Source organism: Arachis ipaensis, chromosome B5, assembly GCF_059453495.1.
Source record: "Arachis ipaensis isolate K30076 ecotype BB chromosome B5, ASM5945349v1, whole genome shotgun sequence".
Lineage (NCBI taxonomy): Eukaryota > Viridiplantae > Streptophyta > Magnoliopsida > Fabales > Fabaceae > Arachis > Arachis ipaensis.
In genome coordinates this window covers 157,008,524-157,080,612 of record NC_142440.1, presented here as the reverse complement: position 1 = coordinate 157,080,612, position 72,089 = coordinate 157,008,524, and the positions used below count along the sequence as shown (strand labels likewise).

General features: G+C 32.6%; 5 protein-coding genes, 1 long non-coding RNA gene, 1 other non-coding gene and 1 pseudogene across 14 annotated transcripts; 4 read left to right on the top strand and 4 right to left on the bottom strand.

Moving 5' to 3' along the window:
• Positions 1-12,396: 12,396 nt before the first annotated feature.
• On the bottom strand, positions 12,397-12,906 carry LOC107641503 (uncharacterized). The gene has a single exon (XM_016344992.2). It carries the CDS (start codon positions 12,904-12,906, stop codon positions 12,397-12,399), a length of 510 nt encoding a protein of 169 aa, XP_016200478.2.
• A 387-nt stretch (positions 12,907-13,293) lies between these two features.
• On the top strand, positions 13,294-19,037 carry LOC148566362 (uncharacterized). The gene is made up of 19 exons (XM_088486211.1): positions 13,294-13,603; positions 14,217-14,492; positions 14,606-15,098; positions 15,171-15,379; positions 15,556-15,633; positions 15,721-15,786; positions 15,865-15,933; positions 16,009-16,210; positions 16,447-16,533; positions 16,763-16,828; positions 16,912-16,980; positions 17,082-17,147; positions 17,232-17,715; positions 17,803-17,889; positions 18,005-18,070; positions 18,225-18,359; positions 18,495-18,607; positions 18,678-18,771; positions 18,858-19,037. The coding sequence occupies exons 8-19, from the start codon at positions 16,086-16,088 to the stop codon at positions 19,029-19,031; spliced, it is 1,566 nt and encodes a 521-aa protein (XP_088342337.1). The 5' UTR covers positions 13,294-13,603; positions 14,217-14,492; positions 14,606-15,098; positions 15,171-15,379; positions 15,556-15,633; positions 15,721-15,786; positions 15,865-15,933; positions 16,009-16,085; the 3' UTR covers positions 19,032-19,037.
• Positions 19,038-24,651: 5,614 nt separating this feature from the next.
• Positions 24,652-30,447, bottom strand: LOC107644772 (sphingoid long-chain bases kinase 1-like). Of its 6 annotated transcripts, none has more exons than XM_088486356.1 (8): positions 29,971-30,447; positions 29,264-29,349; positions 29,072-29,184; positions 28,708-28,794; positions 27,538-27,664; positions 26,116-26,337; positions 25,407-26,026; positions 24,652-25,083 (listed from the first exon to the last, which is right to left on the bottom strand). In XM_088486356.1, the coding sequence occupies exons 7-8, from the start codon at positions 25,995-25,997 to the stop codon at positions 24,940-24,942; spliced, it is 735 nt and encodes a 244-aa protein (XP_088342482.1). In that variant the 5' UTR covers positions 25,998-26,026; positions 26,116-26,337; positions 27,538-27,664; positions 28,708-28,794; positions 29,072-29,184; positions 29,264-29,349; positions 29,971-30,447; the 3' UTR covers positions 24,652-24,939. The 6 variants fall into 6 exon arrangements, with proteins under 6 accessions (XP_088342482.1, XP_088342483.1, XP_088342485.1 ...); XM_088486357.1 differs by having other exon boundaries at positions 27,538-27,635; XM_088486359.1 differs by having other exon boundaries at positions 29,089-29,184.
• An 8,604-nt stretch (positions 30,448-39,051) lies between these two features.
• On the bottom strand, positions 39,052-42,225 carry LOC148566360 (uncharacterized). Of its 2 annotated transcripts, XR_015883132.1 has the most exons (3): positions 41,690-42,210; positions 40,710-40,871; positions 39,052-39,700 (listed from the first exon to the last, which is right to left on the bottom strand). It is a non-coding gene; the product is annotated as an uncharacterized LOC148566360 (long non-coding RNA). The 2 variants fall into 2 exon arrangements; XR_015883131.1 differs by having other exon boundaries at positions 40,710-42,225.
• Positions 41,907-42,101, top strand: LOC148566361 (U2 spliceosomal RNA). The gene has a single exon (XR_015885324.1). It is a non-coding gene; the product is annotated as a U2 spliceosomal RNA (small nuclear RNA).
• On the top strand, positions 42,216-43,495 carry LOC107644770 (uncharacterized; annotated as a pseudogene). The gene is made up of 2 exons (XR_015883130.1): positions 42,216-42,927; positions 43,082-43,495. The product of XR_015883130.1 is annotated as an uncharacterized LOC107644770 (transcript).
• A 271-nt stretch (positions 43,496-43,766) lies between these two features.
• Positions 43,767-47,644, bottom strand: LOC110262673 (F-box protein SKIP23-like). Its single transcript, XM_088486046.1, has 2 exons — positions 47,239-47,644; positions 43,767-45,000 (listed from the first exon to the last, which is right to left on the bottom strand). The coding sequence occupies exons 1-2, from the start codon at positions 47,642-47,644 to the stop codon at positions 43,787-43,789; spliced, it is 1,620 nt and encodes a 539-aa protein (XP_088342172.1). The 3' UTR covers positions 43,767-43,786.
• An 18,223-nt stretch (positions 47,645-65,867) lies between these two features.
• On the top strand, positions 65,868-68,008 carry LOC107642212 (uncharacterized). The gene is made up of 7 exons (XM_088488890.1): positions 65,868-65,993; positions 66,093-66,213; positions 66,376-66,423; positions 66,504-66,550; positions 67,277-67,340; positions 67,433-67,478; positions 67,755-68,008. The coding sequence occupies exons 2-6, from the start codon at positions 66,100-66,102 to the stop codon at positions 67,463-67,465; spliced, it is 306 nt and encodes a 101-aa protein (XP_088345016.1). The 5' UTR covers positions 65,868-65,993; positions 66,093-66,099; the 3' UTR covers positions 67,466-67,478; positions 67,755-68,008.
• The last annotated feature ends 4,081 nt before the right edge of the window (positions 68,009-72,089 follow it).

Sequence of the window (72,089 nt, the reverse complement as noted above, 5' to 3'; positions counted from 1 at the left end):
TCCTCCAACTAGCTGTCGATAGAGAGTAGGATTATCCAAAACAGTGCCATCCATAGGAGTAAATCGAATATTAGGCTAAAGAGGAGTAGACTCAGTGCGACTATCTGTAATTCCGGCTCGAGTAAGAAGATCTGAAGCATATTTAGCTTGAGAGAGATAGATGCCATCATGGGTGGATATGACTTCTAGACCAAGAAAATAGCTGAGAGAACCAAGGTCTTTCATCTCAAAAGTGCGCTGAAGGCACGCCTTGAGATCAGAGATACCATCAACATCATCTTCAGTAATGATCGTGTCATCAACATACAGAAGTAGAAGAACAACTCCACGTTCACTTTTACGAATGAAGAGAGCATTCTCATGAGGACTGCAAGTGAAACCAAGACTGCGTATGGTAGTGCTGAACTTTTCAAACCATTCACGAGGAGCTTGTTTAAGCCCATAGAGTGCCTTGCGAAGGAGACAAGCTTTGCCAGAAGGACAAGGATAACCCGGAGGGGGTTTCATATAGACCTTCTTTTTCAAATCTCCATTAAGAAATGCGTTCTTCATATCCATCTAACTGAGAGACCATTTTTTGACCGCAACAATGGCAAGAAGAGCTCGAATAGATGTGAGATGAGCAACAGGAGCAAAAGTCTCTTCATAGTCAATACCATACTCTTGCGTATAACCTTGAGCAACTAATCGTGCCTTATAACGGTCAATAAAACCATCAGAGCGAGTCTTGATCTTGTATACCCATCTGCTTCCCACGACTTCCTAATTAGAAGGAGGATCAACCAAGTCCCAAGTGTGTGCTTTTTCAAGTGCCTGTATTTCTTCCTGCATAGCTTGTTGCCAATTTGGATTTGTTGAGACTTCTCTAAATGACTTAGGTTCATCTTGATGAAGAATAATAAAAAAACAATGATAATCAAGAAGATGAGGAGGTGGATTTCTCACCCTGGAAGAGTGAGTGGAAGGAGGAGGCATGACGGTAGGAGTAGGAGCGTCGTCCGGTCTGGAATCATCGGGAGATGGAGAAGGCGGAAGAACAGAAGGCTGTGGAGGGTGACTCGAGATAGAACCTGTAGAATTATCACTAGGAAAAAGATCAACATTGAGGTTAGTGAAAAAAGGCGACTGAGTAGGAGGAATGGACTCAAAGGAGGAGAACCAAGAAAACATATGATGCTCCCAGAAGACAACATTACGAGATATACGAATACGTTTAGAAAGAGGATCCCAAGAACAATAACCCTTGTGTTCAGTGCCATAACCAAGGAAACAACATATAAGAGCCTGAGGTTCAAGTTTACTATGTTCATGAGGTTGAAGAAGGACAAAACATACACAACCAAAAACTCGAAGAGAACTATAATCTAGGGAGGTACGATAAAGACGCTCAAAGGGAGTAACATTACCAAAAACAGAAGAAGGGAGTCTATTGATAACATGAACATCAGTAAGAACAGCTTCAACCCAAGTACGCTTAGGATACGAAGAAGCAAGAAGCATTGCACGAACAGAGTCAAGAATGTGACGGTGTTTGCGTTCAGCTTGGCCATTTTGTTGAGATGTACCCTGTTCTGCAAGAAAGGTTAAGAGCTTGGAATCACAGTATTCCATAGCATTATCGCGGCAAAAAACCTTAATGACCTTGGAAAATTGAGTTTTAATCATAGTGGCAGAGTTAATATAAATCTGAGGTAACTCATGGTGATTGGTCATCAAATAAACCCAAGTAAAGCGTAAATAATCATTAATGAAAACAACAAAGTATTGAGCTCCTCCCATAGAAGCGGCGGGAGTGGGACCCCAAACATCATAGTGAATGAGATCAAAAGGAGAGCAATCAAGAGAGAAATTATTGTGAAAACATAAAGCAGGTTATTTGGCGGTTTGACAAGAAATGCAATCATAAGTGAAGGGTAGATGGAGAAGAAGCAGCACAGAGATTTGGTACAGGAGGAATATGAAGATTCTCGAGTTCAAACAACCTTCCAACCTTACATCCAGTCCCGATGACTTGTCCCGTCCAACGATCCTGTACACGAGAACCAGAGATAGAAAAAGTGACATCAAAAGCCAGATAAACAAGTTGACCAACAGAAATAAGATTAAAGTTTCAGCTAGGAATAAAATAAGTATCAAGAAGATTAAGAGTCGACTGGGAGATATAACCCTTGTGTGTTGCGTGTAAGAGGAAATCATTAGTAGTATTGACAGAAGGTGCATTTGTAGTGGTAGACAGAGACGAGAAGAGATTACGCAATGGATACATGTGATTAAAGCATTCCGAGTCAAAATACCATTTAGAATTACCTGGAGGAGTTGAAAAAGCAGCAGGGGTATTACCAGAAAGGGAGAGAAGACGCTGAAGAAGAGACGCAATATCAGATAGAGAGACAGGAGACGGGTTGAGAGGAATAGAGGTGGTAGATTCAGTAGTAGCATCAACAGCAGAAGCAGGCTGAAGACGTGGTGGGCGAGTAGGACAGGTAGTAATCAAATGTCCCGAGAGCTTGCAATAATGGCAGAACAATTGTAAACAACGGTAGCTAATATGACCTTTCTGGTGGCATGTGTGACATTCAACAGAGGGACAGACGGAGAAGAGGTGCCCAAAACGGTTACAATTTCGACAGAATTTATCCTTTCTGTCTGTGGTAGTAAAAGCATCTGACTTTTCCATAATAGCAAATACAAAGATCAAGGAAAGGAGAGAAAAACTGCAACTTGGGAGCCAAAAACGAGAAAACAGAGAACAAAATCGAAAAGAGCTCACCAAAAAACCTTAGGGGGGTCTACTGTATGCCACGTCAGCGCCACATCAGCAAAAGGAAGACACGTGGCGGCTTCGGACTAGAGGGAGGAGACACGCTGGCGCTGAGCTGGTACGCAGGTCGGAGCTGCGAGTCGGATCGGGCGCACGTGGGTGGGTTGCTGGGAGAGTTGCAGCGCGACATGTGGAGGCCTGTGGAGAGTGCGATCTGCGCAAAGATACAACGGCTGCTGAAGCTTCTGGAAAGAGAGACAATGGGTGCGGCCAGCGATGTTTCGGTGGCGCGTGCGGAGGTTTCAAACGGCGTGGCGGAGTGCGTTGAAAAGCTTGCAACAAAGGAGAAGGTGAGGGTGACGGCGGTGACGAACCAAGGCGTCGGGAAGAAGTCGAAAACTGAGGATAAAGTATTGCTGGTAAAACGAGATAAAGGAATTAGAAACCAATTGTTTTTGAAAAAAAAAACAACCTAAGCTCTTTATACCATATTAGAAACAAGAGAGAAATCTGTGAAAAATGTTTTGTGTATTATTCAGGTTGAGGAAAAGTACAATGTACAAGGGGTATGTATATATAGCTACTAGTAGAATCAAAATAATAAAAGTATAAAATTCTACAATTAATATACTGATATGCTATACAAATACAAATACAAATGATACTAATTAATCTAATTCAATTCTAATTATTCTCTTAATGAATCTTACTTCTTATCCTGCAGCAATATGGATTGGGAATATATTATATACATATAGATCTGGATATTTACTATTTGCAAATAAATTAGATTAGACCGTTAAAAGTGTTACCCTTATTTGTTCATGTGTTATTTGTTAAGTTCTTTCTTTATCTGATCATTGCAAATATAATCAATTTATTTCCTTAATTTTAAACATTTTAAATGTGAGTAAAATATGCTTCTCTTTCTTTTTGAGATGGCTTAATTACACTCTATCTCTTCTTTCATATTTTTAACTGAAAAATTTTATGAATCCCATAAATCATCAAATTAGGGGTGAGCACGGGTCGGTTTGGTTTGGATTTATGGTAAAATTAAAATCGAACCGACCAAAATGTAATTGGTTCGGTTTAGTTCGGATTTACAATTTTTTGTATATGTACCCGAGGGCAAAAAACTAGAATAAGCCAAGAGAAGTTACAAATTACCTAAATAAGCCAAAGTGAAATTCGTTTCAGCAATGAGCCAAACCATATATTTATATAATTCGAACCAATGTGGTTCGAACTCGAATCATTAATAATTCGAACCAGCTTGGTTCGAATTACACACAAACACACGCACACACATAATTCGAACCAGCTTGGTTCGAATTACACATGGTTCGAATTACACACAAACACAAGCACACACATAATTCGAACCAACTTGGTTCGAATTACACACAAACACGCACACACTAATTCGAACCAGCTTGGTTCGAATTACACACACAATAATTTATGGTATAATTTGAATTATGCTGTTAAAAAATTAATAATTTATTAAAAAAATTAATAATTTAAAAATTAAAAAATATATATTTTTATTTCATACGTTAAAAAAAACTAACAAAATATTTAATTACGATACTTCTTTAAAATATTAATGAGCTATCAATTCGAATTCCATACAATACTTTTCTGTCCATTTTTAATAGTTCATGAATATTTTTTAATAAATTTTTTAAATTATACTACAAAAAATATTTTATCCTATGCAAAACAATTTTAAAAAAATGGCTTAAAAAATGTTAGGAGTACTATAAAAATTTGTAATGTTATAATAACTTAGGTAAATACATGCATGTACTCAAATTTTAAATAAAATACTCTACATAGTCAATAATAATTTAGAAATAAAAGAAAATATTTTATTTCATACAAAATAATTAAAAAATATATTTTATTCTATACAAAATAATTTTAAAAAATAGCTTAAAAGATGTTATGAGTACTATAAAAGTTTGTAATATTCTAGTGATTTAGGTAAATACATGATAAAAATATTTTTTCTTTAATTTCTAAATTATTAGTGACTATGTGGAGTATTTCTTTAATGTCCTAAGTCATTAGGACATTACAAATTTTTATAGTACTTCTAACATCTTTTAAGCCATTTTTTAAATTATTTTGCATAGAATAAAATATTTTTTTGTGGTATAATTTAAATAAATTTATTAAAAAATATTCATGAGCTATCAAGAATGGGCAGAAGAGTATTGTATAGAATTCGAATTGCTTACCATATAATTTGAATCAGAGTAATTCGAACTTCGCTATGCGTAATTCGAATCATGTAATATCTCACCATATAATTTAAATAATTTTATTAAAAAATTATCATGAATATTTTTTAATAAATTTATTTAAATTATACCATAAAAAAATATTTTATTCTATGCAAAATAATTTAAAAAATAGCTTAAAAGATGTTAGAAGTACTATAAAAATATTAAAGAAATACTCCACATAGTCACTAATAATTTAGAAATTAAAGAAAAAATATTTTTATCATGTATTTACCTAAATCACTAGAATATTACAAACTTTTATAGTACTCATAACATCTTTTAAGCCATTTTTTAAAATTATTTTGTATAGAATAAAATATATTTTTTAATTATTTTGTATGGAATAAAATATTTTCTTTCATTTCTAAATTATTATTGACTATGTAGAGTATTTTATTTAAAATTTGAGTACATGCATGTATTTACCTAAATTATTATAACATTACAAAATTTTATAGTACTCCTAATATTTTTTAAGCCATTTTTTAAAAATTGTTTTGCATAGGATAAAATATTTTTTTGTAGTATAATTTAAAAAAATTTATTAAAAAAATTTATTAATAAATATTCATGAACTATTAAAAATAGACAGAAAAGTATTGTATAGAATTCGAATTGATAGCTCATTAATATTTTAAAAAAGTATGTAATTAAATATTTTGTTAGTTTTTTTTAACGTATGAAATAAAAATATATATTTTTTAATTTTTAAATTATTAATTTTTTTAATAAATTATTAATTTTTTAACAGCATAATTCGAATTATACCATAAATTATTGTGTGTGTAATTCGAACCAAGCTGGTTCGAATTAGTGTGTGCGTGTGTTTGTGTGTAATTCGAACCAAGTTGGTTCGAATTATGTGTGTGCGTGTGTTTGTGTGTAATTCGAACCAAGCTGGTTTGAATTATTAATGATTCGAGTTCGAACCACATTGGTTCGAATTATATAAATATATGGTTTGGTTCATTGCTGAAACGAATTTCACTTTGGCTTATTTAGGTAATTTGCAACTTCTCTTAGCTTATTCTAGTTTTTTGCCCTGTACCCGAACCAAACCAAACCGATTAAGAACAGATTGGTTCGGTTCAGGTAATTGGGTACCCGATGACTTTGAAATTCATAAAAAAAACCAAATTTTTATCTTAAAAATTCAACAAGTACAATAAACATGTTAAACACCAAATACATTAAAAACTAAACTCATTAAAATTCAAACATATTAATAATGAATAATCATTGTCTAATGGAAAAGTCATATATATTTTTTTATTTTTTTTATTTAATTAATATATGATCGGGTTCGCGGGTTGGTTCGGGTTCCACACCCCCAAAACCGATACCCGAACCAATCACTAACAAAAATCATCGGTTTGGTTCAGGTTGGACCCGATTACCCGTTAGTTTCAGAACCAATTTAATTGATTCGGTTCGAATTCGGATGGATAATCGGGTACCCGTTACCCGTGCTCACCCCTACATCAAATATATATTTGTATATATTTTATACATATTTTACATATACTTTAGTAATCATATTTGATAGGCACAAAAAATCAGTCACTCATATAAAATACATATTAAAATATAAAATATATATTAAAAAATAAATTAAACGATATATATTCTTACACAAAAAGCATAATGACTAATTTTTAATATGTAAATAATATTTTTCTATTTTTAATAAAATAATTAATCATCAAAATTATCAAACATTTTATAATAAAATTTCATGAACATAAAAGATTAAGTGTGACTATATTTTTTTTTTTACTTTTATTCGTATTTTAATTACAAATATAAATATAATTTGTTTATATCAGTTATAAAATTTGGTTAGGATCATTCCGTGTTCTGTACAAGTAATTTATTGTTGATATTCATATAGCATGATATTCACTAAAAAAAATTAATATAAGTTTTTTTTTTTTTAGTTACCATGTTATTCAAACAGTTTCTTTTATCTCCTTTTCTTAAAAAAAGAATGATATGATGGAAATAATTCAGAAATGATAAGATAATATAATTTAAATAAATTTATAAAATTATAAGAAATACATTAAATTTATAGTTAAATATAATTAAAAATAATTTTTTAATATTATTTATATAAAAATGTATTATTATTATTATTATTATTATTATTATTATTATTATTATGTATAATTTTTTAATTTTTTAATTTAGTTTTAAATTTTTATTATTTATTTTTTTAATTTATATTTTCACTTTTTTTCTTTAAATAATTATTACATATAATTTAACTGATAAGAATTTTTTTCATATAATTTTTTTGTAAAAGTAGTTTGATTTTATAAATTTTTAATTTTTTATTATAATCTATAATGTCAAAACAAAGACTATATAATTTCAAAAAATTTATATTCCCATAATAATAATTTCTAGAAGGAGAAAAAAAAAGTTTTTTTGTAAAACATTGTTCCTTTCATTCCTATTCATGTATTGGATCTCAACAAAGAGCGTGGAGGTTCGAGTCCTCTTCAAGATATAATATTGAGATCTCTTATTGAATTGGAATAAGTTCGGCAGCGCATCACGAAATTTTGGTGATCTTCTCTATCTAATGAATGGGGAGTCCGTTTTAAAATCGTCTGCCCTACACTTCCGAGATATGAACAAAAACACTAATTAATATATATATATATATATATATATATATATATATATATATATATATATATTTGAGATCCTATGATATAGGGACTCACAATTTAAATTTGGGATGCTATGGTATCTGAACGAAAGTTATGGAGAAAATCAGAAAATCATTATTTTGAACCCCACAAAACAATTAGTTTATTGATAAAACAATATTTCAAAAAGTGCTTTTTATTTTGTGGCATTTAAAAAAATAATTCTTTTGACAAATTCACTAAAAGCTAAGATTAAACTGTATGTCACTAATTTAATATTTTAAAAATTGAAAATAATAGTATGTACATTTTAGTAAACTAAAATAATAGTATGTATATAGTATGTACATTTTTTTAAGTGAAAAGCAAGGTTTTAGACCACCCTTTTTGAGATATTTTTTTTTCTGGCAAAGTCACGATTCTGAAGAGTTTACATTTTACACAGCACTTTTGTATAATTCCTACTCTACACACTCGTACAGCAGAAGCGCAACGAAAAGAGGGAGTTGAACCGTAAAAATGTACGTTTTTACGAATTTGCATGCAATTTTGTCAACATTGATTATGAGTACTATATAATAAGTAGTTTAGTTTTTATTATTATTATTATTATTATTATTATTATTATTATTATAGTAACAGTTTTTTTTTTATATTTAGTGGATTACATGTCTTTTAAACTAACAGCTTCGATAGGTTTGGATAATATTAAACTTACAATTACAACATACTTGTATGATAATCTATTGGTGGATAAGTAAATAAACTTAATAAGTATATTATTTTTTAATGGTGTTGTGGATTTGTTTAGCTATTTTTATTTATGTTAATTTATCTTTGGCAGTGATAAGGAGAATATAGTATTTTCAGAAGTTGCAATTCACAAAGATGTATTCAAGAGTTTGATACCAAACAAGCCAATTAATTCTCTTGTGCTACTCTTAGTAGCAGATATGAAGATATGATAAGAACAGAGTTGAATAGAAAAAGTGGTTATTAGTTTTACCTCCAATTTTTGTGGTTAGTATATAGAAGTGTATATTACAATAATACTAGCATTTGTTATTTGTATTGCGCATATAAATAAGTGGCAAATTAACATAAGATGGTAGAGAAGACAAAAATGGATCCCAGCAGTTTGAAATCTTGTATTATAGATGTTTATTTAGTCAAAATTGACTGTTTAAAAAGAATAAAAATTATTGCATATATCATATAACATAACATAATGCATTTATATTTAATATACATAAAATTTGTTTTTGTATAAAAAAAGTTTGTCGTATAAAAACATATGCTTGTTATTTAAGTAAGTTTATATCATTTTTAAATTCAAATTAGCAAATATTAGTATAAAATAAATTTAATAACTATAATGATTTTTTCTTGATTAGGTATTTATTTTGTATCTAAAATTATTTACGAAGGTCATCAATATTGGCACCTAGTAGTGATTGATCGTGTTAAAAGATAAATTATTTTGCTAGATTCATTTTTCATTAAAAAATAGTTCAAGCGAAAGAGGACATCCTTAAAATTAGTAAATGTATTTTCTGATTTTTTGTTAATTACTTAATTGTATGAACAAAAAAGCAAACACTGACTTACACATGAACTGACCTTTTTTAGATGAAGTATTAAAAAAATTGTTCATTTTATGATTTTGAGACCACTCTAAATATAATTTTTTCACAATTTGAACTTAAAGAATCAGAGGCCTTCCCACCCTCAAAACTATATCGTAAGATAATATAATTAGTAGTTATTGATATAAAATTTATACAATTATATAGTACTCTCTAATATATTTTGCTCGATATATATAGGAATGACGCGGGTGTGTGGATTGCGAGTTGAATGATAATTTTAATATAAAAGTAATATTATACACTATTTTTTTCCTCATTCTTTCTTTGATATTTTGGTAGGTAATCTTAATGTTTAAATGTTAATATTTTATTTAGGTTGATGATGGGAATCGAATAAAAATTGCAGTCTCATTCATATCGAAGGATCATAATATGATCGAGTATAGGATAAAAAAAATACCTTTAAAAATCTTACAAAATTGAATGATAATCACCATCGTAATAATTATAATTTCTCACAAGATTAGATTTATAACTTTTCCTTCTTTTATTATTCTTGTTCTTATTGTTTTTCTGTGGGCATATAAACCTTTAGTGACCTAAGCATTATATTTTGTTCACTTTTATTGTATTTTTTTTTTTTTGGATTACTTAATGTTTCGACTTGATTATTATTATTATTAAAAAAGGTGGATTTTTTTTTGCCATCATTATTACTTTTAGTTTTTATGATTTTTTATGATTTTTATGCTAGTGGTGCTCATTATTATGCCATTTAGATGTTACAATTGATTTGATCATAATCAGTGGATTTAGAACCAATACATATTAGTAAATAGTAGTATTTTTTATATATGATTTGCGTTTTAGGGAGCTAATTTACCTTATGCACTAGAATTTTGAAAAGCTTTATCAAGGCTGCTTGACATGGAGCGGTTGTTTGCCCGCATCTTATCCACTAGGTAAAAGATATCTATGCAATTGTATGATATTTAATTATTTATACATACCTCACTGATCATATTCTTAAATACTCACTTTTCTTTTTCATGAATGTAGCGAAGCTAATAGAAAGGATGCTAATAAAGTGATTCTGTATGATGATGCAAAGAAACAATTGCTGGAGTTTATTTATGCTCTTCGTGGTTGTGAACTAATGTCACATGCATGTTCTTCTCCTGGCGTTATTATGAATATTGTTTGGAGACACACCTTTTTCTGTACTCATTTTTGAAACACAATTGGTTGAGAATTTCTGAATGTAAGAGGGTGTTGAAGCCTTGGTAGAAGATGTTCCAGCAAAGTCTGTACCTTCCAGGAGTTCATCAAAGAGGAGCAAAGCAGAAGTTCATAATTTGTCAAAAAAAGGTTTTTCTAAATCCGTGGCTTTTTCTAGTACTTGGTTTTGATTTCATTCAAACTTATGGTAATTTTTTTTTGTTGAGCAGAGAAGAAGGAGTAGGATCAATGAAAAAATGAAAGCCTTCTAAAATCTAATTCCGAATTCTATCAAGGTAACTCTAGAGTTTCTTTCATGCTTTGATATTAAATGGTGCACTTCATTAGTTTCATTATGAAAAAAACAGGGCGGTATAGGCAATATATTTTAGCATAATTTTGCTTACAATTAATAACATTATAGCATGAATTCATGGGGGGATTCTTGTGATGAAGAACTCAAAGTTTATGCTTACTTAGATTATATATTATATCAAGTGGCCATAGAAAAGGCTTTCAAGGAAGATTTATTCTAAACTGTAGGGAAAGTTTATGAGATTTCCCGAAGCATTGCAGCCTTTACAATTCTCAAGAATGAGTATGGAGTTTAGTAAAGAAAACAGGGCCATCCCTGTAAACATGATAGAAAGTCTGCGTCTACACCAAGGCAACCCTTTGCACTACGCATCCCTACCTAACAAACCAACCATGCCAAATCAGCCATCAGTGAGTTAACCTTCATATCTCAGTAACTCAGATGCGCCTTTTGGGCTGGAACCGCCAATACCCTTCATATCTGAACAACTCAGAGGCGCCTTTTGGGCTGGAACCGCCAATCCTAACACATATAAAACACCTTCAACCAGGAAGATTTTCTGAGGTAAGCTCTCAATGTGGAATGGATGTCACATCTTGCTAAAACTATAGTACTAGTCATTGTTACATGTTCTCGTTTGAAATGTAAAAACAGGCGCATAGGGAATTCACATTGCAGCAGCAGCAATCAAATGCAAGCCATTCAGAGGGTTCTACTATACCAACAATGTCCTCAGTAGTTTTAATGTTGAGTAGTGAAGCTGTATTAACATAAAAGAAATAACACAACTTATGAGTGTTGAGGCAGAAATAACATAACATATGAAGTGTTGAGGCAGATTGTTGCATCCCAACACAACTTATCAGCTGCAAATTTAGAAACGCTCAAGAGATTTTGGGTTATTTGAGGCACAAGTAATAGATTAGTTAATTTGAAAGAAAGAGCAGTATTTGAATCATAAAGAGTAGAAGAACCAGAGTTAGAAATCTTGATACCTTGACCATTACCTATATACAACTGATCTGACCCAATCTGATTCTCAGCAGCTTGAAGAAGGTTATTAGGTTCAGCTGTCACATGGTGATGACGATGATGACGGTGGTGCTGCCAAAAATGTCCTAGGTTGATGAAAGGATGGTGGAGGGGCTGGATGGTGATATGATTGAGCTGAAAATGTTGCATTAGGTGACTGAAATTGCTGGTCAAACTTGAGTTGGTAAATCTACCACCTCTCATGAATCTTCCTCCTCTTCCTCTGCCTCTAGAAGGATTGTAGTTTCTTTGAAAATTCTGATCCGAAGGGATAGAAGATTGAGATAAATTGGCTAAAGGAATTGGTTGTGAAGGTTTCTTGAATCGATTTAGCATGTCTTCATATGCTACCAGGTATGATTCTGTTTCAACTACTGTAAACTTGCCCATTTTTGCCATGATAGTGCCAATGAAGCCTTGATATTCTTCCGTGACTCCATCAAGAATGGTTTGAATATATTCATCTTCAGAGAACGGTGCCTCTAAGGCAATTAATGAATCTACTAATTGCCTAATTTTTGTAAGATATTCAGTAGTGGTAGTAGTGAGTCTTACAGACTTTAATTGTGATCGAAGACTCTGAATTCTTGCCACGTCCTTCAATTTCCGTAACAAACTCAACCTTATAAGGCAAGTTAGCAGAGATTCGCTTCCCGTTCCATAACCCTACGTACTGCTTGATCTGACCTTCCATTCCGTCGAGATCGAGCTCCGGAACCTTGGGAACATGATAGACCTTGAGCGGCGATTTCACCCTAACGCGCGCACCGACCTTGCTGACCTTGGAAGATTCTTCTGCTTCTTCGTCTTGTTGAGAAGAGAGTTGAACTGCGACCTCGCACCTAACGAGGCCGGTTAGGGGACGGCGCGTGGGGGTTGGGAGTGAGAGGGCGCATGAGGGTTGAGGGAGTGAGAGAGGGTTCTTGGGGAGAATCATCCATGAAGAAGTGCAGTTAGGGGAGACGCTCACGGAGGATGAAGGCGAACACGCCCTTGTTGGGTAACTGCTACTGCTGCTCATGCTCATGCTCATGCTCATGCTCATGCTTCTTTGCTCAATTAAGTGCTTTTTGCTGTGTCTTTTATTTTTGATTTATTGTGTTGTGATTATTATGATTCTTATTTGTTAGTTGCTCCCTCCTAGGGGCTGGAAGTGAGTTAATCTAGCTCATGAGCCAACTTGAACTCGACTCGTTAACAGCTCGATAAGCTAAGTTCGTGAGCTGGTGAACCAAGCTTGAGCCTGAAATTGAGCTCATAAATTAAATGAGCCGAGCTTGAGTTTGGATAAGCTCAGCTCATTAGCTCGTGAGCTGACTCGATTATATATATATTATAACAATCTTAATTATTTAACATTTATATTTATTTTTTACATATAATTTTAATATAGGACATAAATAAAAAATTTATAATTTATTGATAGATAAACAACGGGCCTGCTACACATACAAGTTTACAAGCTTACAAGTTGGCCCAGCCCAAATAGAACTCACGCGCATAAAGAGAGATAACATGGCGTGATTGCTCCACACTACAACCGTTACGTATGGCAGACTCTTCCACTTCTTCCACTTCTTCCACTTCTCAAAGCGCTTCGAAAACAAGGAAACCCTCCCATTTTCGAGCGAAAATCAAAGTTCAAAATATACAAATCGTTGTTCGAAACCTCCATTAAAATACCATCAAACTCTCCGTGAAGAATCTGAAGAGAAAACAAAGCAACAATACTCAACGTAAGTTCATTAAGATTCATGTATATTTTACTTTTCTTCTACGTCGTTCTTCTAGGGTTTACTATTATTCTTGCTTCTTTGTTACACTGTTCTAAGTTCTACGTCGTTCTTCTAAGTTCTACATCGTTCTACGTTCTTGTTCTAAGTTCTCCTGCTATTGTTGTTGATTTTTGGGGGTTTATTCCATAGATTGGGGGTGTATACTGCTTAACCTTGTAATGTGGCTTGATATTGAAGCATGGTTGAGTGATATCTGACTGATATCTATATGGATGTATCTGAATAATATCTATGGGTGTATCTCACTGTTATCAATGGGTGTATCTGATTCTTACATATGGGTGTATCTTACTGTTATCAATGGGTGTATCTGACTCATATATGCGTGTATCTTACTGATATCTCAATTAATTTGATATTGAAGCATGTTTGAGTGATACCTGACTGATATATATGGATTTATCTGAATCATATCTATGGGTGTATCTCACTATTATCAATGAGTGTATCTGAATCATATCTATGGGTGTATCTTACTGTTATCTATGTGTGTATCTAACTCTTATATATGGGTGTATCTTACTGATATCTTTGGGTGTATTTTTCGTTTCAGAGAAAATGGCAGCAAGAAACCAAACAAAAGACCTTAAGTGTGCCACACATTTCCTGAGTGATAAGTTTAGAAACATGACTGAGGAGAAGAAGGCAATTGTGAGGGATCTCGGATTCGGTGGGTTGATGCACATCCCACCACTAAGGGTGGATCACCAACTCTTAAGGGAACTGGCAAACAACTTCAAACTTGGGGAGAACAGACTGAAGACAGGATATGGTTCTTTCCAAATAACACCAAAGACAATAGGTGATGCGCTTGGCATCAATGCAACAGGTAACTAGCTCAAAATTATAGGTGTATATTAAGTTAATGCTTGGGTGTATTTAAGGTTGATGCTTGAGTGTATTTGAACCGACTTTGATACTTTGTTGTTTTCCTTTTTGTAGAAAATCTGTTTCCTGAGAAAGTTGAGTATAAGAAACTTTCTGATGATGACAAAATAATTTATAGAAGATTCCAGGGTAAGACCCTCAAAAGTCTTACCGATGAAATGATGGAAATCGGCGTTGGCAACGAAGAGGAACGCCTGATGTTCAAGAGGATATTCATCCTCTACATACAGATGGCGTTCCTTTTGCCAACGACGATAAACAAAATATCGGCCGTGCACCTGGCCCCAATTTTTAAGATGGACGACATATCGGAGAGAAACTGGGGGGGGGGCATGTTTTGACCTTCATGGTCAAGGGCATCACAGACTACCAGGAGAAGAAGAAGAAGGCAATTGATGGCTGCCTCTTCGCCCTGATGATAATATACTTTCATCTTTCAGAAAACAAAGGCAAGAAGAGGGCTGAAAGACCACCAAAGCCCTGGATTGCCAACTGGACTAAGGAGCAGTTGGTGGAAAGAATGACTGCAGAAAGAGAGGAAATTTTGGTAAGTAAATATAATATGTTGCTTGTATTTTATTTACCTGAATGCTGCTAGCTAAAATATCTAATGTTTCAGGGGATTGTGAAGATGGCGGAGACAAGAGCAAGAGAAAAAATGAAAAAAGAAGAAAAAAAAGAAATAAAAAAAAACAAAAAAAGGAAGGCGAGTTCAACATCGTCTTCAGAGAAAGAAACTACTGACAGTGACACTTCTACCTCTGAGTCTGAGACTCAAGAAAACTCAGAGGATTCAGGAACAAAACACCGCAGCAAAAAGGGGAAAAAGTAAGTACCATACTTGGGTGTAATTTTTTTTCGACTTGGGTGTATTTTGTTGATCACGTTGGGTGTATGTTGTTTATTAAGCTGGGTGTGTTTCGTTTGCTGCGTTGGGTGTATCTTGTACATTCATTTGCGTGTTTTTTTTAGTATGTTCTAAATAATGATTGTTTGCCTTCCAGAATGGACTCCAGAAAAAGAAAGAAGAGTCAAGAGAGGTCCGATTCTGATTCAGAATCTGAATCTGAATCAAGTGATGAGTAATGTCCTGAAATTATTACTCCTTTCTTTTGGCTTCATTATTAAGATTTCGTGTATTAACTGAAGTGTCTCTTATTAACTTATAGGAGCGAAGAATCATCACCGGTGGAGAAGGAAAAGAAAAAGAAAAAGACAAAAACATCACCAAAAAAGTAAGCACTTCTTTGGATAATATTCTGTAATAAAATTAATTTTTTATTTCTGATTGGTACTCTTTTTTTTCCACCCAGAACACAACCAAAAAAGAAAAAAGTTGTTGTGGAGGATTCACCTCCTAAAGAAGATCAATACTTTGACGGGTACAGTACCTCGTAAGCTATATTACCGTTTATCATTGTAATTATTTTTGTTAACATCTTCTTTTATGAATGTAGTGAGACATATGAAATATCAAGTGACGAACTAGATGAATGACTAGGGCAAAACGTTGATAAATCTGCTGCAGAGGGGTATGTCTTGTTGGGCTGTCTATTTCATATTTTGGTGTGTTTTGTATACTAATAATTGTTTCTTGTTTTGCAGGGAGAACCAAGCTGACCTGCGATCGACAGAAGGTCGCTATGTGTCCTCTGAAACGTAAGAAGCTTTATTATTTAATAAAATCTTGTTATCATGATTTGGGTGTATTTTGTGGAACCATTTCGGTGTATTGTGTTGATCAAGTTGGGTGTATGTTGTTTATTAAGTTGGGATATTAAGTTTGTTGTGTTGGGTGTATATTGTCCATTCGGTTGGTTGTATCTTGTGCATTCATTTGAGTGTATTTTATACTTGTATCCTATTTTGTCTGAATAACATCAAATCTGTTTTAGAATACCGGCTGTGACCTTGGGAAGTGATGATCCTTCCTCTCAAGGACGCACAGAACAGAGTAGTGTAAACCAGCCGTCACAGAGCATGTAATTTCTCTTTCAAATAACCGTTACTTTTGTTCTTCTATTACCCTTCTACTTCTAATTATGTATATATATTTTTTAGAAAAAAAAAGCCCTTTATTATTTTATTCAAGAAAAAAAAGGCAGAAAAAAAAAGCAAAAACTGCAAGTATGTAAGTTCTCAAAAAACAAAGCATGTCTTCTTTTTGAATTGTTCGGGTGTATTTCTTGAATTTCTTTGGGTGTATTTTAGGTTGAGTCCGGCTGATTCGAATATGATGGTTGTGAGGGAACAGACACCGTCGGATGCGCTTACAATGTGAGTTTTCCAAGAATATTTAAACCTTATAACCTTATTATTTTCAAAAGCGTTGTTAACCCTTCTTTTTTCTTCTTGTTTAGAGTCTCGATTCAGATTTTTGTGCCTGCATCCCAAACCCCTATGCTACAGATTGAAGGGATTACAGAAACGTAAGAAATAGTATTGGGTGTATATTTGCTAACAGTTTGGGTGTATATTGTTCCTGATTAGTTTTTTTTTACACCATGATTAATTTTGTATAACTGTGCAGCACTCCTGAAACCCCCAAACAACTTCAAGAGACCACACCCACGCTTCCCCCAGCTCCAACTAAAATGTAAGTTCATCAGACTAAAATCAATCTTTGCTTATCATCCGTATATTCTTATTCTTATTCTTATTCTTATACATGATGACGCAGTCATCCAGACGCAGAAGATGCTGCTGCCCTGTTGATGATGGCACGGACAGCATCCTATGTTCCTAAAACAGATCCAGGGGTGTCATCATTCAGCCTTGGATTGACTGATTCAAGCCAGGAGGGGGCGTCAACGCAGGAGACAGAAAGGGCAAAATCTCCAGAATCTGCAAATTTGATAGAACAATTGGATGATTTGGTCCAAAAAATAGCAAGCAGTGCGGCGAAGGGAAAAAACAAAAGTCCACAAATTCAGAGGGGGGTTGGGGGAGAAAGTTCTGCAAAGTTTCAAACTCCTGGGGGATTATATCAGATTACGGATGATATGAAACAAAAGTGCTACATCTGGGGGACGAGACTGAAGGAAGATGCAGATGGCAATACTAACGAGTATGAGGAGATGTGCACTCTGATTGGCCAAGGAGAATACATTTTGATGAGAATGCACCTTGTATCCCTCCAGGCAAAAAGTGATATAGAATCTCAGGTAATATTAGAATAACATTAATGTTTTTACACCAAAGTCAATTGCAATGCTTATTAATGTAAAATGGATTTCGGCATATATTTCTAGATTGTATCTGCCATCTGCCTCATCCTCAACCAGAAAAATGAAAAGAGGTTTCAAGAACAAATATACTGTCTCCCCCCCGATATTGTGGTAAGTGTTACTTCTACGAACTTTGGGTGTATTTTTTGTATTGATTTTGGTGTATTTTTTATGTTCAATTGGGTGTAAGTTTAGTATTACATTTCTTGTTTCGCAATTCTTGCAGAGCATGGCACTTTCGGATCACCCAAAGGGGGAATTCGTATCACCGAAAACGAAAAAGGAATTTAGGGTGGAAGCCTACCCGAGTTTCATTCCCTTCATAGATAGAAAAAAAATTAACTTCGCATCCATATGTAAGTTTTCGTTTGCTAAATTTGTTAGTACGCTTATTTACTTATATGCCAAATAAAATAACACACTGTTGAAATGTGGCAATCCTTCAGATTTTTGCTCCTGTTTGCCACTCGGGGCATTGGTGGTTATGGCTGATAGATACAACGAAGCGGAGATGTCATATACTTGACCCACTACACAAAAAAGCTCCAAGCGATGAGAGAAAGGCCATTAATAAATTCACTGTAAGTTGCCTCTGTCTTCTTTACTTTAATAGATAGGTCTATTTCGTTATTTGTGTTGGGTGTATATTGTCCATTCAGTTTGGTGTATCTTGTGCATTTATTCGGGTGTATTACTAATTTGTTTTGCTATTTAAGGGATATGTATTTTCAAGATTGATAACATATGCCGGCGGGGAACCTCTACAAAAAGGGAAGAACGAGAAGAAAATTAAAGCATCATATGTTAAAATATCAGGCCAAAAAACAAGGTATAAATTTGTGACTCTGAACATCAAACTTTCGTAAATGAGATTTGTAATTTATTTTCTTCGTTTTCAGCTATGACTGCGCTATCTACGTTATGAAGTGGATGGAGTTAATTGAGCCGAAAAACATCAAAAAGGGGAAGTATGAATGGGATATTTGGCCACAGGTAACTGTCTTTAGAACTATATAACTCTGTATTACTTTACTGAATTAATATTGCTGTTTACTAAAGAATATACTTTTTAATTGTAGGAGGAGGTGGACCACTATAGAGTGGAGTATGCTTCCCGGATACTATTCAGTGAGATGAATAAACAAAGAGATCGCGCAATTAGAGAGAGTAGTGCTATAAGGCTGTCGAAGCCATCCTCTGTATTATTGAGTCCGTTTTGTCAGATTAATTCTGCTGATATAGAAACTGCGTAATCCAACTGCTGGGTAGTTTGTAAATTGAACAAATAATGTAAATATTTGCCATTTATCAACAACTTCTATTCCATGTATATTTTTTCCCATAGTTAAACTATCTGTGCTGGTAAACTGTCTGTGATGTATTCAAAAGCTGTATTACAGGTGGTAAAATATGAAGGAAAAAATCAAGGCATATATAAACGCAAATTATAAACTGTTACACCCAACGCAAGTCTAATAATACACCCAAGATTGCATAAAATATACACCCAAACTGTCTGTGCTATATTCAAAATGTATGAATTACATGTACTAAAATATGAAGAAAAATATCAAATCAAATATACATCCATAACCTGCGAATTTTTACAGCTTTTGTTCTATATGTATCTAAATATGTGTCTATATGTAAATTGTGAATTAACAAAAATACACCCAAAAGAACAGTGCTTTTACACCCATATTCTATAAAACTATACACCCAAAGAGTTATCCCCCTGCTGCTGGTACCCTGAACTGATAATTCATAACGTGTCCTTGATATTGGCTGGAATTTGAATGCGCCGCTGATGCAGCATCAAACAGGTTTATCTGAATATAACACTCACACATTAGCTAACCTATTAACGAGAAAAATAAACTCAATCGCCACAAATTTAAAGAACATTACTTTTACCTCGCTTAAAACTTTCGTCTTCTTCTTCTTTGTGGCATTTGCAATCTGTTTCTCCAGCTTTGAACCTAGCCTGTTTTTTGGACGTCCTCTTGTTCGAATCCTTGGCGGGCTTTGAAGCTCGTTAACGGATTCCAAGTTGGCGTCTTCGTGGGATAAAGAAGATGTCCCCTTCCTTTTGGCTTTTAATGATTCCATCTCGGCCATGACATTATCGTACGCACGGTGCAAAATTGCAGTCAGCTCATCCGATTCGGAGGCAAATTCGCAAATATTTTGCGAACGAAAAACCAATTGGTCGAACCTCTTGCTTCTTGGCTCCATCAGTGGCTCGTCGTGGCTGCTCTTGATGTGTGTGTGTCGCCTCTTTACCTTCTTGCTCCATCGTTCCAGTATGTATCTAGGGAACACTTGGCTTACTTGTTCGAAGCTTAACACGCTTAGTGCGTGACGGCACAGTATCCCTCTCGACTCGAATAATAAGCATTGGCATTTTACCTCGGCTGCAACTGAGTCGTAAGTAACCAAGAACTTGTTGAATATTGAGCTGGAAACTTGTTCTCCGACTTCGTATACTGAATAGCCTAGAGCGGAATTCTTTAATATGGTGATGCAATTCGCCTTTCCTCTGAATTGCGCTTGGACTTTCCTAAACTTTGTGTGAGTGTACGCCTCTTGAAACTGAGCTTCAATGGAGGATTTGGTTGCACACGGTATGACCGTATGAAAATCTGCAGCATCTGATTCTCTCTCTGCTTGCTCCCTGCTTCCGAGGCAATTATCGTATTGTTTGACGAACTGAATAAGCGAGCTGTTCCGGGTGATATACTTGTTAAAAAATGAATGCATGCTCTCGCTCCTTTGTGTGCTTCTCATCCCTGCCCAGAAGTGGTGATCCAGATAGATAGGAACCCATATGTGACGGTCTTCGTACAGATCTGCATAATACACCGAAACACAGACTGTAAATACACCCGAGAGAACATGCAGTATACACCTCTGCTGCAGATTTTAAAAAGACATTACCTGAAAGCCACTTGTTGTCCGCAAGACCAAAATTCAGCAGAAAATCATTCCAATTCCTATCGAATGAGTCTTTGCTATGAGAGTTCCAAACAACATGGCTCATTTCTTGTTCGATATCGGCATGTCCCTTGTACCCGTTTAATTTGCTAGGAATCTTCTTCATGATGTGCCAAATACACCAACGGTGAATTGTCGTTGGCATACAGGCCTCTAAAGCCATTTTCATTGATGCGCACTGATCGGTGAGAAACCCTTTCGGAGCGTTTCCTCCCATGCAACGAAGCCAGCATTGAAATAACCATTTGAATAATTCAATTTCTTCGTTCTTCATCAAAGAGCATCCGAGAAGTGTTGACTGACCGTGGTGATTCACCCCGACAAAAGAACCACAGACCAAATTATACCTGAAACAAATTACCATGGTCCAGAATGCAAAATCATTAGGTACACCCCAACAAATGCTTCGTATACACCCAATGGAACAGCCAATATACACCTCTGCTGCGGATTCGTAAAAATACATTAATTTAGCATCATAAACAGGGGCAGTTTGTTACCTGTTTGTATTGTAGGTGGTGTCGAATGAAATGACATCTCCGAAATACTCAAAGGCAGCTCTGCTTCTTGCATCGGCCCAAAAAGCCAGTTTAATCGATTGATCCTCTTCGAGTTGGAGCTCAAAAAAGAAATTTTGATTCTTCTCTTTCATTCTTAACAAATATTTCCCGAATTCCTTTGCATCTTCTTGTTCGGAAACATTCCGCACTTCCCTGGTAATATAATTCCTCACATCCTTTTCGATAAAATTTAACTCCCGGTGACCCCCGGCAGCCGCAACAAATGATTGGTAGGTTTTGCTTGGTCTGATACCAGCCTCCTCGTTATTCTCTATTGTACGACGAATGGACATGCTTAGTTCCCTGTGCTGTTTGAGTATCTCTGCTTTGCTTGGACAGCAGGGGTGTGAATGATCGAGCACAACCTTTGAAATGATCCAAGCACCGACATCCTTCAATGTGTGTATATAAATTCTTGTAGGACAGTTTAAACCGGCTGTCGGATTGGTCTTCTCGGTCAGAGATATTTTAGATTTCCATTTTCCCTCTCTGCTACATGTAATCAGTTGATTCTTAATCTCGTTTCCCTTCCTATTTGTGCACCGAACTCTTGTAGAGAAACCTGCAGCCTTGGCGTAGTTCCTGTAAAATTTTTCAGCATCTTCAAGGGTGGTAAAGGTCATTCCGACCTTCGGAACAAGCTCGTCATCAACAACCGAGAGAGGCTGCACAATACACCGTGTCAGAAACTGTGAATACACCCATAGATATGATTCAAATACACCCAATCATGCCTAATATGATACACCCGAACCGCAACAACTCAACTACACAATGACCTTTAAAGCCATAAACTGTAAATACACAGGCTGCGGAATACACCATGTCAAAAACTAAAAACACATCCAATCATGTCTGATATAATACACCTGAACAACAACAACTCAATTAAAATAACAAAACCAGTACTGTAGATACACCCACACTTCAAGCAAGAATACACCCAAAAAAAGACCTGATCTACACCCGAGCGTCTGCTATAAATTCCAGGTAATTAATCACAACTAATACATTGAATCGACAGATTCATGTTAACGTGTTCATACTGAAAGAAAATTACTGAAAGAAAATTCATACTAATCCTATGTATATCAAACCTCAGGAACTTTGTTAGATTCAAATTCATAATCCACTTCGCCTGGATTCAGCTGACAATCTGAGGTTGAATGATCCATTATCTTCAAAACGAGTTCAAACTTTGATTTCAGAAAACAACAAATCAAAATAGAAAACGAAAGCTCGAGTTGCAGAGAGAGAGAGAGAAGAAAGTAACGTAAACGAAGAACATACCAGTGAGAAAAGGAGAGGAAAAGAACGATGGAGAAGACGCGCGAGAAGAAGAACAACCAAATCTCAAAATAACAAAAACGAATCTTTTGAATTTGGTAGTTAGATATACGCGGGATCTTATATAGCGCGTGTAATCAACGTATGTGGAGAGGCGCGTTTTTTGGTTTTATTGTTTAATGAACTTGTAAAGCATACAAGCCCTAATGGCTTGTATGCAGAGCTTTTCCGGATAAACAATATATAAAATTGATCTTTTCAAATATTTTTAAAAATATATAAGTTATAATTTATTGATATAAAATTATAGATTATGTATTTATGTTTCTCTTATTTGAGTCAGCTCGTGAGCTCGAGCCAGCTCGTGAGCTTTTGGTGAGCCGAGCTTGAGCTTAAGAAATAAGCTCGATTGTTAATGAGTCAAACCGTGAGCCAAACTCAATTTTCGTAAGCCGAGCTTGAGCTTGATCTAGCTCGGCTCAGCTCAGCTCACTTCCGACCCTACAGTCCCTCCATTCATTTTAACCTTTTCAACACATTTATAACTTAACAACTGCCAGTATACTTAAAAGTCAATATTATATAAAAGAGTAAAGTATTGTTTTTGTCCCCAACATTTAGGGTAAGTCTCAAAGTTGTCCCTAACGTTTCAATCGTCCTATTTAAGTCCCTAACGTTTTAAAATTGACTCAATGTTGTCCTGCCGTTAGGGATCCGTTAACAGAATTGACGGCGGGACAAAATTGAGACGATTTTGAAACGTTAGGGACTTAAATAAGACGAAAATGTTAGGGACAAAAACGATACATAAAAATAAATTTTAATTTAATTTTATCTTTTAATAATATTAATTTTTTACTGTACATAGTGTTCAATTATTTTTTATTTACATCTAAATAAATTACACCTAATCATGTTACTTTCATTTTAAATAAATTTATTTTCTTATAATTAGAAACTTTAGGGACTTAAATAGAACAATTGAAACGTTAGGGACAACTTTGGGACTTACCCCAAACGTTGGGGACAAAAACGATACTTTACGAATATAATCCAACGACTTTTTCTACTCTGGAAAAGAATATTTATATTTACTTTTGTCTAAATTGATACACATCTTTGTATTATAAGTGAAACTATTTTGTGTAGATTTTATATTTTATCTAATGATCAAAAGATATATCAATTTGTTGAAAATTCCTTTGTATTTTTTCTGTGTAAGAATAAAAGGATTGATGGGGATATTGGATAATTTTCTGATTCTGCTTTTAATTCAACCACTCACTCCCCAAAATACCAAAATTTAGTACAGTGCATAATTTACGTGATAATAATAAATTAATAATAACAGAAATCTCCTATTAGTTAAGTTTTCTGTATACTATAGTATGGTCTTTGGAAGGGGACACGTGAGTGATTTTGCAACACACCCACAATATCCATTATCCACCCGTTCGTCTATATCGAACTGATATTCTCCTAAACTCATGGTCTTTTGTCCTCATTCTTCCGAGATTTTCTTTGCTACGCATTGTTGTTCTTATCATACACGTTTGATTCTTTCTAATGATATTTCTAGTTTGGCAGAAATTGCTAGTGTCTATTATGACTGGGAATTTCTTTTATTAGTCAAATTCATCATTTTCTACTGTGTTTTGAAGCCAAATAAAATTCATAAATGGAGCCTCCTAGCTCAATATATAAATTGACCTAACTTGCTGTCGGATAGTACCAACAACAATTGCCATCAAGTCACACATGAACCTGCCATAATATATGTATACTTTCAAGTGGACTACCCTTCACATAATCTACCACTTTTTCAATTCCCACTTTCTAATTGAATGGTATTAGTGTATTACCATTTTGGTAGGTTTAGCTACCCCTGCATTGCTCCGCAACCATCTGCTGAAGCTGGATTTGGAGAACTGCAGTCTACAAGATTCAGTATAAACTTGAAATGTAGATACAATACAACTTTCCATCTCAGAGATTGTGACACAAGAGAATCAATGGACCAAACCAAGTGGAGGAAATGGGGAGAAATGCAATACATTCAGCGGCAATACATTCAGCGGCTTGTTGCAAGTAATGCACAAATGTGTTGTTTTTCTTTTTTCACTGAGGACAAATAAGGAAGACAGATATGCAAGCAACAACAGATACATATAACCGGAACAAAAATTTAGAAAAAGCCTCAGCTGTTACAGCGAAGATAGGGTATTTCACATGGACAAATTGGGTATCTGGACTTGTATATTTGACAAAAGTACATGAGCTTCTTTCCAGAACCCATCAAAAAATTGAAAATGAGTCACTGTTATCGTATACGAGAACGGCCAATTAGCCTGCACTGTTCCGGAAGCATAGTAGAAACTACTTGTCCATTGAGTGGAAAAAGCTCACCATCAATACCACATCCATTATGAGTGTGCTTCCCTGACTTTATCCTCACAGACTTTACCTGCATCCAAACAGACAGTCATACAATGAACAAATACAGAAATAATAAAAACCAGGACAATAAGACAATCCGGACACTAAAGAACCTAACCAGATAAAGCCAACCAATATTTTTTCATGACACAGCTCAGAACTAATAGCAATTGTTGACTGTAGTATTCTAAATTTCATTAGACAAAAGCAAGCAAAGATTGGAACATGGTAACATTATTTAAAGGCAACTCTACCAGTTAATCACCACAATAATATGCACTGTTTTAAGAACTAATGATGTGTATAATGCAGTCTAAACAATTTCATTTTAAAAAATATTAATGCAAATACCTTTACATATTCAACATATGGCAAGGAAAGGTGTCGACCCATCTGCATAAGTACAAAAAATCTCAATAGCCGCAACCTTCCAACCCCATGAACCAAGAGCATATCTAGTGTGTTGTCATCAAACTCAGCTTTAGGAGCAACCACCTGCGAGCTTTGAACAGTTCTACATGCATGGTTGCAAACCAGAATGCCAAGGAAATGTCCCTTCGAGACAACCCATTTGTCTCCAAATCGAGGCACAACCTCCTTTGTGGGTCCTACTTCTGTATCATCTGGAGGCCCTGGCAACTCAATTGGGTTTTCTACATCCCAATTAGCCTCGGGATCCCACTTTGGTTCAGCATCCCATATAGGACCTGGATCAGAAAGTGTTGATGATATATGCTCTCTATCATTTGTCCCACCGTTGCCCCATCTAGAGTTATCATGTGTAGTGGTCAATCCAGTCCATTTATCATTCCTTGACTTAGACCTGGTTCTTGGCCAGTTTGGTGTTGTTGATAGAGGCAGTTGAGATGGGCAAGAACCAAAAAGAAATTGGGCAAGAACCAAAAAGAAAAAGAAAAATAATTTACGAGTGACGCTTTGCATCACTGATTCTGCTGGAGAAAATGAACGCACTGCACGAAACGATTAAAGTAAATTAAAAATGAATTAACGAACACACAGAAAGAAAATAATAAAGAATTCAAAGAAGAACAAAACTTACCCCAATTTGGTGTTGTTCCAAGTTTGCGTTGGTCTCGAACCGATTATTGCAATGCTGGCAGATATGTATGTACTTTCGAAGCTTCTTAGTTCTCCAGTGGTCCTCTAATCTTCTTTTCTCGGGAAAAGACTTCCCGCATTTTGCACATTCGAACTGGGGGAGGGGAGGAGGAGGAGGCGGTGGCTGTGGCTGTGGCTGTGGCGGCGGCATTAGATTGTGAAACTGTCACAAGGTGGTGATAAGCGAAGAGCAGAAAGAGATTAAAGGGGGAACTGTGGGAACTGTGATTATCGCATTGTATCTGAACGTGATACCCAGTTGATAACAGAAAAGGGAGCTCTTAGCTTTTTTGCACACGTGTTTCATTGCGTGAGGCGTGATAGAAATGGAGTTCCCGCCAAATGTTTAATCCATTATAAAAATTTGTTGGTACTGAATTATTAATATTAATATTTGTTATTTTTAATTTGAACAAATTTTTGTGTATAAAAATTTATTTTACAGTGTATAAGACTGTTCTATTATTTATTTTTCTAAAACTGAATAATCTTATCATTTTTCTAGTCCATATTAGTGAATTTTACTTAAATATAGAAGTTATTATGTTTGTGTGTTTAAAACTTTAATAAAAATAATTTATATTATCACTATACAAATAACAAATACTAAGTGATATTTAGTTATATTACTAAATCCTATTATATGGCCTGCGTTATGTGCAAGTCATGTCTTTAATATACTAGTGATATATTTTTATTTGAAATATTAGCTAAAGCACTATTCAACTTTGATTACCTAGGTTGAATCTTTTTATTATGCTTGCTTCTATTTCTCCATCTGTTTGGATGGTCAAATCAAGATAAATCTTACTTTTACTTATATTAAAAACATAATCATTGATCCAGTAGTAGTACTCATCATTTCCATGTTAATTACTACAAAAAACGATTTAAATTATAATCTCTAAGTAAAATTTTACTTACACGTTATTTGTTTATGAACTAAAATTCAACAGGTATCATAATTTATAATGAAAACAACATATAAATAAGATATTTTTCTAATTTGAGAATTGAAAGAAAATCAAGATTCAAGAAGGTGGAAATGATGAAGTGCTTATCGTGCAAGGGCAAAATAAAAGAAAAAATAAAAGGTTCATTATGGGTTTGTTCTACTATGAGTTTGATAAATAAAAGAAAATATAAATAAAAATTATAAGATCAAACACTAATGTAAATTCACATAAGTTTTTTTCTTACATCTTATCATTTAACATAGTAGGTAAGAGTTGTGTAGAGCATGATAAACCTGAACCTTGACTTTTTTGCCAACCATCAAACCAAATAAATTTATATATAAGACAATAGAATGAATCATGCAAGTAAGAAAACAAAAGGAAAAATTAGCACTTAAAAGGCTTACCAAATAAAAGACAGTCAAATTTGCCTTTGAGAACTCTTGGAGCTGATGTCCATTTTCCATTTTGATGCATTGCAGTATTGATTACCTTCTTTACAGAGCTGAACATGAAAGCATGATTTCTTTTAACCTGATCAAGAATCAAAGTATGGGAATTCTCCAAGAGAATTGCACCATTTTAGAAATCTGCACTACAAATCTCCATTAAGAAATGAAGAATAAGTCTATGGTATGCCCAACCATTCATTGCTGATAGTTATAATTAGCTTGTAATATATTCAGAAGCTACATCATCCAAAGATTCAACTTTGTAAATTTATTGAAAGGAAATAAATTTTTACTTCTCTATAGCTGTTCTGCCCATATATCATCCAAAGTGTTACATGTTTCTCATTCTTATAGCATCCCCAAGAGAAGTAGCAAATTGTTAAGTTAGGAAATTTTTTTCACGTCAATCATAAATTTCACAGTTCATAGTTAGGCAAAATCAAGAGATTCCCAATTTGGTCAAATGGTGACATCAAAAGTGATTAAAAGCAAAAAATTTCTAAGACTAACCAAATGCTATATCTCAAAGCAAAAATCAATATTTAATGTGGAACAACTGCACATGTGACTTAATTCTTGAATTGAAGAAAGTTCCTTTTTCAATATCAAAAGTTTACCAATAGCATGCTTTAAGATAAGAGATCAATTTGATTCACAATAAATCATTTAACATATTGTTCCTAATGTTAGCAATATGTGTTCATAGTTTCTTTTACAGTTTACACTTCTATAGATGTGCCCATATACCATCCAAAATAACCAAGAATAAGCCAATAAGGCATAAGATTTGATAACTCACCATGCTAAGCTTCTACAGATTTGCTGTTCTCACATGCTAAGGTGTGAATTAATAAAATCACTAACCATCTAATTTAAAAAAAAAATAAGAACTATATAATATATACAGGTTCCAATAAGCTTAATAATAATGTTTAGTTACTTTGCCTGTTTGCCATCAGTATCAATTTATGAAACATCTATTGAAGAATGCATCCACAATGGCCAGAGAAGGAAGAACAAAATTACTTAAACAATATTACAATACATATAAACTTAGTTAAATATTAATGTTTGCCATCCAACAAAGGAACCCCTTCAAAGTCCACTTAAATTAGAATGACTTACCTTAAGAAGAAGAGGATTACACGCACACTCTAGTACTGCTCTCTCAATGTGTTTTGCATTAGACATCAAGAGATCATCTCCAAATACCTGCACAACATTGTAAAATCGTTCAAATAAGTACCCAGTAGATCAAGTAAATATCTCATTAGTAACATGTCAATATATTTCTAAAACAATCCTAAAAATATGAATATAGTTCCTTGTGACTTTACCCCTGTTTTCTGAATTTCTGTTACCAATACTTACCATGTGCAGGAAGTTGAAGATCACGCCCAAAAAATACCATTGATATGTTTCTAATAGATAAAGATTCTTGCAAAAAGTAAAAAGTGCACTAAAATGGCAAAGAGAACTCAAAAACCACCTCAATGAATAACGTACAAATCGTTACTGTATGCACTGATATGGTTCACAAATTTCAGAAGCATTCCAATAGTTTGGCCACTCTGCATTTGAATGAAACCCTTTTATGCGCACCTGTTGAAAATTTATAACAACAATAAGTACCCTGTTACTGTATGAGACATTTTATATGAGACAAGGTACAAATAGTTACTGTATGCACTGATATGGTTCACAAATTTCAGAAGCATTCCAATAGTTTGACCACTCTTCATTTGAATGAAACCCTTTTATGCGCACCTGTTGAAAATTTATAACTACAATAAATACCCTGTTTATGTAGGTATCTTAAAAAATACAAACATGGTTGCCGAAATATTTTTTAACAAAATATACTATTGAAGAATTTAGGAAATAAATATGGCTCATAGTCTCATAGGAGGATATGAAAAGAGATCATAATCAGATAAACCAATCCTTGAAGAGAATATGAAAGAAGCATGTCTTCGGATTGGTATAGTGTTCAGTTGCAGGCTGCACATGCAGCAGAATTTAATGATTAATTACTCAAAATTCTAGCTCCATTTAGTAGAAAAACAAAACCCTCCATGAATTCATTCTGTCAAATAAACAAAAGAGTACTACAAAGTCTAATTCATGGTATTCGAATCTAAATGCAGCAACATTGAGTCACCAAATCAAAGCAAATTAAAACCATTCAGCATTTACATATACTCTGCTCGATTCCAATTTTCCTTATTAGCCCTCCTTAGCTTTTATCATTAGAAAGAGCGCATCAATTAAAAAAAAATTAAAAGACACTACATAAAGCTAACGATGGTAAAAGCCAGATCTATGAATAAGGGTGAATCACATCGTGTTAAGAAAATATAAAATAAATTTCTACTTAAAAAAAATTACCAATGCAACACCGTCGATGGTAGGATCTCAGAGCTCTCGTTCTCTTCACCGTGTCATCAACATGCTTCTAGCTACTCCTTCTTCACTGTTGGCAGGAACACCACTCGCCGCTGCCGCTGTTCTTTCTCCTCGCTGCTGCATCAACAGCCATCATCACTTCTGGATTGTTATTCTTCATCTCTGCTGCTCGACGGTGATGAGCCCGATCCCTGATTGCTTCCCCGGTGACGGCCATAAGCCACGACAGCCATCTTTGCTAAGTAACTGCGTAGGGATCGAGCTTCGGTTTTCGGAAGCAGATGAAAAGTCTCTAACGGCGGTTCCGCTGTTTGCATTGCGAGCAAAGTTTTTGCGTTTACTCTGGTGACGGTGCTGAGCTTCGGTGCCGGCAGGCAAAGAGAACGATGGAGAGAGATCTGAGTTTTTGAATTTTGAAATGCAGTGGTTTATGAAAAAAGTTGCCGCTAAATGTCTCATTCTAGATATATATTTACTTTTTGAGTTTTGAGTAAAGAACTATCTACTGCTATCCTTTTATATATAACTAGTGTAAAACCCGACTAGGCGCGAGTTTCTTTTAATCAATTCGAATAAAATTTAAATTTAATAATTATGCCTCCAAAATTCAAAGAATTGTTCAAGGATAAAATAATATAATATTAATACAATTGAATCACAATAAAAAAAATTAATTATAAAACTATTAATTAGGATTGACTCAATAAAAGGCCCAACACATTAATTAAATTTTTTTTAATTACGTCTAATTTCAAATAGACAATACATATTAAATTGATAACTCCTTATGAAAAGAACAACACATTTTAACTCTTATTATTATTTGAATACTATTTTTACAAAATAATGATTCAATTTGAAATGATTCACAACTTTCATACAAAAATCGTCATTTTTTTTTATTTTTTGTAGATAATAATGACTATACTTAACAAAAATTTTAAGCTTGAACAACGATAATTAAATGTATAAGAATATATGCAAATTTAAACATTTTGTAAAAAAATAACTCAATTTAAAGTATTTTAAAATTGACAAAATATGATTTCATAATTATTTTATATTTCATATATATATAGTTGCCAGTTTTTCAAATAAAAGAGAACAATATTATGTAATGTTTTTATAATTCATTAAAAATGATTCTATAATTATCTAATTTTTTATAAGTTAACACCATATTAAGTTTTGATGCACTAAATATTCATATATTTAGTCATTTCTTTGATTTAACAGTAGATGTCTTGGTATGAAATCCACATTTCTTAACTTCTGTCATGAACTCTTCTAAAGTTTGGGAATATCATGTCTTTCCCTTAGTTCATCTTTGTCAAGGGATTCATCTAATGTTTGGTATAACTTCTTCCCCCTATTAAAAATAAACATAATTTTCCGTTTCAACAAATATTCAGGTCAAATTATTTTTTTATTGATTTAGATTGTAATATATATAACTGGAAGAGTTCAAGAGTTTACATTTAATTTAGTCTTTCTCCTAATTTTTTTTCCAAGCAACTTATAAATATGTTTTGGAGTAAATCAAAATGACATATATAGTCAAATAGCAAACAACTTTATTAAAATTATAATCTTCATGTGTAATGCAAAAAAAAAAAGATATTTTGGTTGTTTGAGAAGGTCAATGATTATAGAGGATCACGTTTTTCATAATAAACTTGAAAATGTCAGAATTTAAATAAAAATTAACCTGCAATTAATAGAAAACAAAAGATAAATTAAAAGAAGAAGCACTTATAATAAAAATTGTTGTTCTTCTATTTGAGTAAGGACAGCTCTTTTCAAAAGTTTGTCTTTAGATATGAATTTTATGCTCAGTATATTATTTGTTAATATCAAACACTTTTTTCATATTTGAATTCTGATAATATTAAAGAAAATTTTTAAATAGATAGAATCTAATGAATAAAAAAATAATTCTTTCTCGTGAAAAAAATTCTTGCCTCAAAGAGAAGAGTGGTAAAAAAAAAAAAAAACCTTGAAGGATAAACAAAATGAAAAAGATTAAGATCTTCCAATACAAAAAATTGTAAATGTTAGAGAAAAAATAAATAAATAAAACAAAAAGACATAAGAATCATCACTACTTTGGGGTTAACAAAAATCATCAAAAAATTTTCTTTAATACAATATCATAAAACACTATCTGAAAATTATTTAAAACCATATAACTTACCTGAAAATAAATAATTACGTACAAAATCTAGAAAAAGAAACTCAACTAACAATTCAATCCAAAAAGACAACTATATGTTTTGAAACAGCAATTATTATAAGTATTACTCAAAAGCAAATATAATAAAAAGACAACATAATAAGAAAAGCCAGGATTTGGCTCATGTATTATGACTACCGTTTGGATCATTTCTTGAATTCGAGCGTTCCCTTCTACATATAATGGAAATTATTTAGTTGCTATCACATTCTGGAAAATTAAACTAAAGCAAATCACTACGTGCTTGACATATATGGTATCATTAATTATGCCTTTTAAATCGATATAAAAAATGTTTAAATATGAAATACTTAATCACCCCATGATAGAAAATCTAATGAAGGCCAATGATTGTACTGGTTAATTATGATCAATTTATCTCAATTTCTTACTAATTGAAGTAAATTAATTAAAGCAGTTTGTATAGTGAAAATTGGGAACTAATTGCCTGACAGAGTTTCATATCTTGAGTCTTGTATTGCTTATTCTTGCAAGATTGTGACAAATACTTACAGACTTTTCAAGAATAAGACTAATGAGCTAGTAAATGGAGACAATATCTAATGGTAGTTCTAGACATTTGCAGTTTTGAAAAAAGAAATTATTAGCCCTCCTAAGAAATCCTTTTAAGTATACTCCTATTTAACAAATGAACAAAAAATTGATTGCCTTTTAGAATTTAAAATACATTAAAATATCTCATGTTTAATTAACTTAGTACTTAGAATGATATTCAGTTAAAAAATAATAATAATAAACTAAATATACTGGTATCACAACCACTCTTATCAACTTCATCACATCTTTCTATTAATCCCACCCCCAACAAAAAAAATGAAAAAGCAGAACATGAGATATATTTGTGCTAAATTCTCTTATTCTACTATCAACAGATCCTACGAAAGAAGCATAACAAAAGCAACATATAATATTACATTGTTCTAATTTTCCTTCAAAATATGACAAAATTGAAAAGATCTCTCAGCAAAAAAATGACAATTACCAATTTTCCTCACAAACCATTTTAGCTTTCAAGATTTCACATATGAACCAAATCCCTTGCCCTTGTCTTGTATCCTCTATGAACACAACAAATACACATAGACTATTTGTCCAATACTATACACCCCCACTTAATGATGAATAATATCATCACCATTCAAAATCATACGTACATAGTAGAGATCCAATAGTATTCAAATTACCAAATTTTTACAATTACTTTCAAAACATAATTACACATTAAAAGCAAAAAGAAAAAAAAAATCTTAGCCAAAAAGACAGAAGAAAAAAAGAGATGATACAGGAATAGAAACTATAATAAATGACATAGCATAATCAGGAGCCTACACAAAATAATTGAGTGAAGTTAGAATTAAAAATTAACATATGCTAAGTAAAACATTTTTAGTATAGTTCAACTGAATTTGATCTTACCTTTTACTCTTCGTTTTTTAGACTTGAGCTCATATTCCAAGCTTCAATTCTATAAAAATGCAAAACTTAAACATGCTAATAATGTTAAAGAAGATTATTGTATTTTCCATGATTGCAAATTCTTTGCTTACTATATTAAATGACTATTCATAGTTTAATATTCTATGGGGTATTACTTTGCACCTGTTCTATAATAATGCATTAAATCAACTTCAGTAACTGGAAACACAGTAACATCATTCATATTTTCGAATTCCCCATCATTGCTTAGCTCTCTATACTTCACCGGAAAGTTGCTCAGCTACAATGTATCTGAAAATAATATCACAAAAATAGTATCTTGTAAACGCGGTTTCTTTTTCTTTCTTGTATAGTTCCCAGTTAACTTCTTGTAACTATTAAATAATCGTTTGAGTTAACTATCTAATATCACAAAAATCCACAGAAACCAAAAATACCCGATCAAATTCAAAATGTTATTATGCAGTTATTATACGACTTATGAATTGATGAAATTAAACCATAAATAACAAAGACTTCAACTAACCATTCTTAGTTCAGAGAATTGTCTCTCCAAATTGCATTTCTCATTCAACATCTGCAGCTCCTGCATCCAAATAAAATCATTTAACTTCATAGAGTTAAACAAATTTAAATACATATTTGATATCTGTATATTCCATACATTCATACAGGCAATATCAACTTGTTCCCAAAGGGAGAAGATCTCCTCCTCCTGAAGTCCCTGCAAAAACAGAGTTAAGTATAGTAAAGTATTGTGTAGTATGACTAGTATCTTGTAACAAACTTTTGAAACTAAGTATCAGGAAAAAAACATATATATCATATTTCATTACCATAATGTCAAGGTCTTGCACATGATTGAGTGCATCATTGCTTTGGAAATTTCTCTTAGCCTAAAATACCGTTTTAAAATTGTGCTTATAATGCATGCACCAACAAATTTATAACGTCTTAACTTAAATATATAGCACATTTCAACATAGAAGTAAAAATACTGGATGCATCCAAAGAAAGAAAAAGCATATGTAAGCTAGAATTTTCTCACAAAGACACATTACCATCACATGAATGAAGAGAGAACATTTTGTTTAGAAAAGAAGAAAAAACTTTTGACATGTATAGAAGTATTAAAACTAAATTGGGATAAAATATCCCTTCAAATATGGAAGAGTAAAGCCATGATATATAGGGCTAAACCCTGTAAGAATGCATCTTACATATCAGTTAGAAGAACACCATTTGTGCAGCATCAAAGATATGCCAAATAAGTTATGTTATTCCCCAAAAATGTCAAAAAGGAACTTTGCTTCCTTACATGAATGAAAACCTCTAAAATTAAAAATCTGGTACCAATAATGTTTCTTGCAATTTTAGCTGACAATCTGGAACTGTAAGCATAAAGGATGTCATCAATATCTGTAAATCATCAAACCAAAGCAAATCCAAAACAATAATTGCAAAGGATATGGGTTGCATCCACAACAAAAAATTTTAGAAAAACACACTACACAAATCAGATTAATAAAACAAAAGGAAAAGAACGAAAATTTAAATTCTTATACTGATAAACATGATGATAGTAATTTGAATTTTTTTTTAACATAATCCAAACACTCTACCATAAAAAAATTCACTTCTTAGGTGATTTTACCTATGATCATTTGAAAGGGAAAAAAAATTAAACCTACAATCAATTACTGAAAATAAAACTAATTTATGATAATCTTTCATTTTTGGACTTTATTATTAACCCACCCATTGATGCAATCTAAGATGTTTCTTTGCTTCTTCTGTAGATAACCCTAGGACAGTAGCGTCAACTTACTGCAGTTGTAAAGCAACATGTTAGAAGTTTGAGGCTTTTGATACCATGAACATACCAATTTCTTCAGATCAGATCCCTTTGGCTTTTCTACAAACTATAGAATCCGTCCTATTTTATCAATTTTCATCAGCTCGTAGTATGATGCACGACTGCAAGAAAGACAGCAACATTCAACTCCAAATGCAAAAAAAGTATAACAAAAAAAAGTGAAATTTATGGTTCTGCGGATCCAACAGTTTTATTCTAACATCATGTTGGGGCTTTTATATCAGGCAAGATACTTTTAGTTGTACAAATACTGTACATTGACCATGTTGGGGCTTTTATATATATAGTCCGCTTTCTATTTTATTGATGGTGCCTAATACTAAAATTCAATTTGAAGACCATTTTTTCCATTAACTAAATACCAAAATTTTGATATTTGTAATAAAGCAGTTTCAAATGGTGCAGTAACTTAACAAAGGATCCACTTGAAGCATATATTTCATCATAAGATAGCAAAACTACTTTGATTGCTTTAGACATATGATGAATGAATTTTACAACTTCAAACACATTTTTAAGAAGTCATTCATATGCACTCCCACTTACCTGCACTTTTTCCTTCCTTTGTACCTCCAATATTCTTAGTTGTGCAAAGTTAATTATGAACAACTGATTTAAAATTCTATCCTAAATCAACAATAACCTTCATTAGCTCTTATGGATGGAGTTTCATTCTTGGTACTGGTCACAGATTCAATAAGGCTATGTTTGGTTGGAAGGAAAGAAATAAAGAGGAAGGAAATAGAAAGGAAATAAAGGAAAAGAAAGAAATTGAGTGGATGTTAAACCCTAAGGTTAGTCTCTGTAATTTGGTGAATGTTGCTGCTTTAGATTCTTGTCAAGAGATGGTGTTGATATTCATCATTCCCTTAACCCCTTTTTTCTTGTCTCTTTAGAATTTATTTATCCTTCTCATGCATGCATATACAGACTAGAGCTAGTTTGTTCATCAATTTGTGAAACTAAAAAATTATAATTTAAAAACTAGAAAATTTCAGAGGGCAAGCATGTTGTAACTAAATTATGAGTACTCTAAGCTGACAGAATGATTTGTGTATTAAAATCTTAGGAGGTCATATACGGCTCAGACACAATCAGATACTAAATTTTCTCCTTGTTTAATGAGTTCTATTTGTTTAGCTCTTCTCAAAGAATTGTACACAATCAGATACTTCAAGACAAAACCCAACTCAGAAGCATAATCCTCATTATTTTGGGTTTGATTCAGTCACACCCAAGTCAGAAACAGCATTATCTTAACTCTCCTTTCTTTTTCTTTTTTTTTATGGTAATGTTTCTTCGTCTTTTAATGGGTCCCTGAGTTGTTTTCTTGTCATTTTTATACATTTATTTGTTAGGGAGTTTCACCAAATTTCAAATCACAAGTGAAAGCTATGTGCAATCAGATTTGTAATGTTCAACAGGCACCAAGTTTGCAACCTTTGCCTTTTGAACATGTTCATTCAAAAGACTAAATCCTCCTCTGTCACAACTAAATTGAATTCATTTCCACACAAGTATGATCTAACGGAATTTCATCCTCGATTTTCTGTCGAATTTTGCCTACCCTGAGAAAAAGTAACAAAATTTGTGATATGATCAAGAATTCTTGCAGCATATATATATATATATATATAGCATTTTTGAGAGACTCACTTTGCTTTCATATGATGCAGCAGAATGGTTCCTGGAGAAGACACTTTTTACCAATTCTCCAAACCCATATCTTAACTAGCTTTATGAATTTGAGAAGAGATCAGAAGAAATAAGAATTCTGAATGAGATTTATATTAATATGGACAATACAAAGATATAGCATATAGAGGATGATGCTACTAACTTTAGCATTTATACATTATTAGATAGTAAAGTGATAAAGGCGAAGCTAGAATTGAATATGATAGTGATAATAATGGTCAACAACAAACATTTATTATCGTTACTAACTTTATCTTATAATATGGTGAAATCACATGTTAGCTAGAATTGAATATGATCGTGATCTATATGTAGGAATTTGCAGAGATAGAATGCTGGCTCTAAATCAAGGAAAAAAATAATAGAAGCTGGAAAGTTAAAAAGAAAAAAAAAAAGAAGGGTATATGGATTTAAGTGCAATGTTTTTATTGCCTTTTTTTGCATATATACTTTTTGCACATGGCTTGTAGAGGATATAGGCTTCTAAAAAAGTTTTGCTTGATGCTGGGGTTATGTACTCTCTTTTATTCCTTTATGGTTACTAGTATTACTGTTACTGATATTGGAAAACAGGTGAGTGACAATGAAGATTGTAACATCAGCAGCACATTTGAAGAAGCTTGTGATTTTATAGCTTATGTTGAGCAGATTGGTCAGAGAGTTATAGTGAAGGAAGCTCTATGTTCTTAATAATGGGAGATGACTCTTCTACCGAATATTTGGAAGAAGAAGATTGGCGTGTTGTTAGGAACCATGAAGGTTTGAATCCAGAGACATATTGGAAAGCTTTTAAGAAAAGCTCGTGGTCTTTGTTGTTGGTGTTGCTGCATGACGAAGAAGATTCCACGAGAGAAAACAGAGCAAGGAGAATCAAGAATTTGTAAAAGAAGGGCTTCATGATGAGTTTGTTAATTAATGGAAGTTGTACCTATGGGTCGTTGACAGTTGAGCATCATGACTCATGAGCTTCAAAAATCAACAGTTTTTATGATCACCGCTTTCACCACATTTCCTCTTGCACCCGCTGATTGTGACCCCTTTTTTGTTTTCATTATCCCCTTTGGCCCTTTTATTTTTTAAAATTGTGGTTGTTTTCTTACAGTATTCTAACCAGTAACCTCATTAGTGTTGGTTTGAGTAAACAGTGATTTTATATTGGAAAAATATATAAAATCTTAAGATTTTTATATTGTAAAAATAATTTGTTTAATAGACAATTTTAAATTGATTTATTTATTCAAGATTGTAATATCATAAAAATTTTATTACTTTGTGTGGAAGAAAAAAGATCTAAGTTGTATTAATATAATAATAGGATTTATGGTAGTGTACCCAAATAAATTTGAAGGTGACATCACTGTGGGTTCAAAGGGATGGAGACCATTAGCTTACAATGTGTTGCAAATTGGAGTTACTCCATTAGCCAAAAAGGAACACTAATCCATATGCAGATAATCCCCATTCAAAGTCCATCAACGTATCAATGACCCAATGAAAAACAGACTTCATTTTTCAAAGATTCAGAGCAACTACATTGGCTTGCGGCCTACATACGACGACTCTATCTGATTTTCATACAACTTTTAAGAGACGCACAACTAGTAACTCTCAGATAAGAAAACTGATGGCTTCAATCAACCAATATTTCAAGCTATTTCTTTACAATGAATTGCAGACTTCATATTGCTTTTTTTGGAATTAGAATGGACATATCTTGGACAAGCAAAGAACTATCTTAAACTTTTTAAATGAAACTGTTATCACCTGCATTTTGAATGTAAAGAAATTTGAGATTCTGTAGTACAACTTACACTAAACAAAGAAAGCTTATAATTAATTCATGTTCTGAGATGTACTTTTGGTAAAAGATTATATTACATAGTACAATAATTATGTTTGTGCTCATAGCTTGGTATATGTAAATCTAAATAACCCAACTTTCTTCATTTTTGCTGGATTGAAGCCTATTATCATCTGAAGAAACTGATCTTGAGCGTCTTTTGCTCTTTTGTTTGATTTCATCAATCTTGGGAGATGACTTACTACCTCTGCAATGACTTGGGGATCCAGAATCAGCACGTGATTCTTTCCTTCGTCTATGAGGTGAACTTTCTCTGTGACGTTTTGGAGAAATAGATTCAGTTCAATGTGATTTCCTTGAATGAGGGCTCACGCTCCTACTCCTATTCCTTCTTGAAGCAGATGAATGCCGATCAAGGTATCTATCTGAATCCCGTCTTCTACTTCTATCACTGTGTTCCATGATGTTTCTATAGGACCTTCGATCCCTTTCATAGCTTGAATAATGATGGGACCTGACTGGTGATATGGACCGACGACCCCTATTGTAGCGAGCAGGAGAGTAGGAACGACACCTCCTCCTTCTTTGAAAACTAACGGGACATCTTGACTTTGATCGAGATCTTGCACGAGGAGGAGAAGGAGACCTGAAAATGGAAATTGAATTAATGAATTCAAGACCTTTGTTAGCATATGAAAATGAAGGACAAAAAGAAATAATATACAAATAAGATTTTGTCACCACAATCTAAACTTTCCTTGTTCCACAACCATTTAGCCATATATTTTAAAGACAGATCAATGATATACAATTTTAAAACACTATGTAGTGTAATTGCACACATTGTGGGAAGAACCCTTAAGATTGATGAAAATGCATATTCACAATAAATAGATATACTACTCAACCTCACAGCTATGGCACATAAAACTGCAAGCTTCTATAATACAAAAGCAATTGTGTAATATATATATGCACTCACACACTAAACCCAAATACATTCAAATACCTACTGATAACAAAATCCATCTAAATATGATATACATTCAAATACATTGATTTATCAATATACCAAACCAAACAACCTTTAAAAAAAAAAAACTTCACATAAGCTTCACCCCACCAAACCAAACAACCCCCCAAAACACAAGCTTTAAATGAGGATGATTTTCACTACCCCATTTTCACAAACACAAGTGGTGCATAGAAAACATAATAGGGGGTGTTTGAGTTGGGACCATATACTAGTATTAGTATTAATGATGTTGTTGTTAACATGAGAATGAGAATCTCATGGTCCTTATAAGTTGTCGGAGGAAACAAAGAAAAATCCAAAAGAGAACAAAGAACCTGCAAAAAGTGCAGATCTTTGTTTTTTCTCTTCTCATAAAGAGGAAAAGGGTGGCATGTAGTAGAAGTAACATAGGGGGCTGGGATCAAAGTAAGAATGAGTTAAAAGCCATCATCAATTTGCAACACAAGATTTAATCAAAAGTTAAGGCAATGAAACTAAACTAACTTTGATCACAAGTTCCTGAATATTCAAATTATCAGCTTAAAACTAACTTTAAAAAAAGGGCCAGGACAAAGGCATATAGTTTCTTCTTATTTTGGCTACACCAAAAATGGAAAACAGAGATTACCGCAGGCAGTACCTTCTTGTCAAGAGCATGAGCCAACTCTGAAATAGCCAATATGTTAGCTTCTTTTGAATGAACATGTTCAAAAGGCAAAGGTTGCAAACTTGGTGCCTGTTGAGCATTACAAATCTGATTGCACATAGATTTCACTTGTGATTTGAAATTTGGTGAAACTCCCTAACAAATAAATGTATAAAAATGACAAGAAAACAACTCAGAGACCCATTAAAAGACGAAGAAACATTACCATAAAAAAAAAAGAAAAAGAAAGGAGAGTTAAGATAATGCTGTTTCTGACTTGGGTGTGACTGAATCAAACCCAAAATAACGAGAATTATGCTTCTGAGTTGGGTTTTATCTTGAAGTATCTGATTGTGTACAATTCTTTGAGAAGAGCTAAACAAATAGAACTCATTAAATAAAGAGAAAATTTAGTAAAAATAATGATAAAATATGTATTTTTAAAAAAAAATTAAATGCTGATGTGGAAAATAAATTTTACATGACTTATTACTATTTGTTCATATTTTAAATATATCCATACATATGAATTTATCATCGTACCGTAGCAAATTCATTACAATTCCATGCTATATCATGGCATTATCGCCTCTCATGTTCTCAAACATAATGAAACATTTATATGCCAAAGAACTTGGAGCAGACGTGTGGATAACATTATATTTTGCTTTTCAAAGGAAACAATAATTAACTTGTGGATATAAAATTATCATGACAAGGGTTGAAAACTTGAAACGCTATTGCATCTTGTATGACCCATGTGGATACTACAAAATATAATGTCAAGATTTTTCTACAATTAGCTGAAGTTCATTTCAAATAATGTATTAATATTAATTAACCTCTCTACTCATACGACTTCTTTAAGCATATAACTCTTATTTTATATATACGCGTGTGTGTAATCATTTATATTAAGAATAGTCTAATTACGATTATGAATCACTACCACTCTTTCTATGGGCATTCCTAACCTTTTCTTCTTCTTCAATCTTCAATGAGATTTGTAATTGAAGCATGAAAGTAACAACGAAACAGAGACACACACAACACACTAGTGAGATAGCCTCTGTTGTGTACTGCGTGTAATTGCGTTGCTACTTGCTAGTGAGGTAGCTCACATCGGGGTGGAGTAGTGAACAAGAACCACAGGCTTTGATATAATAAAAGCATCGCTAGACTGAGCAACTCATACCTTTCTCGGCCTTTTGGCTAAGATCAAGTGTAGTATCTGTTCTTATCAGTTTAATATCTGATATATGGGCCATTGGTCCACACGGTATTAAATTTATTTTTTGAGGGGGAGTGGCCGCACAGTAGCTTGCTACTGGGCCTCTGGAGCGTCGCCCATGCGTTGCATTATTGCGAGGGCCTGGCGCACCCCACCAAGCCCAGTTTAAATACTTGGTTATCATGTTCATGTTATGGGCAAGTGAATGGTTTTATGGTAAAAGCTGTTTATTAATTTGCCGGAAAAAAAAAGAAACTGTTTATTCAGAAGATCCTTCATTTTTTCAGGGAATAGAGGTGGCATAGGCCATGTAGTGTAGTATATATTTATACTCAAAAATAAAAAATATATTGATGCAATCCCTTGACTCCAATGCTATTATCGAATTGCCAAGTGTTGGCTACTGATTGCACAAAGGAAAGACCCAAGTGAAGAAGATAAGAGATTCGCAGCCACAGACCAACCCAGCCTCTTGTTCTTTTATTGGCTTTTTGGATTTTTTTCGAAAAATAATTACTGTTAAAGACACACCATAGGAGCTGTAAAATGAACTCCTTAAGTGCATCAATTCCATGCAAATTTTACACTAAGGAACCAAATCTTAGAAGAGGAAGAAGAAGCAGCAGCATTATATTTTCTTCTACATCCCCCACTACAAGCACAACCACCATTAAACCCTCAAAAGATGAGTCTTACACTGTTAGTTTCAAGACACAAAGGGCTTGCAAGCTTGGCATTTCAATTTTCAAGGTACCCTGATTTTGAATATGATGCACAAGGTGGAATTGGAACTGGTTCTGTTGCAAAGGTGGCCACAGATAACATTAATGAGCTTCTTGTTTCATTTGACCTTGAGACACTCTATATTCCACCACTAACTAATTCTACAACCTAGTTTTTCGGGTTGCCACTGCCCCATTCTTAAAGATTGATATAGTCCCAGAAGCATTCCAAGGAACCATTAACCAAGAGTCTGGCAAGGTAATCAATTTAATCTCATAGGAGATTAGTCTTTGAACTCTACAATTTTATATATATGGCAAAGTAATTCTTACATCAATAGTGGGAATTGAACTTAAATTCTTGTTAGATACGATATTTATTAACTGTGCCAATCATCTTTGTAACAAGTTAGGTTGATTTGGAATTCAAGGCCAAGTTCTTGTTTTCTGTTGGGAGTATCTACAAGGCTCCACCGCTAATGGTGAAGACAGTGTTGACATCTGAAGAATCGAAGGGTAACATGAAAAGTGGTAGAGGGAAGAGATTGGATGAAGAGGGGAATTGCAGGCTGGTTGGTGTGGCAAAAGTTGATCCAATTGATGATTTTCTCATGAATTCCTTCCTTGCCCTTCCAACTGAGTGCCTTGCTGACCTCAATGCTGTGACCTCAATGCTGTGATCTCAATTTCTGCCTCATCTTAAAGAAGAGATCATCATCACACTTTGGATATTGTTGAAATCTATTTTTAGTCTTTTTGTAATAAGTTGGAAATATTGAGTAAAGGTTTCAGTGAATACAGAAGTTAAAATTGGATTAGTTTATTCACTCTAGAGCTTACTGTTCTGTGTCTCATAATTTACATTAGTTTATTCTTGAGATTTTGATGTGAAATTTGAGAATGTCACAAGTCATAATAATATCCATGGCCAATTTACGTAAGCTACATAAACATTAATGTATATAATTATATTTTATAAGTATTTATTACTTTAAATCAAAATCATAACAATAAAATGGTTTGAAGAACAAGTATTTAAAATAAATAGTAAATAATCTAAACAAAGACTTGGAAAAAGAATATATTAAAATCCAGGGATAAAAGCTGAGAGCTTTGAATTAGGGTAGCAACCAAAGGGGAGGACAAAAAAACTTCATATCTAACAATAGTCTATAAAAACGTCTGTTTTCCAAACTAAAGACGCCAAGATCTTGAGCAACAGCATAGTCAATTGATTTCTCTATCATGTTATCGGAGAAGAATATCTGATTTCCTGTCTTTGGATAAGATGCCGGTATTTGAACAGAAGAAGTAAATCCGATCATTAGTATGTAATCATCCAAATTATAAACTCTTGACCATTTTTTTCCATCTTTTTTCAGTTCATAGATGTCGAATTTGTAAGTTTCATCATAGCGTCTTCTATTCAAAGGAGTGCGAAAATGTCTTACCAACATTAATAAACTTCCATTGGCACATCCAATCAGATATTTAATCGTTAAAGTGCTTGTGTCAACTCGAGATGGAGGTCTGACTTCATGGATTCCTCCCTCAAGCCGCCCTGATTTTGTGTTTGTATCAAATTCATATAACTGGCCAGCATGGTTTACTGCATATATCTTCTCTCCAAAAAATATAACATCTTCAAACTCGGTATTTCTAGTTGGAAACTCTACCCATCTCATATCATTAGGCTTGTAAAAGGCTAATCGACGTTGAAATCCATATATGGCAGCCGCCATAAAATTATGATTGTTGCAGTCAGGAGGTGAATTTATAACAACCTTCAAAAGTTGAATTTTATGAGCCGAATCGCAATCAAAAGTTTCACTTCTGTCTTGAAAATCCAACAGAGTGTATTCGTCTCCATGATTATCAGGCTCGTACTTAATTACATTAGGAAAAGTTGAGATGTGAGGAAGACTAAACTCAACATTTGTAAATGGATTTAACAGTAGCACGGTACCTTCAGATAAGGATACCATAATTAACCATCCATGAGAAGAACCACGGATGACATAGTTCTGCATCTGCATGTTTGGCAGCATGACATGGTAGATTCCCCGCTCTTTAAGGCCGTGAGTATCAAGAATTTCTTGACCTGCAACAGGTAATTGCACGATCTCCTCGTCTTCATAAGAATTCTTCTCTGTTTCTTCAGGTATTAGCAGCCACGGAACATTGTTGGCATTGGGAATCTTTGGAAGTTTCAACCTCCATTCTTTGCAAACCAATCCAAGTTGGATATAATCATCGTATGAAAAAAACCGTGTTGAAATTTCTAGCAACAAATCTTCATCAATGTGTGCCCATCCATCAGTATCACCCATGTCTGAGGTACAAGCAATGATAAAAGATAAGAAAAAGACCACACAAAAATATAACAGAAACATAAAAAGATAGATAAAGAATTTTTTTAAACTTTTAAAAAAATTGTTCTTAGTAACTTAAGTTACTTACAAGTTTTTCGACATTCAAAGAATCTATTCTTAACAATCTAGATTAGAGGGATAAAAAGTCACAAAAAAAAAAAATTAGAGGAATGGAAATTAAAAGGATACTAATATAATTACCTTAGTGTTAGATCTTTCAATCTTTTTCATAAGCAAATCACTCACCTCACTTAATCACACAATAAAAATGCGTATAAAGCAACTGACGAATTTTATTCACTAAATGGTCTCAAAATATTTAAATAGACCTCTAATAGACTAGCCTAAAAGATAAAATAAGATAATTTAATTTAAATCTTTTAAAGATAAGATAACTTAATTTAAATAAGATTTGATCATATTAGATTAGATCAAATTTGATTTAAATTTAAAATTATAAATATATAATAACTAATTTAAATCGGATTTGATCTTATTAGATTATATCAGATTTAATTTAAATTTAAAATTCTTAAAAATACTACTAAATAAACAAGAACTAAATCAAATTTTCTAACAAATCCTAACAACAAAACAAACTATAATATAAGCCTAATAATTTCGAAAATTAATATTAAATTTGTGTCTTTTACTAAACTTAAAAAATATTGCTAAGTCTCTTGCTGATTTAACTTAGTCCAATGATTAAATACTCGAAAATTCTGGGCACCAAAAACGGGCGTTTGGCGCCTAGGACGCATTAAACATTTTTTTTTCACTTTGTGAATAATAAAATAAAAAATGGGGCATAAAAAATAATTAAGAAAAGAGTATAATTTAATAAAATCACAGAGATAAAATAGAGTTAATTAAAATATTGAGGAACTAAGATAATTAACTAAATGTTGGTAAGTTACAATATAATTAGTTAAAACTTATTGATTAAATTAAAATATTAAAATTAAACGTAATATTTAAGTGTAATATTTAAAAAAAAGATATAAGAAGAATTTAAATAAAGATTGAGATAAGTAACGTACCCTTTAAGAGTATAACTGTATAAGGGTAATAATTATAATAAAAGACGTAAAAAAACCATTTAATAGCCTAATTTATTTATAAAATACTTAGAAAAAGGTTCGAGAAGATGTTTATAAATGTTTGTAGCATAGTTATCAGAACCGAATCGGTAATCAATCCGGTCATATGACTGGGTCACTGGATTACTGGTTCAACCGGTGGGTCACTAATTCACCCGGTTAACCCGGTCATAATTAAAAAATATAAAATTATATAAATAAAATTAAAATGATGTCATAAAACTTAAAATGCAAGTCTTTACAAACATTAATAATCTAATATCAAGTCTTAAACATAACTAATAATCTAAAAAAAAGATAATAAACTAGTTTTTAGTACAAAATATGTTCTCAATTTAAATAAGAGCAAGTGGAAGATAACACAATCATTAAATTAAGTCCAAGGGTGAGCTCAAAGTCGACATCAACATCTTCATAGGACAAATTTGGAGCTTGATCAACATTTTACTCATTTTGATTTGCATCCATACCTTCCATAGCATTATTATAAACTCTTTTAGTGGTAAGATCATGGGAAAGAGTTGCTAATGATGCTTGTTCTTGAGATGGTGGTGTTTCTGATGGTGTTTGAGATAAAGACATTTTTAAAATTCTAGCAAAAAAAAACTAAAAATAATTTCAGCAACAATAGATTTACTTAAGTCAGTTTTTAAACAACACAGCAACCACCACCATTCCCCCAAAGTTCACTGACTTTGTAATTCAACAAAGTGAACAAACAGCAACTCTAAAAAAATCTAGCAACAAACAACAACAGCTCTAAAAGACACAGCAACTCTACAACACAGCAACTCTAAAACACGGCAACCAGCAACAAACAACAACACCAAAAATTTAAATGCAACATCAACAGCCACTAAATTCAAGTTCAACAATAATTCTAACTAAAGTAATAACCACCAGATTCAATAACAACTCTAAAAAATCAAATACAATAGTAATAATCATCAGATTCAATAATAATACTAACTAAAATATGCTCAGCTTCAACAACTCTAAAATTCAACTACAACAGTCAACAATAACCACCAGGTTCAGTATTCAACAATTCTAGATTTCTGGTGAAAGACCAGGGTCAAAAACTTGAAGGGAGCTCACCTGGATAACTGGTTCCCAGACCGCGACCAAGAAGACGACCACCACCACCCGATTGACCCGAGGGAGCAGATGCAGAGATGCTGCTTGATTTCTGTCTTCTGTGAGCTTTCTGCCGCCAACGAAGTGAACGCAGGGCAGGATTACGGGACCGCGACGACGACGACGAGGTGAGAGACTGAAAGAGCGACGAGGTGAGGCCGTGACCGTGAGAGACGGAGAGTGACGAGGTGAGCGGAGAGGCGACGAAGTAACGAGGTGAGGGGAGAGACGTTGGAGTGACGAGGTGAGGGCGACTAGGTGAGGGTGAGAGACTGCCGAGTGCCGACAACGAAGGAGCAGAGAGATCGGAGACGAGCGCTGGAGGGTTCCACACTTCCACTGGAATCAGATTGATTTGATTTCTCATATTAGGGGAAATGGGGAGGGGGAATAGCCATTAGGGTTCGTCGAAAGGGGAGGGGGGGGGATCTAAAGCCAAACGACGCTGTTTCTTTTTTTTTTTTTTTTTAAAGGAAAAGCACGACCCGGACCGGGTTGAATTAACCGGTTGGGTTACCAGTTTTAACGTAAACCCGTCGGGTCAAACTGGGTTTCGTCGGGTTCCATGCATAACCGGTTCGACGAGTGGCTCGACTCGACTAGATGACCGGATGATCGGGTTTTTGATCGAACCGACCGAATCGAATCAGGTTTGATAACTATGGTTTGTAGTGCTAACAAAGACTAGGAATATTAAGTGAAAATATTAATACAAGAGAAAAAATAAATGATATTTATAAAGGCGGAATTATTAATCCTAAAGGGTTAAGAAAATGGAATTTGTAAGTTGAAGATCGCTTACAAAAAACAGTAATTGTTGTTTAGACTTTCAGGCTGAGATAATAATCGCGAGAGTACTTTGACTTATTTTAGAGAGCCACTGAAGACAAATAAAATGTTGTAATGTGAACAATTCTAAAAAGTCATATCCAAAATTTGTGTCGCATAATATTAAAAACGAGTAGATAACTGACATATAAACTCATGATCTGCAATAGGACAAAACCTACAATAGATAATTTTTTTTTTGTATCTTGTGTTGTTTTTTCAAAAAATAATAGATTTAATTTGAAATGAGATACTATAACAACTGAATTAACTAAAATTGGAAATTTTGGTTTGATATTTTTTTTTTCCAAATTCAATTTATTTGATGGTTAAGTTTTCAAGGCTTCGTCTAATATATAAATATCAATTTAATCATGTATCTGTTAAGATCAACCTTTGTTGAGTTTTTTTTTTTTAAGATTTAATTAGAACAAATGTTAAAGTTATTGGTCAAAAAATTTATTATAGAAAATTGTACAAAGTTTAATCTCTAGTGTCATTGTATACGTTTATTAGAATCTACTTATCTACTTAATCTATTAAAATTGGATTTTTCCCCACCTAATAAAGGTGACATGTCGATCTCTCATGACTCTGTTTTCCCTCCAAATTGAATGCACTTTTCTCTATTCTAAATTATTTTATAAAAAATATCTTTATTATAATTATATTATAATTAATATTTAATGAATAATATATAATTATACTAATTTAAGAATATATCTTTATTATAATTATATCAAATCAATATTTAATGCATTATTAAACTACTTATCAATTATTAATTAAAAATATTTTTAATCATTTTAATAATAATACTAATAATAATAATAATAATAGTAATAATAATAATATATGATAATAATATGATAATAGCACCGATCGTGGTAATCATGATAAGAATATTTGATTCTAATCATAAAATGATCAAATCTTATAATATTAATATCGCACATTGATTTTAAATATTTTTAATCATTTTAATTATATTAATTTTAAAAATATTGATATAATTCTAGTTCTTATTCATTATCTAATAATAATAATAATAATAATAATAATAATAATAATAATAATAATAATAATAATGATAACCCATATATAAAATCTTATATTATTATTTCAATTGAAATAATACTACACGGGTAATTATAATTTAAAATTGAAGTTATAATTTTAAATTATCCGTATATAAACTATTTTAATTAGCCGAATACTAAAAGTCTAAAACTGAGTTTTCTCCCGACTAATGGAAGTGAGGTGTCGATTCCTCGTGAATCTATTTTTCCGCCAAAATGAATGCACTATTTTCTCTTTTAAGTTTATTTTATAAAAATATCTTTATTGTAATTATACTATAATTAGCATTTAAGTAATAATGCATAATTATACTAATTTAGGAAAATATCTTTATTATAGTTATATAAAATCAATATTTAATACATTATTAAACTACTTATCAATTATCAATCGAAAACATTTTTAATTATTTTAATAATAATAATAATAATAATAATAACAATAATAATAATATAATAATAATTATATGATAATGGCGGCGGTTATTAATAACCAATTTATATTTCTCTGAATAAATTTATTTTAGAAAAATATCTTTATTATAATTATATTACAATATTACAATTAATATTTAATAAATAATATATAATTATACTAGTTTAAGAAATTATTTTTATTATCTATCTATTCTATCTATCTATCTATTTTATTATATAAAAATTGAGTTTTTGCACTTAATGATGGAATTGATGTGGCATGCTCATGAGGTGTTTCCTGGTTTATTTTATTTAATTGGTTAAAGCAAATCAATTATAATTAATTAATTATATCAATTAATTAATTTGATTAAACATTTAAATCTTACCATTTATTATAATTTATATGAATTGATTAATTATAATTAATTATATCAATTAATTAATTTGGTTAATTATATTAATTAGTTTAATTTTCTCAATACCATCTATTTATACAAGATCAAATATTTTTTACTCATTCATTCTCCTCTCTCTCTCTCTCTCTCTCTCTCTCTCTCTCTCTCTCTCTCTCTCTCTCTCTCTCTCTCTCTCTCTCTCTCTCTCTCTCTCTCTCTCTCTCTCTCTCTCTCTCTCTCTCTCTCACTCAAGGTATTGATTAAACATTTAAATCTTACCATTTATTATAATTTATATGAATTGATTAATTATAATTAATTATATCAATTAATTAATTTGGTTAATTATATTAATTAGTTTAATTTTCTCAATACCATCTATTTATACAAGATCAAATATTTTTTACTCATTCATTCTCCTCTCTCTCTCTCTCTCTCTCTCTCTCTCTCTCTCTCTCTCTCTCTCTCTCTCTCTCTCTCTCTCTCTCTCTCTCTCTCTCTCTCTCTCTCTCTCTCTCTCTCTCTCAAGGTAAAATTTTTATCATTTATTTAATTTTTGTTTCTTTTATCTTTATTCATATATTTCATTTTTTTAATTTTTGTTTATTTTAATTGCTTATTATTAGGCGCATAATTTTTTTAGCTTTGTTTATTTTAATTGCTTATTATTAGGCACATAATTTTTTTCTTTTAGCTTCTGATTAACAAAAAAGATGTGTCATCTTTACGTTATTTTTAAATAATTTTACTATAATTTTGTTTTGAAAAATTCTATTTTATTCAATTCATATATATATATATATATATATATATAACGCTTTTATTTATTCTCTTTATTTTTTTTTTGTGTATCTCTTTATTGCTCTTTATTTTAGTTATATTCATTGATTTCTCTGTATTGATACTCTTTTTATTTTAAATATCGTGACACTTTAGAGTATATGTTGTGACTCATGTGATATTCATTAATTTGGTGTATCTTTTTAGATGGTTTATGTTATAATGTGTTTAAGGAGTTGACTTAAAATTATAATATGATATATAAATTTATAATATGATTTATAGTATGCTAAAATATTAGGACATTATCATATAAATATTTTTTTATTTGTCCATTAGATTTAACTATATATAAGACCTTGAAAATTATGCAATTATGTAATTAGTTATTTTTTTATATATATCTATAGTATTGATTATTTACATTAGTGAGACTATTTTTATTATTAATATTTATAAATATGCTATTATTTGTATAATTGATTGAATCATCTTATTATTTGTTTAAATTTAATTCTATTAAATTAATTATTTAAGGTGTCATCGCTATTTCTACTTTTAAAGAATTTTTTTAATATTATTTAACAATTCTAATAACGTAATAACAATTAAAAAAGACAGAACAAAAAAATATTTAATGTGAAAATAAGACAAAAAGAATAAATTTATTTACTAATTTTTCAGGATATATATGTTTTTTTATAGATAATTATTGTCAGGCATGAAAAATTATTAAATTCTAACAATAATTTTTTATATATGTTTTTTTTGACAAAATTTTACTCATGATGGTAATGCTTCTAATGGTATAAATGCGAAAAATTATATTTTTAATTTTTGATATAATCAATATATTACTAATAATGAATAGTAATTAATCCCTCATATTTTTAACCAAAGCACGATAGTTTCTATTTATAGATATTAATGGATGATTGTTTCTTTAAAAATAAAATACATTATGATTTTAGGTTATTTTATAATTAACAATAATACTTGATTATTTCTTTAAAAATAAACTGCATTATGATTTTAGGTTATTTCACAATAATAATTAATGTTCATAATATTGAATTACTCTAAAATTTTTATTTTCTATCGTTAGTAGTTAATCCAAATTAAAAAGATTATGTTGAATTGTTGAATAGTCAAAGTATAACCGGAGTTAATTTAGTTTATTTGTTTATTAATATAATTGATTGAAAGCATAAATGATAAATAAGACAAGCAAATAATTAGAAAAATAGAATGTTAGTAATAACTTAAAATAGATAACAAAATAAGTTATAGGGTATTACTTTATTTAAATTATTAATAATTAAAAGAATAAAAGATCAGTAATTATTTTTAAAAATAACATTAAATTTAGTTTTATAGTACTAATTTATTTGAGTTGTTGATAAAATTTTATAATTTTCAGATTTATATCTACTCAATTTATATATTTTATTTTATTCTATTTTAACAAAAAATTGAGACGTGCATTTTTAATTATTTATTTAGAAAGTATAGCGAAATGAGTTATATCAATTAAAATTAATTATCGATAATTGATATTAATTAATTAATTGTATTAATTTGTAAAATTAATAACGTATAATAAAGTTGTGAAATTAATTATAATAAATTAATAATTAATAAATAAAAAACTAAAAAAGGACTTTTTGTATTGTTTTTTGATGGCTATACGTTTTTTTAATTTCACTTTTTCTTTATCTCTTTCTTTCACATTTATTTCCTTTAATTTATTGAAGTAAATTAATTATACTAATTATTTATATTAACTAATTAAATACTTTTTAATGGGTTATTATGACTGTGTCTTTAGACCATATGATAAAAATATTATAAAAAATATTTCATAAAAATTGTTGAAAAATAAATATTTTTAAAATGTGTCCTTAAGACACAAATTAACTAAACTATTTTTTAATTTAATGTGTTTGATTCATTCAATTATATTAATTATAATTAATCAATTATGTGATTTGATTTGATTAGGATAAATATTTTGTCATTTAATATTTTATTTGATTCATTAAATTACATTAATTGTAAGACCCAGATTTTTAGAAAATAAATAATGAGTTATTTATATTTATATATATAGTTTTATTTTTAGAAAGATTATGAGACTTCACGTTTTAAATTAATTTGGTTTTATATAAATTTCAATTATAATTAGATATTTTTGATTTACTGAGATTAATGGTTCTTGTTTAATTAAAATTCAAAGTTCTAGTAATTAAAGATAAAAGAGTTTTATATATAATTTAAATTACATAATTGAAGGTTTTGGTTAATTTTATGAACTAAAAAAAAATTATTTATTTATCTTTAAATTGTAAATTAGAGTATTTAATTAAAAATGATTTGTAATTTGAAAAATAAATAATAAATAAGTATTCTTAAAATTAATTATATTGAATTAAATCTAGTTTTGAATTAAAACTCTACTCAAACTCTGAATTCCCAATTCCAGACCCTAATTTCACTAACCCTAACCTCTCTTACCCAACTTACATACACATGTAATCTCCCTTTCACACCTGTTTGCTACTCAATGAGCCACGTTACTAACTCCTCACCGCTACTCACTCACCATCACCATTCCTTTTTTCTTTTATCCCACCCACACCCACGCAGAAAGAAAGGAAGAAATCAGAAGGAAGAAACGAGGAGGGATTGAGAGTGAGGAACCAGAGCCGCGGGAAGAGAGGGGAGGAGAGGAAGGGTGACGCCGGAGGAGAGAGCGAGTTCGCGGAGGAGAGCCAGAGGAAAGGCGCGCCGTTGCTGTGCGAAGACCATCGTCACTATCGAGCTCGCCATTCCATCGTGGAGCCGTGACGCTGTCGCATCGCCATCGTGCTTTCTCGCCGCCGCTGCCGTCGATGGAACCATTATCGTCGGAGGAGCCATTGCTGGGAGAAGCCCTAGCCATCACCGTCGCGGATGAACAGGGGAGAAAGAGAAGGAGTGACGTGACGGGAGAGAAGGGGGACCTCCGCCACTGCAACGGCTGCTGGCGAGTTGCACGCCACCATGGAGTCACCATTCTTGTCACCGTTTAGCTGCTGCCACTATTTCTCGATTTGACGAACATGCTCCTTGTTCTAATTCCACTTTTTTCGATTTCCGAAACCTTCATTGCTAATGCATCTCCGGGACAATCATAGTTGGTGCGGTTGTCGCTGTTGCTGCCTTGAAGGAGTTGAGGCTACTGCCGCTGCTCTGGCTGCATTAAGGGTTGCTGCCGCTGTTGAAAATTAAGGGATAAAGAAAGGGGATTATCGCGGTTAGTTCCTACGGGTTCGACAAATCAAGGTAGGGGGCTTGTTTTAAAAATAAAGGTTTTAAAGTATGAACGCCAATAACATTAAATGAGTAATTGCAAATAGTTTATGGCTTCTTTGTGTGAATAATTGTTGGAATTGAGTTGAATCATAGCTGTGATTGGTGATTGGTTCAATGATTTCATGTAGTAATTATTGATGATGTTGTGTGTTTTGAAGTGATACATGATGTTAGTACTTGTTGATGATGATTTTGAGTATGGAATATTGAGATGGCTGCTGGAAATTTATTTGATGAATCATAACTTGAGATATATTGTGATAGATGAGATGCTAAAGAATGGATGCTCTGATAATATGATCACGTTGCACCTATAATGTGAAGTGGTGATATATTGAATTAAGCATTCTTGGGCAAATTTTGTTAGTTTAAAGAAAGTTAGAATTATGGTTTTAGAGGAATTTTAGGCTTGAATATAAAATATGGTATGAAGGGTTGTTAAAATTACTTAATGCAGAATTTTCTGCATAATTGGCAGCAGCTTAAAATAAAAACTGGGAGCGATCTAGACATAATTCTTTATCCAAATTATTTTTCTGTCAAACTTCAAGAAGTCAAGATTTCTCCATAAAAATTTCAGGGAATTTGGCCAAGTGGTTTGGAAGATATGAATTTTTGAAGTTTAGTGGTTGCTGCAGAATTTTCTGGTTTTCTGGTTTTGCAGTACCAACTTTCAGACGCTATAACTTTTGATTATTTGGAATTTTGAGTTGCTTTCAAAAGGGTTTTAAAGATATATCAGTCTATTTTAAGTGAGTATAAATTTCACATTCATTTCTATTTTGTAAAGTTAGTTATGTCTCTTGGAAGTTGGGCTGTTTGCAGGAAATTCAGAACTAATTTAAAGAAATAGGGCAGCACTTCCAACTGACTTTTAATTAACCAAACGAGATGCTATGGATCTGAAATTTATTTGTCCTAAAACTTATGAGTGTTAAGTATATCCTCACCAAAATTTAGAAGTAATGGATTAGAATTGAATTTATTACAGATTTATTAAAAACAGAACTGCTTGCTGTATTTTTTTCTAAATTCCCTTTAGTGCAGCAACAGATTTTATTAAGTTAGCTATCTAATTCAATTCTAATTCAAACGTGGTGAAACTTGGCTTAGACCTAAAGGATATGTCCAAATTTAGCAGAATGTATGAACCTAGTTAAACAAAAGTGTGTAAGTTATCCCTAGGAAACGTTTAAAGTTAAATGGTGATGCGGAGGTACGCCTAGTTTTATGGTGATGTGGAGGTACTTTTAGCTACTTGGTGATGTGGAGGTGTGTTTAGTTGTAAGACGATGCGGAGGCATAATGGAAAGGAAAGAAAGTAAGAAATAAAGGATGGAAAAGATACTTAAAGGGAAAGAAAAAGAATGAGGAACAAGGAATGAAATAAAAGTTGAGAATTATATTGATTGGGCTTTTGTGCCAAACTGCTAATGCAAAAGGGCCCGCCTAACTGATAGCTTGAGATTGCTAATGCGGGAATATTCGCCTAATTGATAGCATTGTTCCTTACTGTGATACACATTGAACTGTTATTATAATGAGGCCTAATTGACACAGTAAAGAGACCATATTCGGGGTTCACTCTGAGTAACGTCGGGTTGCGGGTAGACAACCGACGCATGAGCTCATGGCCTGCGCTAGGAACAGGCATGCATCATCTTGTTTGCGCATTTACATTTGATTGCGTTTGCTTTATTGTTCATTTGTGATTGAACTGTTGTTTTGGTGATTTGCTTGTGTGCTTGATGAATATTTTACTTGTGTTGTAGTCTTAATAATGTATTTAGGAATGTTGTTTATGGATAAGGAACTGTTAATGTGACTGGATTTTTGTGTAAGTAACGTGATTTAAAGAAAGGAATTTAAAACTGTTTTAAGTGAAATTGTTTTTGTGATATGAACTAGCTATTTGTATTTACTCTGTTTATTGCGGCATTCACGTTCCCTACTGAGAACGTGTGGCTTTGTTCTCACCCCAAAGTTTTTAAAAAAATATTTTCAGAGGTACGGACAGGATGGCTAATTGAAAAGCTACGGACGAATAGAAGGCTTGTTTGGCTAGTTGCTTTTGGGTTTATTTCCCTCGCCCTTGATGTTGTAAAGTGTTGTATTTTTACAGAGGGGTAGGTTTGTATTTAAGTCTTGTATGAATAATTATTATGTATTAATATTAATTATGTGAGTATATGTTTATCTGACATAGTTGAGCTGAAGTATATACAATTTAAAAGGAATTTCGTTTTTCTTAAAATCTATCGATCAGTTAACGTGTAGAGGCTCAATATTAAATAGCTAATAAAAGGAAACTAGAGTCGTAACGCCTTACCCTTAGTACGATCATGACGTGCTAGAAGTTAAGGTGTTACATTAATCATAATTTTAAATATTTAATTTAATTAGAATTAATATCAAATTATTTTAAATTTTGTTTGTTTCATTAAACCAAATTCATTATAAGTTTATAACTAATTATTTGTAATTTTTTATTTTTGTTTTTTTATCTTAATTTTCCTAATATTTTTATATGATTTTGTTTTATATTATTTTTTATTTTTTTTGATTAAGAATTCTTAAGGGTATTATTATTTTATTTAAAGATAATTTAAATTTTTGTAATATTTTTATAAAAGTTGATTAATAGGTTCTTCTTTAAAATGTTTTTTTTTTAAATTTTTTTAAATAAGATCGTATTTTGATTTTTCTCTTTCATCCTTTGTATTAATTAATTATATTAATCTTCTATTACAATACATTTTTTATCTACTCCACACATTATTTTTTCTATCTTATTTTACTTTTTTTTTACTTTATTTTTAATTATTTATTTTACTTTTACTTTTCATATATAGATTTATTATAATTCATCACAGATTCTTTTTGAATTAAAGTGACTTTTTAGGTTATATTTTACCATTGATGCTTTTATTTTGTTTAGTGTATTTTTTTAATCTGTGTTTAATATAATAATCTGTAAATATTTATTTTATTATATAAAAATTAAATTTTTACATTTAATGATAAAATTGTCGTGGCATGTTTCTGATGGTATTTTTTGATTTATTTCTTTTAACTCATTAAATTTAATTTATTATAATAAATTAATTATATCAACTAATTGATTTAGTTAATTATTTAAATATCATACAATTTATTATAATTTCTATCAATCAATTAATTATAATTCAAATTGAATGATTATTTTGTTACGAAATTATTATTTTCTAGTCTATTTATGGATAATATATATATTAATTATAATCGCAAATTAAGCTATTTTACATTAAATGATTTATATAATGGTCATCTCATTTATTATCATAACTGCTGAATTAAATAAGTCATTATTACTTTAGATTTAGAATTAAATGAGATTAAAACCAGAGATACTATTTTATTTTACCTTTAGGGTTTAATGGGTGTCATACTCAGATATAAATAGTGATGACTTCTGAATTTTGACCTCCAACACATCAAAGCCACAACTGTAACTCTTTTTCCATAAAAGAAATTGCGATTCAACTATATCAGGGATACAGAAGGTTTTCAAAGAACAAGGGAATGGTTTGACTTTGTACGAATTCTAAATGTTCGAACTTACGATGTTGTTTCAGTTGGTTGTCGTTACGAGAATGACTCTAATCTATACGTGTCTAAGGACTAGAATAGATTAAATATTATTTAAGTAATTTGTTTCTAATATTGGTATTTGATTAAATTAGTTTTAGAAAATTTTAAATTGTTGACTCAATTTATACATTAGGACTATTCTTTTTGAATATATTATTTTTATATTTTTTAATATACATTTTTTCTAATTTTTAAGTTTATTTTCTTTCTTGGATATATGTATCACCTTTTTTTTATTTAGTAATGTAATTATTATGAAAAATATATTTAAAAAAAGAAATATTAAAACATCACTATTTAAAAAAGGGGAAAGATATGTGAAAAAAAGAAAAATTAAAAATTAAAACATCACTATTAGAAAAAAAATTGTTAATATGCGTATGAATGGGGCCGGAATTGAGGAATATATATGGATATAAAAAATAAAAAAATTATTGCACGATTGTAGAATAAAAAATAATCATATATATATAACGAAATAATTATAACAAAAAATAATTAATATATATGATTTAAATATTTTTAATAATTGGTAACAGAGTTTAATAAAATATAATTCATATATTTTTTATTTATGTATATGTATATACTTATTTATGTGTATATATATTAAGAAAAACTACCATAATATATATATAGAGAGAGAGAATTATTTAACAAAATTAATATATACGTATATATAAATAAAAAAATTATTATAATTTCTGAAAATTACACATGAACTCTTTTTTTTCTCAAATAAATTTATTCTAATTATATTACAATTAGCTCATGAATATTGCATGATTATATCAATTTAAAAAAATATTTTCATTATAATTATATCAAATCAATATTCAATGCGTTATTAAACTACTTATCAATAATCGATATTTTTAATCATTCTAATTATATCAATTAATATAATTCTAATTCTCATTCAAGTGCAATAATTTTATTAGGAGATAGTTGATACACACGTTAATAGTGACCCATTTAATTTGATATCAATCAGTGGATAATAATAATAATAATAATAATATTAATAATAATAATAATAATAAGGTCTACACGGTACATGCATTATATTTTAAAAAAATAGAATATATTTCTAAAAAATTAGGGTATCAATAATCAATTGTAATTAATATCAATATCAATATCAATAATTAATTCTTATAATTATTTTTATATTACTAAAAGCTACATATAGTATTTTTTGTAGAATAAAAAATATTGTGATTCATAATATTTTCGTAAATTTATATCGTATAGACACAAGATTAATCAGATAACAAAATTGAATTTTAATTAATATTTTTTTATTTTCTGCTCATATTTTTCATTAATTATTTTACTTTTTATATTTACAGTAAATATTGAATGAAAAAAAATTGAATGTTATCTATTTTATTTATTTAGAGTCATAATTGAATTTGATATAATTATAGCAAGTATCTAGAATTAATAATAATATGATACTATAATTTTAAGTTGTATAATATAATAAAAAAAATTAACAATTTATGTATGCTTCCTATATAGTAATAATATTATATATATTTATATATCTCCTCTTTTAACTCTTTCCTAAAATTATTGGCATATAATTAATGTCGATAACATATATATTAAGTAAGTATTTCTATTGAATTAATCATAAAGATTAATAAAATATAATGGCATAAATTTTACCTAATTGTGGTAACTAGCAAGTATTTCCATTGAAAATATTTGCTAATTATTACCGTGTATAATTAGTGTGTATATATATATATATATATATATATATATATATATATATATATATATATAAGGATTAATAGTGAATTGGTACAATTATTTATCATCTAGAAAATTCCTACTTCAGACATATATATTCTTCTATTTATTATTTTTCATACCTAAAGGCTATTAACTACGATTCTATCAACAATATTACCTATGATAGATTATGTAATGAAAAAGTTTGAAAAATAAAGGCAATAATTATAAGATTATGGAAAGTCCCATCCAAATTTGACAGGAACAAGATAACTTAGATAGAAATGATTCTTATGGATGATAAGGTAAGTTGATTATTTTCCATGATAAGTAAACCCTTGCATGAATCAAATACAGTGCGATTTTATAGATTTATAAGTGCTAATGGAGATTAAAAAAAATAATGCATAATATATTATTTTTTTATTAATCAAATTATTATAATTTAAATTAATTTTTAAAAAATAATTTAAAATTATAATTTTAATTTTATCACGTGCATGGCACGGGTAATTACACTTGTATAATACTTATAAAAGAGTGAAACTTTCTATTAATAATAATTTTAATTTATGTTCTAAAAACATTAAACTCGTTTTTTATATAAATTTAAATAATTAATTACAATAAACACTTCATAGATTTAATGTTCTATATATTCTCTCTCTAATATTTAAAATACAAATTCAAACATTTTAAAAATTAGTTAATTTAAATTAAATTCAAAAAATAAAATTATCTCTTTCCAACATTTAAAACACAAATTAAAAATATTCTAAAAACAGTTAATTTAAGTTAACTTAAAAAAAATTATAATTTAATCAAATCTAAAATCACAAAACAAATTAGAATAAATCTAAAAAAATTTGAAAATTAACACATGACAACTATAATTATATTGAACCCTAACTGCTAGATAATAATAATTTTGTGATAAATTGGGATGAATTTCATGTGTTTAAAAATATTTTGTGTTATTATATTATTTCGAATGTGTCGTCATGTAGTTTGGTGTGCTATTTTTAAATATTTTTCACAATTATCATTTATATGAATAAAAGCAAAAACTTTTTTATAGGTCTAAGTAATATACAATGTGCCAAATTTATAACATTATGTTAAGAAAAATATAACTAAGGAATTGAATAAATTTTAGAGGAATTTTTTTGAATAGCATAAAAGAATTATTTCCTAAATAAAAAATAACATTATTTATCATTATTTTTTTGGTAATGTCTAATTTTTCGAATGAGTAGCGGTGGCAAACGAGTTGCAGTCCACAGAGTCTATCTATTTAATACATCAAAGCCCACAGAGCCTATCTACTTAATTCATCAAAATAAATATATCATACTAGAACTTTTTTATCACCGAAATCCTAAACCCTAATTAGGGATGTCAATGGGGTGGGGCGGGGGATGCCTCCCTGTTTCCCGTCCCCGCCTTCAAATCTTGTCCTCGTCCCCGCTTCATTTTCTGTTGTGGGAGGATAATTGCCCCCATCTCCATTCCCCACGTTTTTCGTGTTTTTTGCGGGTTCCATTCCCCATCTGTTTATATTAAACATTTATATGAAAATTATCATAAAAAATTTAAAAAAAAAACATAAAAAAATCACAAAATGAAAATTACAACACAAAATCAAATTTAACATAGTCCACAAAATAAAAATTACAACACAAAATCCAAGATTACAACTTACAAGTAAAGAAATATAAAATCAAGTTATCATAGTCCATAAAATGAAATTTTAAAATACAACTTTCATTGTTTAAAAAAGCCATAAAATAAAGTCTTCAGCTTCCAACAAACAACTCCATGTTCTCTGTTAAAATACAACACAAACATAAATATGTTAACATACATTATAAACAAGAATACCATATATTTAATAAGAATTTGACATAATAAAAAATAATTACCTAAACTCTTAAATCTCTATATCCATCATATAGTCCCAAGGAATTGGAATTTTCGACCCTGATTTACCTATATTATATCAACCAACAATTTATGAGAGTTAAATTTAACATGAAATTGAACTTTAATAGGAAATAAAATTTGAGTTATTAGTACTTTTACCTGAAGAGTGTATACAATGCTGAGTGCAAATTAACGCCTCAACAAGTTCACAATCCAATTTATTGCGATGTGAATGTATAACTCGACCACCGGTGCTAAAAGCAGACTCTGAGGCAACAGTAGAAATGGGAATAGCTAAAAAATCTCTTACAATCTTTTGTAAAGTTGGATATTTCACTCCAATATTTTTTCAGTAGCCCAAAATGACAAATTTTTTCAAATTTGTTTTATCTACCATAACACTCTCTTCCAAATAGAAATCCAACTTAGTTTTCGCATCACAGTCTTCAGATGTATCTTTCACAAATTGCAAGTTCCAATCATCATCGATAAAGTGAGCTGTAATCGCCATATAGCCTTTGTTTTGACAATCAGCACTCCACATATCAGTAGTTATAGCAATGCGGCTTGAATTTTTTCCCAACAATTTTAGAAGCTTTGCCTTTTCAGCTTCATACATCTTCTCAACATCACTTCTCAGTGTATTTCTTGTATAAAATTTGAACAAAGGTTGAGTTTCAGCCATAAACTCATGAAAACCCTGCTGCTCAACAAACGACATAGGGTGTTCGTCCCAATAACCCATCTTGTTAGTGCTCGTCGTGCTCCCTCTTGACTAAATGTGAAATTTCCAACCAAAAGTGAATCCGTTGGCCTTTCCGTTCCTGTCGAACCTGATGATTGCTGCATTGTTTTCAATATTGATTGCTTTGGTCCCCTAACAGTATGAATCGGGCAGATTCTAATGTGATCATACAAGTGCTTAGTTCCTTGCTTCGTATCACCTCCAATCTTTCTTTCGCAATATTTACATATTGCCTTCCACTTTTCATCTATTTGCTCCCTCCTAAAATATTTCCAAGCCTTAGACGTTAATCCTTTTTTGTTAGGACTATTTTGCACACTTTGGGCTAACTTCTTGCCCTCCCTCTTGTGTCTCTTCTTGTCCTTCCTCTTGTGTAACTTGGACATGTGCTTCAATTGCTTAACCCTCAGCATCTTGAGTTGGTTCTATCTCATTATTATTTTCAATAGGAGTCGAGCTTAAACTATCCATCCTATACAATAAGATTTAATACAGAAACACTAAATTAAAATTCAATATATAAACACAAAATCACAGATTATTAAGTGCCATTTTCGTTAACTTCTTCTCACAAGGAAACAAATTATTAAGTGCCTTTTTCGTTATTGTACTTTCCTAATTCAATATAATTAATCCCATACAGCATACTACTAATTCAATATAATTAATCCCATACAGCATACTACTAATTTGTGGCTCAGAAAAAAAACTTCAGGAAAATAGTATGATCTTTAATGATTTCTATAACATAGAAAAATGTCAAACATGTGATGTTATGGATTACATACATATGCAGTAATAGTTTATAGAGCTTGTGTTTTAATCATTTTGTGAAGTCAAATTGTTTATTTTACATCCCTTAGGTAATCAATATTCTAAGGATCTTACTTAGTATTTTTTGTTTTTCTAGAATATCTAACTATTATAATCACACAATTAAGATTTTTTAGAATGATGAAATTTTCTAGAAGTGAATCTGATTCTGGCCAATAGCTCTAAATCACAAGATATTCCAGTTTATTAAAGTGGAGGACAGGGAGCACAATAAGAATGTGAATCATCTTTATGTTTAGTCGATTCATGCATCACCGTTTTGGGTTATAATTCAATATATAAATGGTGCAGCGAATTAGAATTTTTCATTCTACAAAAAATAAATTATTAATACAGAAGCATAAACTCATAAACAGCTAATAAACTCAGAATTCAGAATTCATGGAAAATAAAAATAAAATTAAAGTATGAAAAAAATAAAAAAATAGCGACCAATTATCAGAAATTCATAGAACAAAACATTCATTAACAAAAACAACAGCCACCAACTTCAACAAATCAAAATCACCATCAAGTTCATGAAAAAAAAACCAAAAACCTAAACTGAAATACCAAAATACAAGAAGAAAAGGAGAGAGTAGTGAATTTTACCAGGGATAAGAGAGAAATGGCCGAAGAGGTCAGAAACGCCGGTGAAGAGAATAGCGGCGAACGAAGCAGAAGAGAGCGAACGGAAGAGGGCGGCGCACGGGATAGTGCGGTGATGATGCAGTGAGTGGGCCGGCTGAAACGGACAGTGACGAGGCCGTGACGATGGTGATCGGAGGTGGCTGGTTGGGACGACGGAGAGAATGCAGAGGAAGGGTGCAGAGATTCCTTTTCTTATATTTATTTCAACAAATTTCACAATGAATATTTCTATTTTCCACAATATCACCTTAAATTGGTCACATCATAGAATACCGTACTACCTGACTTTCACCACCACCGGAAAATTTACTTAGGCCACAGAAGGGTAAAATTGACAACGAAATTTTATATTCATGTGTGTAAATGACTCATTAAAAAATTGAGGAGTACATCTGTACTCCGAGTGTACTTTTATCTATTTTTCCTTTCAAATAAATGAATTTTTTTTTAATTCATTTTGCCCATTTTATAGTTGTGGGTTCTTCTAGATCTACTTTGATATTATTTTGGAGTAATATGTAAGAAATAAATTCAGTGGTACAAAAAGAAAATATTCTCCTTGCTTCCTTTATTTTTCACAGCAATATAGTTGTGTGATCTAATATCTATTTTATTAAAGATTGCACAAATATCATATTATTTTGTAACAGCATAGCAAAATAAAACATTCAAAGGCCTCATAGTATGAGGAGGCAACCCAGTAAATATGAACCCAGTAGGTATCCAATGAGTTTACAATGTGGAAGAGGGATATAAAAGTTTGTTGAAGCACTCATGTTGCAGTGCTAATTAGGTGAGAGTTTGTTCCTCAAAATAAATGGAGGAATGTTAGGCTTATTGATCATGTCTAAGATATTCTCTTGATATTTATATTGGTTGATTCCTCTAAAAAGTTTAAATCTTCACTTAGTTATTCATTATCTTTTGTTTTTTCCCATTAGTATTGATCATAATTCATAACTCATGACTTTTCCATGCCAAGACAAATGTATATTGTCAGTTAAAATCCTTGCCAAATGGCATACACTCATAAATTACTATACAATCTAAAATCAACTTTATTGGTATTTACTAAATTACTAAATTAATTAATGGCGCTTATGTTATAGATATGCCTAAAAAAAGTTCAAGATGAATCATCAATTCCAATTTGAGAACATAACGGATTTCACTACCATATATATTAATATTATCTAATAATAATATTTATGTTTGTTAAAAGTTGAGACCGAATTACAAGTCAGAGTACAATACAGTATATCACAGAGTACGTAGTGAGTACTAAACCATATAAGTTAAGACTATTTTTTTTTCTCTTTATCCCTTCTAAAGTATACTTTTTTTTTTCCTTTAAAAATCGTTTCATTCTTAATTTTTGTATGCAACCCATATGAATGCAAAAAAATATATACTCTATTTACTTTCAATCTTTCTTTGACTGTGCCTTAATTCAGTATAAATAAACATCTTTCATACTATCATAAATTGTTAAAGAAGTTATAACCATTTTTTTTATAGTTATCATAAAAATAGAGGAATTTTTGGCATGGTTAATTATGAGTCATTTTTTCTTGCAATTTTATAGAGAGAAAAATAAAAGTAATACATAATTAATTTAATAAATGAAAAAAGATGCAAATAGATAAAAAAATTAATAAAAGTAGATAAATAGTTGAATAAAGAGAATGGAGTAAAAAAGAAGACGAAGTGATTGGAAATTATGCAAAATAGGAATAAGAAAGCGTAAACCATGGTACTTAGGAGGAGTTTATGTTCAGAGCTTTTGCTTTTTTTTCATAAACTGTGGTGACCAAGCACGATTTATGGCTAGCAATTTTCCTTCATAATCCGTGGTGAGTAGCCACGGTTTATGCTCAAACTTTTTCAAGTGAAAATCTCCAAAGCTCTCACGGTTTATGAACAAATCTAAAACCGTTGTTAGCTCCCACGGTTTACATAGTAAACAAAACAGGACACTCACGTAAAAAAATTTCATTTATTGTAATTAGATAAAAGTTTCTCTCATTTAATTTATTTAAGTACATTGCCCAATAACTTATATATAAATATTTTCATACAAAATTAATAATTTAAATTATTAAATAATAATTTAATCAAACATAGTAAATCATATATCATCTAATAACTTCAACGAAGACAAATCCTACGTGAATTTTTAATTTTTAATAACTATTCTTTTTTTTGTTGTCTTTTTTTGTTTCTAGTTCTCCCACCCTCTGGCCCAGTCCCCCTCTCATTCTCTCTGCCTCGGCGCCAATCGGCTCCTCCCCCTCCGTTGGCGCCGCCTCTCTGCGCCTCTGCATGTTGCCAACTCCGTCCATCTGCACCGTGCAGGTAGGCCCTTTCCATTACCTGTGTTTGTCTGCTTAGGGTTTAGTACTTTAGTGTTTGTGTGTGATAATGGTGATGCTAGGGTTGACTGTGTTAAAGCAGTGACTAAATGACTCAATCCATTGTGCAAGTTGATGAATCAAGTAGTGCCATAACAAAATCAGAACCTTTACTTCTGCCAATGAATTCAAACACCAGCACTTTGCCTTTCCCACAGTTTCCTGTACGCCACAATCATTTCTCTGTTGTAATCAACGTATGCATGCCTGTGGAAAAGCTTGATATTTGTTTGATACAAAAAATAATTTTGTATTAAAAGGGGGGTGGATGCAATTATCTCTACTTGCTTTCTATATAACTGAGCCTGTTTATTTGTGCTTGTCAGGGAAACAAAACACAGATTATTGTTATGAGTTATGAAGATCATTTTCAGGTAGATGGACTTTGCTCATTTGCCTCTTCTGCGTATATGTTTTAATGGCTGCAGTCTTAACCTTTTGACCCACTTATCAGGTTATAGCCACTCAAATAGGAACCATGGGGACAATACTGCATGCCAGGTACCTATACCATTGGTTTTGTTTACATTTTGCTTGAGAATTGAAGTATATTTTAGTAAATTTGTAAGTAATTAAGCCATGCCATTGTGTTCTTGGGATAAATTCATGGTACATGTTTGGTTGTAAACTGTGAAGTTCTCATTACTTTTTCCCCTATTTCTTTCACTACTGTCTCCTTCTGTGGGTTCATGGAAATTCACTACACCACCCTTGAAGTTAAGGTTTGGTTGTTTGTGCATAATGTGTTGTTATGGAATTCTACTGCAGATACTGGTATTCTATAATTAGATACAAGGAAGGTGATCTATCTTTTGGCGGAAAGTAATGATTGTGTAGGATATGATAGGTCATTCTTTCAATGAAGTTTGTCTGTAATTAGAAACTGAGATTTTTATACTAACAGAGTTTGCCGAAGATGGTGTCTTTTAAGGTCAATTTGGTTGGGATGACCTATATAATACTCTCGGCATAATGAATGGTTAATTCCATTAAATTGTTTTTAAGTTTCAATATACTTCATTAAAAGTTAAAGATGTGTATGCAATTTTACTTTTTTATTGGGGGAAATTGGAACTTTCAAATTAAACAGCTACACACGAAAAATTGTTGTGTGAACAACGACTTTAGAAAATTCCATTTTCTATTTTGCCAACTTGAATTAGGATTGTCTTGCACTTCTGAAATAAAAGTGATGCTTCGCATTATCACATGTTTTTCCAATGCCAGAAAGGAAGGTGTGTCGATTAATCCAACGTTCAATGTTTCTGTTATATTTGGCAAATGGGATGAGGTAGGCTTTCCTGTGATCGTCGCAATTATTTGTGCACCTTGATATTCTAAATGATAGTTGTCCTTATATTTTGCTAACTTCATTTACTGCAGCCAATGTTGGCTGCGCGTGTGCCCGTCAACTGATTGAGAAGATAAGGTAACTACTCTTCCTTGTTAGGAGAAACTTGGTCGAAATTGCACATCGTCTGTAGTGTTTCTCGGTGTTGTAATTTCAGCCAAAAAAACGTTCAACGTTCAGAATACAAAGATGCATTATAAGAGATGCTTTCAAGACATACTTGTGCTTGTGCAACTTAGCTAAATTATATTGACATATACCCTATTCCTGGTATATGCTTTTCCTTACTGAAGGTCCAAAATTGAAAAAGAAAAAAAAGAAATAATGAGCAATGCTAATTTCAATGTCATGCAGGAAACACTGAAAGGCATAATTTCAGCTGTGATCGACAATGGCCTTTGGTGACAAATTGCTCATGAAATGCCAAAATTATGAATCTGTTTTTGTTTTTGTCTTTTGCTGCTATTTTCTTTGTTGTAATTTAGCTACAAATGTGTTGAATATGGGTAAGCTGAATTGAAGTATATGATCATTTGATATGTTTTGCAAATTTGGACTAATTATACCTGAAATGAGTGAAAGTAAGCGAAGAAAATTGAGATTTTATACACATTTATATGAGTGAGTGATCCTAGGGCCAATTAAGTGTGGATATTATACTTACATTTGGTATCAGAGCTGGTTAATCCAGTGCCTAGTGTTTGAGAGTTTGTGAGGTGTGAGAGAGTCCTCGTATAGTTATTCGTTCGTAGAGTCAGTATGACAAACAGTTTCAATATTGTGTGGTCCGGTCCCAAGTTAGATGGAAAACTTGGTTATAGTTATTGGGAGACTTTGATGTCTACCCATTTGAAGGCCAGAACCTATGGAATTTCATTAAACCAGGATTGCAAGAAGGAGCAGATGCTGCCCAACAGAGGAGAGATCAATTGGTGCTACCTCAAATTCATCAAGGAGTAGATTATATGGTATTTGGCAAAATAGCAAATGCCAAAAGTTCAAAAGAAGCATGGAACACGTTGAAGATGTCATACAAAGGCGTAGATAAATCTCAGAAAGCAAAGCTACAGTGTTTAAGAAGAGAATATGAAAGGTACGAGATGTCTAGCTCAAAAACTGTTGAGCAATATTTTACTCGTGTTACAGATCTTATCAATAAGATGAGAGTCTATGGAGAAGATATGCCTGATAGCAAAGTAGTGGAGAAAATTCTTCGCACCATGCCGATGAAGTATGGCCATGTGTTTTGTGACTACGATACTAGAGTCACACGATATGGATAACATGACGATTGCAAAGTTGCAAGGAACCATGGAAAGCCACATCAGTAGAATACTGGAGAAATCAGAAAAATCAATCAAGGAATCCCTGAAAAGCCGAGTGAATTTAAACAATGTTGCAGAATTAAGCTGTACACAAGAAGGACGAGGTCGTAGTTTTAATTTTCAAAGTAGAGGCTGAGAAAGTTTCAGAGTAAGAGGTCGTGGCAATTACAACCAAGGAAGTTACAATAATTTTACACCACTTAATCAAGGAATAGGTGGAACAAGTTTCAGGCCTGTCAATCGAGGAAGAGGTCGAGGTAATTTTTATCAAGAAAGAACCATCAACTATTTTCATTGTGAAAAGTATAGACACAAAGCAGCAGATTACAGATTCAAACTTAAGACCTCTTTTCAAAAAATTAGTTTGATCAAACAATTTCTCATGTTCACATCTCCACTCTCATATAATTTCTCCTAAGATTTGTGACCAAAACTTTCTTTTCTTTCTTCTTTATAGTTTTGGCCATATAAAGTTTTTTAAGAAAGAATCATGATCTTCATTTTCTTGTATAAGAAATTATCGTAAGAGCTTCTAAGAAGTGAGAAGTAGCATCAATTTCAAACTCAAAGATGAGAACTGTTACGGCCCGGCCCAGGATTTCCGTGGGTCAACCCGACCTGAGCTCCACCCGGCCCGGCTACGCGCCTTTCAACCGACCCGGACACGCGTCCCGTACGGCTCACCCGTAGCTGTGGGACAGCGTCCTTGAGAATATGAGCCTGCCCTCCAGAGGGGCCCACTACTGACATGTATAGGGAAGACTGGCTCTTCCCCCGAGGTACGTCACATTTTCCTACACCACCCTCTCTCCGCCTGCACATATTCTGACAAAAGCGTCGGAGTGTCTTTGCAGGTGGCACCCCCCTTTTCTCCCATACGAAGTACTCGGGACCTTGCACCTCTCGGACTGGAAGACCGTGACCAGACGAGCCCCTTCCATCACTCCGAATCCCGACCCGAACCACCCGGTAACCGACCCACGAACATTGGCGCCGTCTGTGGGGACTCGTCCATGGACTTCGTGCTAGTCCAAACTGGGACAGGCTGCGAGGCAGCGCCTCCCGTGCCTGGGGGAGGCGCCGTTGCGGCGGAAACTCGGCAACAACAGAGGTCGCCCCCAAGGGACGCGACGCAAACTCACGAGAGACGCCCCTCCGGGGGGACAGGCGACAACCACGCCAGGATAATGCAAGAGCTGCGCCATAGGATGCAAGACTTAGAACGCAGGCTAGCAGAAAGAGAACGCGACCAACGCACCCCGGAGCAGAGCCCCACCCGCTCCCGTTCAAGGAGCCGCTCGAGGCGCACACCCAGCCCCCAATACGAGTCGGAGAGCACTGGGGACGGGGGCACGCCAGAAGAAGGAGTCGGGACCCCATCATTTACGCCTGACACGAGAGGCGGCGTGCGTCGAACAGGGGCGAAGAGGACGCCCGTCAGGAGAGCGACGAGCCGAGAAGAACTACCCAGGGACCCGTGATAATAGGAGCGACCCCTTTCCACCGTTCCGTACTCGAGGTCCGGCTGCCGAAACACTTTGACAAGCCAACGGACATGAAGTATGATGGAACACAAGATCCCCTGGAACACTTAACGGCCTTTGAGGCCAGGATGAACCTAGAAGGGGTGGGAGACGAGGTCAGATTTCGCGCCTTCCCGGTCACCTTGGCGGGCCCAGCGATACGGTGGTTCAACAACCTCCCGCAGGGCTCGGTGACCCAATTCTTCGACATCAGCCACGCCTTCTTGGCTCAATTCACGACCAGGATTGTCAAAGCCAAACACCCAATCAATTTGCTAGGGGTGACACAGAGACCCGGGGAGCCGACCAGGAAGTACCTGGACCGTTTCAATGACGAGTGCTTGGAAATTGACAGTCTGACGGACTCGGTGGCAAGTTTGTGCTTAACGAACGGGCTCTCGAATGAGGACTTCAGGAAACACCTTACCACAAAGCCCGTTTGGACAATGCAAGAGATCCAGTGCGTGGCCAAAGAGTACATCAATGACGAAGAAGTCAGCCGGGTCGTGGCTGCCAATAAATGGCAGCCCGCCTACAACCAAGCCCGGCATTATGAAGGCAGAGAAAGACCAAAGGAACACGCCAGGGACGGCGGTCCGAGTAAAGCACCCAAACCGTTCCCCCGAGTTGGGAAGTTCACCAACTATACCCCCCTCATGGCATCAATCACCGAAGTTTACCAACAGATAGCGGAAAATGGGATACTGTCAAAGCCCCGACCTCTGAAGGACAGGACGGGAGGAAACAAGAACCTCTACTGCGAGTATCACAAGGGTTACGGGCACAAGACCCAAGACTGCTTTGACCTAAAAGACGCCCTGGAACAAGCTATCAGGGATGGGAAATTTGCCGACTTCTCCCACCTTATAAGGGAGCCAAGGAGACGCAACCGGGACCACGATAGCGAAGACAGATCCCGGTCAACAAGGCGACGACAGGAACCAGAGGGTGACGACCATGGCCTTACAGTGGTAAACGTGGTAACGGCCAGGAATACCGCCCCCAAGGTCAAAGTCGGCACAGAAAAAAGACGCCAAGGTCCTAGCGGTCTCCACCTCGTCTGTTAGAAGTTTCCGAGGTCTCCCACCCATCTCCTTCGGCCCAGAAGACCAATGGTTTGACGAGGCACCGGAAAGTCCGCCCATGGTCATCACGGCCAGGGTCGGAACGGGCCTCGTCAAACGAATCCTGGTAGATACGGGGGCAGACTCAAACATCATGTTTCGAAACGTTTTCGATGTCCTGGGATTAAGAGACGCCGACCTGACGACCCACTAGCACGGTGTGGTAGGGTTGGGGGACCACTTCATCAAGCCGGATGGAATCATCTCACTCCCGACCTCTGTGGGATAGGGGCAGAAGCGACGAACAGTCATGGCGGACTTTGTAATATTATGAGATTCCACGGCTTATAACATCATCCTGGGGAGAAAAACCATTAATGACCTGGGGGCGGCTATTAGTACAAAGCTACTGGTGATGAAGTTTATCACCGATGATGAATCCGTAGGATCCATCAAAGGCGACTTGGAAACGGCGGTCGCTTGCGACCACGCCAGCCTTTCTCTCAGGAAAAAGTCCAAAGAAGCATCTGGGGTCTTCCTTGCCGACCTGGACGCCAGGATAGACGACAAACCCAGACCAGAGCCAGAAGGAGACTTGGAAAAGTTCAGGGTCGGCGAGGAGGACGATAAATTCACATTCATAAACAGAAACCTCCCCCATGAGATGAAGGAGCCTTTGATGGAAATGATCAGGGCTAATGCCGATCTCTTTTCCTGGACGCCTGCCGATATGCCTGGGATAGATCCCCAGCTCATATCGCATCATCTGGCCGTCAA

Excerpts from the sequence above, each read along its gene's own strand:
- LOC107641503 (XM_016344992.2), bottom strand. The coding sequence starts at position 12,906 with ATGAGCATGAGCATGAGCATGAGCAGCAGTAGCAGTTACCCAACAAGG.
- LOC148566362 (XM_088486211.1), top strand. The coding sequence starts at position 16,086 with ATGTCTTGTTGGGCTGTCTATTTCATATTTTGGTGTGTTTTGTATACT. Across the intron at positions 16,211-16,446 it reads CGCTATGTGTCCTCTGAAAC|AATACCGGCTGTGACCTTGG; the intron begins GTAAGAAGCTTT and ends AATCTGTTTTAG. Across the intron at positions 17,148-17,231 it reads CCCCCAGCTCCAACTAAAAT|TCATCCAGACGCAGAAGATG; the intron begins GTAAGTTCATCA and ends ATGATGACGCAG.
- LOC107644772 (XM_088486355.1), bottom strand. The coding sequence starts at position 25,997 with ATGCAAAGCGTCACTCGTAAATTATTTTTCTTTTTCTTTTTGGTTCTT. Across the intron at positions 25,084-25,406 it reads CATATGTTGAATATGTAAAG|GTAAAGTCTGTGAGGATAAA; the intron begins GTATTTGCATTA and ends GTTTGGATGCAG.
- LOC110262673 (XM_088486046.1), bottom strand. The coding sequence starts at position 47,644 with ATGAGAAATCAAATCAATCTGATTCCAGTGGAAGTGTGGAACCCTCCA. Across the intron at positions 45,001-47,238 it reads TCTGGGAACCAGTTATCCAG|ACATGGGTGATACTGATGGA; the intron begins GTGAGCTCCCTT and ends CTTGTACCTCAG.
- LOC107642212 (XM_088488890.1), top strand. The coding sequence starts at position 66,100 with ATGACTCAATCCATTGTGCAAGTTGATGAATCAAGTAGTGCCATAACA. Across the intron at positions 66,214-66,375 it reads TGCCTTTCCCACAGTTTCCT|GGAAACAAAACACAGATTAT; the intron begins GTACGCCACAAT and ends TGTGCTTGTCAG. Across the intron at positions 67,341-67,432 it reads TATTTGGCAAATGGGATGAG|CCAATGTTGGCTGCGCGTGT; the intron begins GTAGGCTTTCCT and ends CATTTACTGCAG.